Here is a 72089-nt window from a genome sequence, read left to right as displayed (position 1 = left end):
GCTTAGCTTCAGTGACATTTGGCCAAATTTGGTTTTGGGTTTGGCTTCGACCTTTGGAAGGTCAAAAGCCTTCTCTGAGAGGCAGGTTGTCATTCTGTCCTCCCTGAATTTGCAAATGATCACTTTGAAAAGGGCTGCATGGTTCCAAATAAATTTAACCAGCATAACTATGTCAATAATAGAACAAAACATATCATCCAGAGTCATTGTTAATGTCAGAATATGTACTTTCACATATGTATAAGAATTTTAGATGGAACTCAGAGCAAAAAAAAAAATGTGTGCTTTGAATTTTGAAATCCTATCATTCAGTTATGGTCTAATTGCCTATTTTTAGTTGGTAAGCGTAAATGTTACAATAATTAAAGAGGATTTTACAAGCTCTTTGTGTTCTGAAAAAAATCATTAAGGCATTTCTGACAGAAAGACGGCATTAGCCAGCGAGTCTAAGGTAGAATATTACATCGTTTTGGAGATTGTTTTTTTTCTCCATCAAAAAGCTTTATAAAAATTCAAATAAACAGAATAGTAGAGATTAGACTATATCATAATTCTGGAACTATTGGGTGTTTTAGGATTCCTCATATTATATACAATAACCTCTAAAACCATATTTGGCTTTTAGTTATTTAATTCCATTTAGGCCTTGAATCTTCAGTTGTGTTTCCTGAAAGTAATTAGCATGCAGCCTAATGAAGCAGAATTACTGACTGTAAACAGCAAGATAACAGGCCACTTTCATCATTTCTCAAGCAGACAAACCACAAAGCAGACAAGAGATTTTGGAATTGCCTTGACATAGACTTATACAAGATGTTCAAACAAGATGAAATAGCAGCTATTACATTCTTAAAAGGCTGCTTGAACAAAAGAAGTCTTTAATGCAGTACTTTACAGATTAAAATACCAATATAGCAGGGCTTACTAACCACCAAAGATTGCCTGCAGAGAAAGTGGTTCAGCGGCCAGAACCTGCTAAAGAGGTAACCAAAGCAATATTCCTTAAGAGGGCCAGTATTTCCTTTCTGTCAAGATGCTCCCATCATTGTTTGCCAGGGAAGATGCTAAAATTGGGGTGCATGCCACAAAGCCCAGCTGCAGATGGAAATGCAGGGAATTATGTTACCTTAAAGCCAATTAAATTGGTCCATTACCACTTTTCCAGACCCAACATTTAACCATTTTTTTTTCAAATGATGGTGGTGCGAGGCAGCAAATTGATGTAGAAACTGTATGTGTATCTACAACTGTATATCCATCTGTAAAAATGGATGTGGTGAGAACAATCTCATGTCTGCTTCAGAAGATAGGATATCTTCTTCAGAGAGTGCACAAAACTTTCATGTATTCAGAATCTCCCCCAAACTATAATATCCTCACCACTAAACAGGGAGTAAACACGGGGGAGAGGGGTATAATGAAGACCATTCTTCCAACAGTCTCCCACATTTTGCTAAGCTATAAATTAATTCTGTGGTTTTAATATCTGGGTTTTGCCTGATGATAACACACAGCCCTCAATGATTTGACCAAAATGGATTTCTGTTGCAACTCCTCAATAGGAATAAATGTTTTGCATCTTTCAAGAAGCTGTGGCTTTATTGGCTTATGTCTTTGCTGTAAGTTTCTTAAGCCACAAAACTCAGATGTTTAAAAAAACATACAGATATGAAGCATATCTCTCAATAGCTAAACCGTGTCCAGCTGAGCTTCAATCTGCCTGAGGGATGAGAGGGAAGTATTCAGATTTTCCCTATCAAGCCAGGGTTTCCTCAGCCACCTTAGATTTAAACTCATTGATTTTGAAATTTCTCCTCTCCTGTCTTCATTTCTTTTCCCCCAGCATTGATTTAAATTCCAGGCAGCTTGGAAGTGAGGAGGGAAATGTGTGATTTGCAGCTGTCCTAGTCCTCCCCTGGCATTGGTTAAAAGGGTTATCTGGGCTGAACTTCGAGCTTGGGCACTCTTCCATGCAGGCTTCTGTTGAGGCAAGCAAGTCCCTGGGGGGGTGGGGGGGGCGGCGTCTACACTGCATTCTGCAGTCACCCCTCACTGAAACTGAGAACTGTTCTGTAAACATATCTCTCTCTCTCTCTCTCTCTCTCTCTCTCTCTCTCTCTCTCTCTCTCTCTCTCCCCCTCTCTCTCTCCCCCTCTCCTTTCATTTCTAAGCCTTTTGTGGGAACTTTGGAAATTGTGTTTTTCTCCCTTGCTACTGACCTAAGCTATATTATCTGTCATATAATTGTCAGGTTATTCCTAAATGCCCATCCACAGATGACTAAGTGAAGAAATTGTGGTATCTATTCTCTATGGAATACTACTCAGCTATTTAAAATGATGAAATAGTACCTCTTGGGACAACAGAGATGGATTTTGAGGTGATGGTGTTAAGTGAAGTCAGTCAGAGTGAAAGGTAATTACTGGTGTCTGTCAGTCACTTGTGGAATATAAACAGCCTAAGAAAACCAGCTCGCAAAACACAACAAAAATAATGCTTAGACTTTGTGAAAATTATACTGGTTACCAAAGGGTTTGGATGCAGGGAGGGGAGAGCTTTGTAGCACTGACAGAGGGTGAGTGAAGCCTGTGCACATGTGGAGGTGTGAAGTTGTATGCCCAGAATTATATAGTTATATAAACAGCTGGCACATAATCAAATTTAAGGAGAAATATAATTGTCTGTTACTTTGGGAAGGGCCAGGGTGTCCCACCATGAAAGACTCACATGCCTTTCCATACAACCTCAATAGCAGATGGTCTCACACAATGCAAACCACATGACAAATACCACATGATTTCACGTAGCTGTGGACTCTAAAAAACACAACCAACAAGTAACCTGCACTAAAATCACAGAGACAAAAGCCAGATCAGTGGTTATCAGAAGGGTAGAGGGATGGAAGTGTCAGAGGGGATCAGAGCTACAAACTTCCAGTCACAAAATAAATAAGAAGATATAATAATATGCAGCCTGAGGACTATCATCAATAACATTGCACTGCACATTCAGAGTTGCTAAGATGATAAATAGACGTACTGTGCTAATCATTTCACAATGTACACAAATGTCAAATCTTTATGCTGTACCTCTGACACTAAAATAATGTTGTATGTCAAATGTCCTTCAATTAAAATGTACAAATACTTATTAACAAGCAAGCACCCAAACTCTTACTACCAGTCATAAAGTGACATGAAGTGACATGACTGGTTGTATGATTTCTACCTGATAGGGTTTGACAAGCATCTGGCATGAAAGGTTCATGCAAAGGCAAAATGCAATGATATTCTGAAATCTTCTAAGGCAGAGCTCTCCAACAACATGCAAGTCGAGTCACATATGCAATTTAAAATTTTCTACTAACCACATTTTTGAAAAAGGTAAAGAACAGCTAGTGTGAGTTGTTGGCTTATTTGGTTTTAACTTATATTGCAAGGAAAAGAAGAAGTAGTTACTGAAAACTTCACAGAACAAACAGATAGCTTAATGAGCTATTGTAAGATCATCTGTTTAACTGGCCAGGTAATGAAGGACCTTGCTGGCTACCTAAAAGTCTTTTCCTGTCTTGGCTCAATTTCAACTCAATCTGCTTTCTATTTGTAAAAAATTGAAAAATAGAAAAAAAACCTGTATGGATATTATTTTTAAAACTGTTTTAGATTTATGGAAAAATAATTAACAGGAGATATAAAGAATTAGGTTTGCCTCCAGAGATATAATAGGGGACTCAGTTTCCCCAATTACTAATATCTTACATTGGTAAGGGTATTTTTGTTACAAATAATTACCAATATTGATACATTATTATCAGCTAAAGTCAACACTTTTTCCAGATTTCTTTATTTACCTAATGTCCTATTTTTCTGTCCCAGAATCTAACCCACGGTATATAATATTCCAGTCAGTAGTCATGTTGGCTGTGACAGTTTCTCAGACTGTGTTGCTTTTTATTACCTTGAAAGTTTTAGAGTATTTATCAGGTATATTGGAGAATGTTCCTCTCCTGGGATTTGATGTTTTTCTCAGGATTAGATTGGACTTGTGGGTAATACTAAGGCAGATTAAAGCAGTAAAGTACTTTTTTCATCACCTAATAGGAAGGATATATACTAGCAACACAATTTATATGATTTATGACTTAATAATGACCTTGATGCCCTGACTGAAGGTGAAATTATTTCTAGTAATATGTTTTATTTCATCCAATATATCCAAAGTATTATTCCAATATGCAGTCCATATGGAAGTTATTAGGGAGCAACTTTGCATTCTTTTTTGTGCTAAAATGTCTAGTGTGTTTTGCACTTTCACACACCTCAGTTTGGATTAGGCACTTTTCTATTTTTAGCTAGTGGTTACCACCTGAGAGAGCACAGTGCTAAGAGGCTGCTTCTTCCTAAGTTTCCAGGCAGGGAAGGGAGCACCAGTTCCTGCTCCTTGAATTCCCCAAATGTAGCTGGGTTCAATCATAACCTCCCTCCACATGGTTTATGCTGTCTCAGAGATCCTGAGTTCAGTGTGGTTTCTCATCCAGCTCTATCCACATCTGCACCCCCTTCCTGGGATCTTTGCATAATTGGAAGGGGGCAGTGTCACAAGTGGCTCAGCAGAAATTTTCCGCATCTTCCTCCTGAAATCCTGTTTGGATTTTTGGTTTGTTTATTTGTTGTCTCCTTGTTTATTTTGTTTTCTCCTAAAACCTGTAAGTTCGTGTGTCTCATCTGTCCTGTCTTCCTTCCCTTTGGGGTAACTAAGTGGTCTTGTCTGTTGGAGAAAATAAACATCCTGGTAAATGAGAGTTTGAGAAGGGAGAGCACTTTAGTTAATACATCACAATATCACATTGTCACACTCATTGATAATCCTTAAAAGTATGTAGTTCTAGTCCTTTAAAAATTTATGCTGGGAACAACGATGTTAACATAGACTCACTCCCATATACTCTAAAGAGGGTGTATACAAAAGTGTGCACCATTATGTTTGGGAAAAGTCATTGGCAGCTAATTCACAAAGTTCCCCAATAGTCTTACACTTTTCTCTCTTCTTTGTGAAAGTCAACACTTGGCTTCAAAGCTACAAATATTTCCTGTTTTAATGGTTCTAAAATGTTGCAGAATTCCCTTTCACAATTTTATTAACCCTTAATTTTTTTTTAAAGATTTATTTATTTATACATACAAGAACTAGGGTATAGGCCAGAGTTTTGGGGGGTGAGAGGACTCACCAGAAACAGAGTGGGGAACAGAACAGGCAGATCAACTGAAATACACTGCTGAGGGGAGCAGCAGGCGAGTCAGGAGAGGTCTGCTGCACTATGTGGGTCACCTCCCTGGCCAGGGATCGAACTTGCGTTGTAGTGGCAGTGGTGAGCTTCATAGGTTGCATCTTAACCCCTTGCACCACCGGGAGTCCCCTCAACCCTTAATTTTTAAACCAGTCAAACCTATTTAATTTGTTTTGTAGCAAAAATAACTTACATTGAACTGAAAACTGTAGGAAACAATACCATTACATTAATTAAGGAAGCACAGCAGCACAAATAGCCATAGCAAATGTGTGTTTCTTATATATAAAGGGCACTGTAGGAAAAACAGATGCAGCTAAATTGGCCTCATGGTCTCAGAAGCTCTCTTTTCCCTCTTCAGTGTTCTCAATTCTTGCAATTTCACCAAAGCCAGGAGCCCACCCCAATCCCTCTGGTCCCCTTCCTGTCACTCTTACTAATAGTCAAAGCTCTTAGAATCTTTTAGCTTGGTGTCCATGAGCAGGAGAGGTAAAAGGTTGGCCTTATGGTGATATAGGAATACAAAAAAGATTGTTTTAAAACTTATATACATTTTTTTAATTGGTAACACTTAAAGCCTAGTTTCCCTTTAGCCTTTAAGTTCAAAATATAGGTATCATTTTTCCACTAATAAGGTTAGTACATTTTTAATAAGGGGGTTTTGATTAATATTCTCTAGTCGAACAAACTAAATTTTTGTCAACTAGTTATGTCTGCAAGCTTAATTTAATTAAATTTCCTTAAACATTTTAAATGCATCAATAAATTTAACATTTTCTGTTTTTTTAAGCATATTAATCATCTACCCGACAAGCAAAACATTCCCAAGTACTTGCAGACTAAATTAAAATGATAAATATAACGGATCTCTTAAACATTCCAATACTATGCTGCTTACAGGCCATAAAATCCTCTTATACCTTTTTGCAATAAATTACAAATCTGAAGTTAATTACTCCATTTCACATTTCAAGTTGGACTCAAAAGGCTAATCTCTTAGATTGCCTCATAGACCCAATTATTTTCAATACTGTAAACATTGTAAATACCATATGTACACAGATTTTTGTTCCTAAATTTAAGAAATGTTAATAACTGTGAATTTTGATCTCTTGATGTTTCTGTATTTAATTCTAAGTCGTCCCAAGGCTAAACCACATGTACACTCTAGGACTGAGGGAAAAGTTATAGCATTTCAAAATGAGTTGATGTTCTCATCCCAATCAAATTACATTGATTTCTTGCCAGAGATTTTTGGCCCAAGGCAGGATCTGAATTCCAGGGTTATTTTTTCAGTACCAAAAATAGATGCATCTGCCTTTTAAAAAATTAGTCATTTATTCCAAATGGGGACTTTAAGTCCAAGCCTTTCCAAATGGAAATGGTTTTGCTGAACCTGCCTTCTGGGTGTAAATTACACCATTCTCTAATTCTTCGCTCCTATTTGAGCTTGCATCCTCATGCTGAGGCACCATTTTAATTGGACTTAACTAATATTTTCACTGCTGGCTTGAATTTGATATTGTTTTCAACATTTTTGTCTTTGTCTGCTATCTGTACAATCTTGAAATCTTGCTGATGGCATGAGTTTGCTTCAAGGAAGGAATGATTCTCAGAAACAGTATGAGACTGCGTTCTACATAAGGCAGGAATGGGGAAGCAAGAGAGCTGGCTGGGATGGGAAGACAGTGATCATCTGTGTGGGGGGAAAGAACTGGCTGGACATCAGGAAGTGTGTGCTTGGGAGGAGAGACATAATGGCACCGGTATCCCATGCCATAGTGCCGTCCCATAGCTCCTCACCTCTGCACTCCTAGACGCTATCCTATTTGCTATAACTTCTGTCCCCCAAAACTCCCCCATGATGGTCTCATTTTACTACTACATGGAAAGATGTACTTCTGAGACCCTCCAAGGGGAATCGCATGACTTTTCTCTTAAATAGGACACATGGGGGTTGTGATGCCTCTTCGGTGTTGTCATCCCCACTGGTCCCCTAGGGGTGAGGACGTGGCTTGTGTTTTTATTCCCAGCACCCAGCGCATGTCTGGCACGTAGTTATTCCATGCATACATGTACAGAAAATGCAGACTTGAATTGAAATGGAACTCTAAGGTTAAATAATGTGTAAATAAATCATGTAGAACAAATAATGCATTCTTGAAAGTTAGCATGTGAGGAAAATTGGTTTAGTGAGGAGTTAACTGAAGATTTCCAAATTGACATTAGAGAAATAAGTTTTGATGGAAGCACGACCTACAGAAAAGTGCACAAATCTGGATACAGCTTGACGATGTTGACAAAGTGAGCACTCTGGGGAACCAGCCCCAGATCACAATGCAGAACGTTGCTAGGACCCCAGAAGTTGCTCTTTGATCCCCTAATGGTGACTTCCACATTTATTCAACTTCAAAGAAAATTCTGATGGAACTTCTCTGCTGGTTGATATTAATAGCATTGAGTGGGAACGTGTGATGCTGGGCAGCCGAATCTGTCTGTGCTTCCCTCGTCTGCAGAATGTTGATGATGGGAGTAGCTTGCCAGCAGGGTTGTTCCTGGAATATAACCAATGTTAGCAATTGAACCCATCGGGTCCAACCAGGAAACAGGAACCACATTAAGTCTTCAAAACAAAGGGAACCTCACAAAGGGAGGCTGGTATGGGAAGAACGAAGGAGTCACATGGTCTAGTAATACAACCTGGACGATCAGCAGCGAGTGGCTACCATACCTCGGCCTGAGAAATGGTGTTGTCAAAGTCAGAAGACAGGCTGCGACAGGGAGCAAGAGCCATCGTGGGGGTACCAGAGAGAAACCCCCAGAGAGGGGGCTGGAGTAAAACCATAGACGAATTCTCCACAGCCAGAAAGGATGTCATGGCCTCCTCTGGTGGCGCAGGTGGTTAAGCGCAGAGCTGTGAAGCTGTCCGCAGCCTCTGCAGCTCTGGTTGGATCCCAGCCACCGGCAAGGGTCCCACATGGCGCTCAGACCTCTCCTGTCTCACCCGCTGCCCCCCTCAGCAGTGTATTTCTTCAGTCTGCCTGTTCTGTTCCCCGCTCTGTCCCTGGTGAATCCTCTCACCCTCCCGCGCATCTGGCCTGTACCCGGGTACTTGTATAAATAAATAAATAAATAAATAAATAAATAAATAAATAAATAAATAAATAGAAAGGATGTCACAAAAATACTGATGACTTGGGGGTGAGAGGACAGTGGAGATAAACCCTGACTTTTCCTCTCCTGTCTTCCTGTCTCGAGCCATTGGCTCCCACTGGCCAACCATCTGTGGGGGCTGGAGGGCAAGAGGCCTGGGAAAGGTGGTTCCGCAGAATTCATAGCAGATAAGAACCTAAGTAGATCTTCCAGGAAATAGGCAGTTGACTGGTACAGCCATTATTATTGTTGCTATTTTCTAATTTCAAAATGTATACATTTCCTTATCCCCAATAAAATTGCTTCACAAGCATTTATCTTACAGATAATAGAATTTATTTTGGGTTTACAAGTGGTATTCTAGTTACCATTGCTGTATAAAAAGTCACTCCAAACCTTAGTGGTTTAAACCAACAATAATCATTAATATGCTTGCAAGTTTGCAATTTGATCAGGGCCTGGCAGTGACAGCTTTCTCTATTCCCCCTGGCAGTTGGATTGGGGTAGAGGGCCCATTTGCTCACCCTTGTATCCTCAATGTTTAGAAGTACCAGGGACATCGGGATACATTTCAATCCATTGGTGGAGAGGGGAGAGGATGGACCGAGTCAATTCCAAGCTAAAACCAGGCCCTACATCTACGTTTTCAGTCACTTGAGTCAATCTATTATCTGGTAAGCCAGCTAACTGTATTTTCTATTGTTTAACACTAAAAGATTCTTAAAAATAAACTAAAACAAAAGACTCTTAACAGATAAGAGGGATATTAGAATGTGAAGACAGAGGGAGAATATCTGAGAGGAGCAAGCTGTTCAAATGGCCAGAGACTAAGACGTCCCTAGCAATGGGGGACTAGTTGGGGTCCCCATGCCTCTTGGTGGCAGTGCTCCAAGGAGATGACAAGGCACCTGAGGGGCACAGTGGCAACTTAGGGAGGGGGCATCCTGGTTAAGGTAGAAGGAGATCCCAGCAGCAAACATTAAGCCATTATTCTGTAAGTGTAGCACAAAATCAGCAGAGAACAGCCAGATCTGAAAGGACCACATCAGAGAGAAAATAGCCATCTCTGCAGATCCTCCAAAATGTGGACACTGCCTGAGGCCATATACCTTGACATGACTCCCAAGAATCCTGCAATAAATTTCCTGCCAACTTGGCAAGGGCATGACTAGAGAAATAAAGTTGATTTGTAGAAAAATCTTTTTTTCTCTACACCTGGCTATGTGGACTAAGATTCATATCAGCTAAATAAGAGTGATAAAGAACTTGCCTAGGGTGGAATTTAGTTGGAGAAACTAGAGGAAATGTGAGCATGGGGGTGGGGTAGGAAGGATGGGGCTTCAGGGATGGATAATGCTTAGTGGATCAGGATTCCCCTGAGTGTTGGCAAAGGGAAAGTAACTGACAAGCTCTTGGACCACAGGTGTTTCTGACATGCAAATTAGCCTACATGTAACTGGTTAATAGAGAAATGATGTGATCAAAAGGCCAGAGAGTTGTTTTGATTCAAAGGAAATTTCATCTTATAGGTTAATGTTATGGTTCATTAAATTTGTTCCACTAAATAGCAACAGTTGAATGGCAAAATACATGCACACAGCTGAAGAGAGCAAGTCACAGACAGCACCCCAATACCAGGCTGTTTAGATCCCCATGATTCATCCCAGGTTTCCTCCTATCTTGATTTAGCCTTGTCCCCTGTCTTATAAGTAGAATTCTACCTAGCTTTTGTTTATTGAATTCTTGTCTCCAGAAAGCTACGGCCTCAATTTTTTCTTATACCCTTTGCATTAAACTAACTATACTTTCTTAAAAGTAAATCATTACTTACTTTTTATTAGGGATTAAACTTATCTTTTTAATTATGTTGCCATTTTATTAGAATCATTAGGGGTTTTTTTTTTTTCCCTTGCCATGGTTATTAAGTTGCATACACTTCAAGCAGTCTGTTGCAAACAAATGTTTTCCATAAGCCTTGTTGTTTTAACTGTAACTTTTTGTGGAATGTAGATTTCTCTGAACATATATGTATATGGACTCCACACATGTATATATGAGAGAGAAAAACTTTATATATTTTTATCTGCAGAGAGTATAGTGTGTGTGTGTGTGTGTGTGTGTGTGTGTGTGTGTGTGTGTGTGTGAAAGAGACAGAGACTCTTGTGGAATAGAATTGGGTATACTAGCCTGGCCACCAGGTAGAATTACCAACCCCAAGCAACACATTTCCTTTCCAGGTATTCTGATTCTAAGATATTGGGTATCCATGAAAGAAACAGGTTAGGTAGAACCAATATATATACCTTGCCTCCCATAACTTGTTCTTAACTCTTCTTACTTAAAATCTATATTTGAGGACAGAATAGTTGTTCTTTCTTCTTTTGCCTTGAATTCATGACACTTGACATTTATGTGGGTTTTCTTTAGAGAGCTCCACCAGTTCTTTTTAGCCTTGGTTAACTTATGAAGGAACTTCTAAATCCATTTCTCTAAACTGACCCCTTTCCAATTGCTACTACCTTTGACACAAGAGCTCCAAGAGTGGCTGGTGTGGTCCTCACTAAAGCTCAAGTGCCATGGAGACGAGCCCTTTAGAAGCACTTGGGAAGCTCTGAGTAACATGCAGCATGATTCAGTTCTATTCTCTGCCCTTTCTTTCCATTACTGCCCTCGTTCTTATTAATAGGCTGTTTGATGTTGTGGTTATAGAAAACACCCTTCCAAGGCTCTGAACTAGGCTTTTAATTCATACTTGATGTTTTGTTTTGTATATACTTACTTCACTCCATGAACATTTTAAATAAACATATTGCACCTTAGCTTGCACTATCCTCCACTCCTTTGGAATCTTTTCTTTCATTCTCCTAAATTCAATAAAAAAACTTTCTCTCAGGGAAAAGCTATTTTCTACAAAAAGTCCACCCTGATTCATCTTAACAAGGATTACTCAGCCTCCCCCAGGCTCTGATAGCCCTTATATTGCCCTATATAAAAGCACCTAAATGCCAGTGGGTTGATGACTGGGGGTGCACTGGGCAACCACTGCCTTTGTATTGGGGTGTGAGCCTGGGTTTGTTTCCTGCCTTTTCTAATTTTGAGGGCAAGTTATACTTTACTATGGGTCCCAGTTTTCAGATCTATAGAAAGAGAAAAATAATATCGATCTCATATGATTGTTATGAAAATTAAATGCATCGTGTATCTAAGATACGTAGCTTAGTGCCATTAGTAGTTTGTTTCTAGCACATATTAAGAACTCAAGTTGTTCTTGAGTGGATCTTGGATATTGTTAATAATATTTAGGGTATTTATCCATTCATTCACTCAATAAATATTGTGGGATGTCTTAGTCCATTTGGGCTGTTAAAACAAAATACCACAACAGACTAGGTAACTTATAAACAACAAGAATTTATTCCTCACAGTTCTAGAGGCTGAAAGCAGGAGATCAGGATTCTGTTGAAAGAGCAGGTTCTGTTGGAAACCCTCTTCTGGTTGCAGACCACCGATTTCTCACTGTGCTTTATGTGGTAGGAGGAGCGGAGATCTCTCTGTAGCCTCATTTATAAGGCATTAATCATATCCATGAAGTTCACTGAAGTAACTCCCAAAGGCCCCTCCTACTAATTCCATCATTTTTAGGTGTTAGCATTCGAACATATGAATTTGGTGAGGGGTGGGTCAGAGGACATAAACATTCAAAACATAGTATAGAGCTAACTTGTCTTAGGAGAGACATGTCACTATGGTATCCCTTCAAACTCCATAAGTTAAAGCCCTAACCCCCAATACAGACTGCAGACTCTATTTGAAGATAGGTCTTTATGGAATAATTAAGCTTAAATGAGGTCATAAAGGGTGGGGCCTTGATCCAATACGCTTAGTGTTCTTATAAGAAGAGACAGCAGTAAGAGGGTTCTCTTTCTATCTTGGTAAGGATACAAGAAAGCAGTTTGCAAGTCAAGAAAGGGGCCCTCTCCTGAATCACACCAGTTGGCAAACTGATTTAGGACTTACAGCCTCCAGAATGGTAAGAAAACAAGTTTTCTCAAGTTTTGTGATATTTTGTTAAGGCAGCCTGACCCATGTACAACCACATAGATAAATACATAATTCATGTCCTGATGAGTGCTATGAAGGAAAATAAAGCTGGGTCAGGGGGTTACAGAATGATGAGGCATATAGATACTTTTGACAGGAGAGGCCTCCCCAACAAGGTGAAGCTGAAGGAAATGGAAAAGAGCCTTGAGAATATTTTGGTAAAGAACATTGCAAGCAGAGGGAGCAGCATGTACAAAGTCCTTGAAAGGGGAATATGCTTGGCCTGCTTGAAGAACAGCAGAAGAGAAGAAGAAGGTGGTTGGGAAAAGTGGGAATGCAGAATGGACCCCAGAGCCAGGTAATTGTGTATGGTCTTTGGAACATCTATAATATTTGCCTGGATTTTGTGGCAAATACAGCATGTTTTAAATCTGCAAACCCAAGACCCAAAGTACCTGTCTTCATTTTTCTTTAGCTGAATTTAATTCTGTCTTAACATCTCAGACTGTTCACTGGATGAAATCTGGTCCAGCCAATTCCAGGTTTTCTTGGTCATTTCAGGATTTTCCTGTCATCTGAAGTTTAAACTCAAATCTGAAAAAATCATCTATTTTCTTCCATTTCTTTGGTATCCCTGATGTTCCCAGATATTGCAGGAATGGCAGACAGGCGGGAAGGAGTTTGGTCTGGCTGCCTTTCTTCACTTGCTTTCACAGGCAGCCACTGATTGTATGATCCATCCGATCCTCAGCGGTCATATCCTCTCCAGCATGGCATCTGTTGAGGTGCCTGGGACCTCATCCAGCCCTTTGTCACAGCCTGTTAACGACATTTTGTGCCCTGTTCTTCCCTTTAGCGAAACCCCTTGGTTAGCTGGCTTTCTTTTTTGGCCAATGTTAGCAACCCTCTATGCAGGAAGAGGGACATCTAGTAAAATCCAGCTATTCTCTCAGGTGGCAGGAGGCTTAGTAGGGCTTCCCAGACCCTGTCTATACAATGACATCCCTCATTGGTTTTCATGCTGGGTCATAGTAATGGGTATGGAGATTGTCACGAGGGTCAGCCTCCAGATTTTAGATAGGAAGATGGCACAGTCTCTTCTACTCTCAGACAACCGTAAACATATATAGGAAACTGGAGCTAATCTTAAATAGGAATGGGTGAGATACTATCTTCTTATTTTGGGAAAGGCAGTTATCTATCTTATTTTCTTTGCACTCATATCCCACCCCAACTTAGAGAATTTTTATATAGTGTTGGGAGACAGGGTGATGAGTAACAAATCTTTCCTGATGTAACTTGGATCAAGGTTTTTGAATTCAGAACAAGAACTTTGGGCTACCTTTGTCCTCTAGTTCTGCTCCTCTGAAGCAACAAAGGACTCACCTTCAATGACCTGGATGGGGATGGCCATAGGACAAAAATAAAAGATCTCCAGGGGAAAAACATTGGCTAATATTTCACAATCGCATGTTGCTACATTTGTAACTATTTACACTTTCTAAATGTTCTTAGTCAAGAAAAAGCATAAGAACAAGCATGAAAGCTGCTTACAAGTACATCTTTGTGGACTTGATCAGGTAATGGATTGTATTCATCAGGATCCAATGAGGAGACTGAGACCACATGGTAAATATAAAGAGGGAAGGTTCATAAAAAGAATGATTAATTATAACGGGATTGACTTTAAAGGGGGAAGGAAACTGAAAAATACCACAGGACTGAGAGAGAGTACCCAAGAATGGACAAACTTGGAAGGGAGAGATCTTCTCCAAGCTTGGTTCATTCTTCACTGGAGAATGCGTGGTTGGGTTGAAGGCACTGAATGGAAAAAGGTTGATTCTTTGTCCTGGACGAGAGCTGATCTGCACTCAGGAGGCCAAGGCTGCTGGGGAGAAAACCATGGCTGGGAGTGAGCCCAGGAAATGCCTGGCCAGTATGCAGGAGGCACTGAGGCAGGATAGCTGTCTGCAGGGATGCCTGCAAGAGTCACTATTTATCCACCAGCCGGCATGCCACAGAAACTTGATAGATGTGAGCTCTAGCCCTCATATTATGGGAAAATGAAAACAAGCATACCAGACCTGGCATTCCTCCTTCAGCACCCTTTACTAACAATGTTTAACATGGTGCCGGTGGCGATAGAAAAATGCTCACAGGATCTTATTTTCATAAACATAGTGGCATGAAAGTTGAATGTGGAGCTAAAGGGCAATACACTGATAACTGACATATAGATGAAGAACGGTGTTGATGTGATCAATTGAGTGTCCCATGGTGCCTCGAAGAACATTGGGAGTCTGTTGAGGACCAAGCATTGTGGCAGGTGCAGATGAAATAACCAAGAATACAATAAACCACTATCTCTGTCCTCCCAGAGCTTGCAGATGGAGTAGAGACAGGCATAGATTGCCTGATAGTAAATAATTAAATAACCTAAAATATAAATCATAATTAGTGCTATGATGACATAAATAGGGAACTATGATAGAGACTAAAGGGACCTCTTTAGCACGAGCAGAGAATACCTCTCTAAAGAGGTGACAAAAATTACAAATGGCTTTGAAATGAGAAAAAAAGATGACTGGGTCTCGTCTGTCATTATCTTTGAACTATTTTACAACTCTGTAAACTGGATAATTGATAGCAAATGTAAATGAGTATTATCCATGGACATGCAAATGAATTTTTTCCAGAGAAAGTACAATTGACTTCCCTTCTCACACTTTTCTGTAGAAGAGGCAGTTCTGCATATATTTTTGCATATAGTAAACAAATTCATTTTTAAAATTCCTGATGGCCTTTTGGAATTTCTTTTTATTCCACTGCAACATCTTCCTGTTTCCCTCCTTCATTAGCAAGTTAAATAAAATCTTTTGACGTGTGTTCATTTTATATTGATGTGAGAGTCACAGTTTACCTTATGAAACAATGATCCATTAATACATTTAAATTCAGTCTCCCGAAGACTCTATTGTGGGTGGGGACTCAGCCAAAAGTTACAAGTCTAACATTTACATCATATCAAAACTGAACAAACTGATCATACTGTTTGTCCCTTCATTATTTGTGTGCTGATAACACATGCCAAAAACTACCTCTTCAGGGCCTCCAGAGGTTGAGCGCTACACTGTGAAGCTGTCCGCAGTCTCTGCAGTGCAGGTTAGATCCCAGCTGGCCGCGAGAATCCCACATGGCGCAGCAGACCTCTCCTGCCTTGTCCGCTGCTCCCCTCAGCAGTGTATTTCATCAGTCTGCCTGTTCTGTTGCCCACTCTGTCTCTGGTGAATCCTCTCACTCTCCCGCACATCTGGCCTGTACCCCGGTTCTTGTATAAATAAATAAATCTTTAAAAAAAAAAAAACTACCTCTCCAAGGTGGGGTCAGGTGAAAACACAGACTTTCACTTTACAGGCAAACACACTTTTATCAAGGATACTCATGAAATCAAAGGGTGATTTTTCAAACATTGTTGGCAGTTAAAAGAATATTTAACAGGTCTTTTCTTAGATTTTTTTTAAGATTTATTTATTTATTTATACAAGCATTGGGTATAGTCAGAAGCACGGGAGGGTGAGAGAATTCACCAGAGCCAGAGCAGGGAGCAGAGCAGGCAGAAGGACCGAAGTACACTGCTGAGGGGAGCAGCAGGAGGCAGGAGAGGTCTGTGCGCCATGCGGAACCCTCTTCTGGTGGCCGGGAGCAGCCAGGGATCGAACTGGCGCTGCAGAGGCTGTGGGCAGCTTCGCAACCCAGCGCTCAACAGCTGCGCCACCGGGGAGGCCCTTCTTAGATGTTTTTGAGCTCGTGTCAGCATTGACATGAATCCTAGAATTTAAAATAATATAGAAAACTTAGAAATCATCTAGTTTAATTCTCTCATTTTATAGATGAATTAATCAGGCCAGAAAGCATAGATGCCTATTCATTATCACCGATCCATCACAAGATTATTATGAGGGTTAATAATAATCTATATAAAGTACATACCATATAGTGGGTGCTCAGTAAGTCATAGCTATTATTAAATGGTTACACTTCCCCCCAAACAAAAATACATTCAAGTAACAATATAGATGCCTAATTATAAAACCTTCAGTCTTCAAGGCAAGCGAAATCAGTACTGATGCGCCTAAAATAAATTAGTACTTTTTATGTGTAAATGAAAGTTACACTATACACCCACATACAGCTGTCTGTTAAAAAATAATGCAACTTTATTGAATGAACAATGGGCAAACATAAGTCAACTCTGCACAGATCTGCCATGTCTTGCTCACCCTCTCCCTCCCACGGTTTCCTTTGGTGCTTGAAAACAATTCTTCTGTCTTTAGACACAATGTGCTTACTTTCAAACTACCGGAAATGAAACATGAAACACAGTATTTGTATAAATACAACAGGCCCTGGAGTATGACAAGATCCAAGTAAGGGCTTGGTTGTGCCCCATCCTCTGCCTGGGTGAGGGGACCCTCCGAGTGGGACTTACCCAGGGCTCATCTCCATTGATTTAGGGGGGAAAAAAAAGGAATATTTGTTTAATACTTTATAAAGACACCAAAGGGTTTTCTTATATATCATTTTAAATATTTTTAAGGAATCAAAGAACGGCTGCTATACCCTCCCTCTGGTACCTAAAGTCAGGGTAGGGAAGTCTATCTGATGGGGTCTAAGGAGGGGGAGGAGATCAGGTAAGACACTATGCATGGTAGGAAACCTGCACACACAATTGGTCATGGCCTGTCTGCTCTGAGTTAATTTTCCAGCCCAAGGACACCTCTGGAGGAATGCAGGGAGTCATGCGATCTGAAGACTAGCCTCAGCTCGCTAGTACATGCTGGGGGCCAGTGCCCAGGAGGGCGATAAGGAACTCCAAGGGCTGGACATCCCGAGTTCCTGGCAGGGGTGAAGTCCTGTTGACTGCTGAACTGTCTCTGTTTAACTCACTATAAAAAGCCAGCTGGAAATGAAATGTTAAGGCTGCTTCTTTAGGATGTTAACCGCCCATCTTCCAGATTTCCAGTTGTCTGATTAAAGTGCATCTTAAAGTTTCAATCCCTATCTCTATTTTTCGGCATTTGATGGGGATAGGTGGCCCGAACTCAGTCTTCCCGTAGCATATCCAGATATGTTGGATTATTAGATGATTGATTTTACACTACCCCTGAATTTTTTTTCTAGATGCTGTCACAAAGTATCACTAAATGGGGGTGGTGGGTTGGCACAACAGGAATTTACTGTCTAACAGTTCTAGGAGCCAGAAAGCTGAAATTCAACTGTTGGCAGGGCCATGTTCCTTCCAAGGCACTATGGAAGGATCTGTTCCGCCACTCTCCTGGCTTAAGAGTAGTTCCTTGGTCTAGGGCTTGTGGCTCGCATCTTCACAGAGGCCTTCACCCAGTGTGTGTCTCCGAATTCCCCCTTTTCATAAGGACTCCAGTCATATTGGATTAGGGCCCATCCTAATGACCTCATGTTAACCTGATCATCTGCCAAGATGGTAATTCCAAAAAAGGGCAGCATTCACAGGTACTTGGATACTTGGGTTATATGAATTCTAGAGGGACACAATACAACCTGTAACAAAAGCCAAATTTTCCTCCTTTATAAACGTTGCTAAACTCACTGGTGTCAAACGACGTTCACTAACCCATTCATTGGAGAAAACCGTGAATGCACACGGGTCTGGCACCATTCTGGGTATTAATGAGGCAAAAAACCCCAACGGGACAGAGACCCTGTTTTTGAGAAATTCAGAAACGTCTAGCACCAGTCCTGTCAATCATCTCCCTCCCCTGTCCCCCACCCCAGCAAATTCCAGGGTCCCATCTCCAGGGCCTGATTATGTAGGGGCGCCAAGTCAGCACACCCCAAAGCAGGGTCCCCCTGGGCAAAGGTAGACTGAAGCACATGGACTGGGCGCCACGTCTCTGTGGAGCCCGCGTCCCTTCTACTTCCATCCCTGCGGTCCCCACACCCCGCCAGGCCAACGCTGAAGGTCGCAGGACGCTCTCAGTCTGCGGACCCAAGCCCAACTCCCCGCGCGGCCTCCCCGAGCGCGCTCCCGCCCGCGGGCCCCGCCCCCCTCCCCTGTGGACGCGGCGAGCGCGCACGCGCCATCCCGGGCCGGGCGCGCGCTCGCGAGCTTCCCGCAGCCCCGTGCTCATCCGGGTCTCAGCCAGCGTCAGCCAATAGCGACCACGCACGGCCCCCAGGGGCGGGGCCGAGCCTTCCCTCACGTGGGGCCTGCGGCCGTCGTGGGCGCTCGCGGGCCCCCGGGACGGGGGAGGGGCGGGCGCGGGGAGCTCGCGGGCCGGGCGCGGGCCGCTGGCGTCGCGAGCTCGCGGCTGCCGCCCCCGGAAGCGGCTGAGGCGCCGGCAGGTGCCCGCGTCAGGTCCGCTGTAGTAAACACACTTCAGAAACGTGAGGTGCCGGTGGTCACGTGGGGGGCGCGCGCCCCAATGAGGCGCCGGGGGCGGGGCCGGGGCCGCTGACGCGGCGCGGGCGGCGGAGTCACCCGGGCGGCCTCGGGACCGGTCCGCGGCCGGCGACGGTCCAGCGGCCTCCCCGCAGCCCGCGCCCCGCGCCCGCGCGCCGGTGCCCGGCCGGGAGGCAGCGTGAGCTCCCGGGCCGCGGCCGCCTCAGCCCTCGGGGCGGCCGGGCGGCTCTCTCTGCCGGGGCCGCCTCGCCTTTCCGCGACGAGCCTCCGGGGGCCGCCGGGGCGGTCGGGCGCCCGGAGCCTGCGCGCCCAGCGGGGGCCCGGGGCCCCCCAAGTTATGCGCCTCGTCCCGGCCGCGGCGGCGGGCGCCGGCGCCTGAAGGGCGTCACCCCCGCCCCCCGCGGACTGGGCACCCTCCATTCATCTTCCCGCCGCGCCTCCCGCGCGCGCCCCAAGGGCCCCCCCCGCGGGCCCTTGTGTTCCGGGGCCCCCCGCGGCCGCCCTGCCCTCGCCCCCGGCGGGCGGCGATTCTCCTGGAGGCGGAGGTGTCGGTGATGAGCCGGACCCGGCTTCCTTAGGCGGCCCGGTGCAGGGGCTCGGGGGGCCCGCCGCGCCCCCGGCATGGGGGTGAACGCCGTGCACTGGTTCCGAAAGGGGCTCCGGCTCCACGACAACCCGGCCCTGCGCGAGTGCATCCAGGGCGCCGACACCATCCGCTGCGTCTACATCCTCGACCCCTGGTTCGCGGGCTCCTCCAACGTGGGCATCAACAGGTGGCGGTGAGTCCACAGCCCGTGGAAAGAGGGGTCGGGGTGGAGAAATCGGGGCTCGGCATGCACTCGAGCTCACTCCTGGGGTCGCCTTGCTTGTTATGATGCGGGCTCAGAATGGTGGGTGCGTGGAGGTGGTAAGTGGAGTGGACCCGGGAGCTCGCTGCCCGAGTGCAGGCAGCCTGAGCCGAGCTGACGTGCTGCACATTGTGCAAGTTACGCGCCGCGGCTGATCGGAGCCCGGGCCCTGGGTTCCTGGAGGATTCTTAGGGGGAGAGTTAAAGAAACACCCAGACCCGGTGGCCTGTCAACTGGTGTCTTCTGGGCTCCTTCTGACTTTTGAAAGGATTGTGGTTTTGGATGTTCCCGTTGGTGTGTGCCTAGGTAACTCATGGATGGAGAAAATCATTCATTTGGCCACGAAATCCAGTTTTCTTCCACCTTGAGGTTGCGTTAGGAAAAGCAAGGAAAACAAGATAATCGGATTTCTCTTTGCCCAGCTCTTCCTCGCAACTCCGCCTTGTGGTTGACTAGACAAAGAACAGTTTTTCTTTCTAGGCAAAGTGTAATCCTTCTGGGGATCAGAGCAGTGGGTGAAATCTTAGAGAAGCACTAGGATCTCTTTCCTGAAATACCTGGCTAGCTGATTGTCAGGACTCCTGGTGGAAGTGAAAGAAGTCTTTCAACAAATAGGTGATTGACTGCCTGTTGTAGCTAAACACTAGGGTATAGCAGTGAATGAAACACACAAAAGTTCTTGTCTTTGGGGGGCATATGTTCCCGAAAGTAAAATATAGTATTGGGTGGCGAAAAATGCATGGAGAAAAATGGAGCAGAGAAAGGGGATAAAAAATACAAGGGGGTAGGGGTAGAGTTGTAATTTAAAATCTGTTGACCCAGAAAAACTCAGAGAAGGTAGCAGTTGGATAAGGGGATGAAGCAGGTGATGGATGGCATTCCAGGCAGAGGGAACTGTAAGGGGAAAGGCCCTGAGGTAGAAATGTGCTTACTAGTTGGAAGAAACGAATGTGACTGGAGCAGGATAAATAAGGAAAAATAGGCGATGAGGTCAGAGATGTAATAATAAGGCCAGACTGAATAGAGGTTTATAGGCAGTTGTTAAGATTTGGACTTTTACTCAGTAGAAATAATTGCAGGATTATGAGCAGAGAAGTGATGTGATCTGACTTAACTTTGGAAAAATTTCTCTGGTTGTGGTTTTGAATCAGACTGAATTGGGGGATGGAGATAGTTAAGAAGCAGGAGCACCAGGCAGAAGATTATTCTCCTGCTGAGAAATAATGGTTTGGGCACCAGTGATAGTAGTGGACTTGGAGAAAGGTAGTCAGATGCTGAGTATATTTTGAAGGCAGAATGCACAGTATTTGTTGGCTGATTGAACATGTGATGTGAGAGAAAGAGAATGATTTCAGAATTCTTGACTAGAGAAACAAGAAGGATGGAGCTGCACTTTGCTACAAAAGTGGAAGCCAGCCAGAGAAGCCTTGGGGGAGGGGGGTGGTGATTGGTGTTCTCATTTGAACTTGGTTAAGTTTCATGTGTTTATTACTCGTTCAGGTGGAGATAGCAGATAGATGACTGGATATATCTGGAGTTCAGGGCAGAGATCTGAGCAAGAGATATAAATTGGAGAGTCCTCAGTTTACAGATAATATTGAAAGCCATTTATTCATCCATCCATCCATTGAACAAATATTTGCCATGCACCTGCTACATGCCACATACTATTTTAAGTGGTAGGGTCAGCATCAGCAAAATAGCCAAAAAACCCTCCCTTCTCTGTTGAAGCTGCATATTAGTGGTGCCATGAATAGGAGATTATTAGTGAAGTGATTGTAGATAGAAAAGAGAGGAGGCCAAGGACTGAGCCTTGGGTGCGCTAATGTTTGCAAGTTGTGGAGCTGTAGAAGAACCAGCATAGGAGACTGAGGAGCAGCAGTAGTAAGATATGAAGAAAACAAAAGTATTTCGAGGAGGGGAGTGTTTTGCTGGTGTCAGGTGCTACCGATAGTTGAGATGAGATGAGAACTGAAAGTTAACAATTGTATTTAGCAATTTGAGGTCATTTCTTAATCTTGACTAGAGTGGGTTCAGTAGTATTTGAGGCAAGAGCATCGCAGAATGGCCGGAGAGAGGCTGAGAGGCAAGAAGTTGGGAGGCAATTCATAGAGACTCGTAAGTTTTGCTGTAAAGGGATCAGAAAAATGTGGTTCCGCAAGTGGAATGTGAACTTGAGAGGATTTTTTTTTTAACGGAAGAAGTTACGGTATGTTTGTATACCAATGGGAATGATACGGTAATATATAAACAGTAATATATAAAAATATATATACAGTAATATATAAAAACTTTCATTAGCAGAATTAGTGTAATTAAACATTAATGCTTGCAAAGGTAAGTGTAATATCTTAATATATTAATAATATCTTATAGAACTCTAGTAATTTTTCATAAGATTATTAGGTGGATTAAATTAGTTAACAAATATAAAGTGCTTAAAACAGTGAGTGGTAGTAGTCAGTAGTTATTTGCTATTAAATTGAAAACCCTACATAAATAATATTTAACTAAATACCTATAGTAAATTTTTTTTCTAGAGCTGTTTAAGTTTATAACTTATAAGTTACCCTTTAGTTCTTAAAGGGTAGGTATGTGTACTGCTTGCCTTTGTACACGTGGCCACTCACGTTGACACATAATCAGGTAAACTGGTAAGCACAATAGGAATAGTCATGTTTTCCTTTTTAGAAAGAATTTTTTTAACCACAAATATTGCTCTTTCTGAAGGATGAGAAATGCAAACAATGACTAGAGATGGATTGTTTTCTTCCATTGAAGACTAAGTTATGAGAAGGCAGAGACAGAGTTTTATTTTGTCTCTTTGCACAGCACCAAATTCCTGTTTTTCCTATAGTAGTAGTTCAGTTAGTTTATTGACTGAAGTGACATCCAGAAGTCAATAACTTTAATAATTTAGTTTAATTATTAAATAATTTAATAATTTAATCACTTTTCTTAATTTCCTTGTTAAAGAAAGAAAATGTGCACCCTCCTTGTCTTTGGCTGTCAGGCTATCTTGTGAGGGTCTCTCTTTCATTTGTGTCATTTTCTCCAAGGAACAATGTTTCCTAGATTTTTGGATTTAATAGAGAAATAAATTTTAAAACAATATTCTACCTAATCAGTAAATTATCAAAACTGCCTTTTGATATTGCCATCATTTCATTTTAAAAGGATGTTTAACATAAAAAAGAAACTTGAAGAACATTGTTGAAAAATAAAGGATAGTCCTTTGACATGAATATATTAACCGCAATAAAAATTTGCTTTGGTTTATAGTTGCTTGTTGATTTCGATTTTTACTTTATTGTAATTAGTCTTTTTCCTGGTCCTTATTTAGGTTTTCTAAATTCCTGCTATGAGTGAGACAATCTGGTATTTTTGTTTTTCTTTCTGGCTTATTTCGCTGAGCATGATCCCTTCCAGCTCCATCCATGTTGCTGCAAATTGCATGAGTTTATCTTTTTTGATTGCTGAGTAATAAACCAGAGACACACTATGGGGGGCAGGGAGTAGGATCAAAACGGAGGGTGGGGGGTGGGAATTGTTTGGGACTATAACCAAGATGAAAATGCATACATTGTGGGGCCTCCCTGGTGGCTCAAGGGGTTAAGATGCTATCAAGCTATCAGCAGCCTCTGCAGCACGAGTTCTATCCCCAGCCAGCGAGGGAGCAACCCACATGGCGCAGCAGACCTTTGTTGACTCTCCCACTGCTCCCCTTAGCAGTGTACCTCGGTCAGTCTGCCTGCTCTGTTCCCCACTCTGTCTCTGGTGAATCCTCTCACCCCCTGCACCTCTGGCCTGTACCCCAGCTCTTGTATGCATGAATGGATAAATCTTTAAAAAAAAAAAAAGCATCAAAAGAAGATGCATACGTTGTGAAAAATGATGTAAAAATATATAAATTTAAGTAATAATAATAATTTGCTTTGTTTCATTTGACTCAGACCAGTGAAAATTTTATCTTGAATTTGTAATCTTTGAGTTGAATGATCCAAAATATTTCTATTCCTTCCTTCACTTATTCCATTAAAATTTTAGCACATAAAAACTTATATATGAATGGTCATAGAATTTTTATTATTATAATATCCAAAAGGTGGAAATAATCCAAGTATCCATGAACTGAGGATTGGCTAAACAAAATGTGGTATATCCATGAGGTGGAATATTATTCTGTCATGAAAAAGAATTAAGTACTGATTCATATGACAGCATAGATGAACCTTTAAAACATTTTTCCGAGTAAAAATGCAAGCCAGTTATAGAACCCCATGTATTATATGGTTCTATTTATATGAAATGTCCAGAATGGGCAAATATATAGAGACATATTAGTGGCTTCTTAGGACTGAGAGGATTGGGGGAGTTTGAAGTGGTAGTTAAGGGATACAGCATTTTTTTTTTTGAGCTGATGAAATATTCTAGAAGATCATGGTTACACAACTCTATGACTATACTAAAAATCATTGAATTATGCATATAAAATCTGCTCACGCATTCAAGACACAGTTCAGATGCCATCTTTTCTACACCTTTCTTTATGACCTTGTCTTGATTGATTAACAGTCTTATGAACTCTTATACCACTTTTTGATAAGGCCTCTTATATCATACTTAGTATTTAATGTTTTCACTTGTAAATATTGATATGGCCCTTAAATATTCATTTTCCTCCTTTTAACAATACTACACTTGTTCTTTCTGAAATGAAGGAATACCATTTCATACAATCAAAATTTATTTTGCATTCCTTTTTGTGGCAGGCACTGTTCTTGATACGTGTGGATACAGCAATGACTAAAACAGAACAAGTATCTACTCTTGAGGCACTTCTGATCTAGTGGGGAAACAGACAACAAAAATAAATGTTATATGTCTAGTAGTGGTAAGTTTAATGGGGAGAAATAAAATAGAATGTGAGAACAGAGTCCTAAAGGAAGGGAGGAAACAGGCTCTGCAAATATTTGGAGTAAGAGCTTCGTTGTATTCCACACGGTATTGATAATAGTGTCTTGTACAGAGTAGGCATTTGATAAATTCCTTTTAATTTTCTAAGTTTGAGGTTTAAGAGTGGAGCAATTCATTTAACTTAGATGCTGATGTATATTTTAAACTCTTAATTTAGAAAAATAATTTTCAAGGAACAGATTATTTCATAATATTTAAACTTACACCGTTGATGCCATGCTGTATAGTCGCTTAACTTTTAGCAACCAAATTTATAAATGTACCTACGTCCCTACTTACTGTATGGTTTCAGTGGAAGAGATAGTGCTTCCCCTATTCTAAACTAACCTCTTAATCTGTTCTCCATTTAAAAAAACTTACTATTTTTTCAATTTTGAGGTATAATTGACAAAAAAATTATATATATTTAAGGTTTACGTAAATGTATTGATACATGTATGTGTTGAGAAACTCAATTTTGATTGTTCTGTCTCACCATTTCTTCAACCTCACCATTTTTTCAACCTCACCATTTCTTTAACCTCTTCAGGTTGTTTTCATTAACATTTAAGCATACTTAAAACCAAACTTTTCTAAAAACAGACAAGGAACAAGACTGGGGCGTCCCCGGTGGCACAGCCGTTGAGCGCTGGGTTGTGAAGCTGCCAGCAGCTTCTGCAGAGCTGGTTCAATCCCCAGGTGCTCCCTGGCCACTGGAGGAGGGTCCCACATGGCGCGCAGACCTCTCCTGCCACCCGCTGCTCCCCTTAGCAGTGTACTTCGGTCCTTCTGCCTGCTCTGCTCCCCGCTCTGGCTCTGGTGAATTCTCTCACCCTCCAGCGCTTCTAACTGTACCCAGTGCTTGTATAAATAAATAAATAAATCTTTGGGGAAAAAAAAAAAAAAAGAAAGGAACAAGACCGACCCTACCTACACTATGTTCCTCTCTTGCAACTATGTTTCTCAGTTCCTTCATAGCCAAATTTCACGGACAAGATGTCTCATACTGGCTTTTTATCGCCTTCATCCAAAGGAATCTTTAAACTTATTATTCCTTGACTTTTTACAGTGCTTAACACATTTGACTACATTCTCCCTCTGTTTGTTTTTCTTCTTGAACTATTTTTCTGTTTTTCTGCTTGAACTATTCATCTTCATACCAGATTTCTTTTTTTCTCTTCAGTCCTTAAATGTGCCCTAGGTTTGTGCTCTTTACCCTCTTTTCATTTTATGCCATTCCTAGGCAGTCTCTTAACACATACCTGAAGAGGTGTGACTTAAACCTCTAAATCATGTAGTGTTGTGAACCAACAATACCTCAATAAGAAGTAATACAATAAAAAAAAGTTACCATCTATATGCCCAGAATTCACAAATCAGCATCTTCAGCCCAGATCTGTCTCCTAGTACCCAGATATATATCCACTAGATATAGATCCCCTACTATCCATCTGCTTATTTGAACATATTATATGACCATAAACTCAACTTTTTCAAACCAGCATTCATCTTCTCCTATACCTCTCTCTCAAAAACAAAAAACCCAAACTGATTTTTTTTAGATTTATTTATTTTTATACAAGAACTGGGGTACAGGCCAGAGGCGCAGGAGGGTACAGAGACAGAGCGGGGAGCAGAACAGGCAGACGGACTGAAATACACTGCTGAGGGGAGCAGCAGGTGAGACAGGAGAGGTCTGCGCACCATGTGGGTTGCTCCCTGGCTGGCCAGGAATCAAACCTGCACTGCAGAGGCTGCGGACAGCTTCACAGCGCTGTGCCACATTCTCTGCTCCACTGGGGAGGCCCCCAAACTGATTTTTTTGTATCTTTATAAATAATATCATTTGCCCAGTTGCTCAAACAACTTACAGATTGGATTGTTAATGATATATACAAATATCATCAACTATTTGTATCCCACTGTGTACCTGTCATTGCGGATTTCTGTGGGTAAAATGGTAGCCAACAGATAATTTCTCTGTCCTCAGGGAATTTACAGTATAGAGATGGATTTTTCAAAAACAAAATAATTATAGAAATATATTATTCTGTCTCCACTTCTCCATTGCCTCTTTAGCCTAAAGTACTATTCTTTTTGCCTAGATTACTTGAGTGGTTTACAAATATTTGTCTTCCTTGCCATTCATAGCAACCAGAGTGATCTTTTGAGATTGAGAATCTGATCCTGTCATTTACTCTTTAAAATCCTTCAGTGGACATTTCCTTACTTGTAGGTTAAAGTTCAAAATGCGACGAGCATGGTTTTTAAAATTCCAGTGTAATCTGACTGTTTCTTTCTCCAGTCTTGGGGACTTGCTTTGTTGAGGCATTTGAGCTCAACCATGAATTATGAAATGGATCTTACAGAGAATGGTGGGAAAAGTAATTCCAAGTAAAGGGAAAAAAATCCTAGACAGGAAGTAACATGAGGAAGAGCACAGTATTCTGGTATTGGTGTGGAGGCTGACTCTCATGGTGCAGAGAAAAACAGGAGGTGTTTAATATGCTCTTTTGCTCTAGTTGGTTGCCTGACTCAGATAGGCTCAAGCAAAAAGAGAGTTTATTGCTGCTGTAACTGAACAATCCAAGGAAAGCTGATTTCAAACATGGGTTGATGCTAGGGCTTAGGATGTCCCCGGGACCAAATTTCTCTCTTGAAATCTCCAAATTTCACTTATTCTGTGTTGGCTTCTCAGACAGGCTGTCCTCTGGTGGCAAAATACGGCAATAACAACAGCAGTTACAGTGGTAAAAAGCAAATGCCTCTGCCCCAGAAGTCTCAGCAAAAGACTCACTTAAGTGAGTCTGTTGGGGCCAGTTTTTAAATTAGTCATTGGCGAACCTCTGATGATCTGAGCTGGAATTGCTTACCTTGTGGGTGCACTAAACTCAACTGAAGTGGAATGAGTAGGAGATGGGTGGTTGCCCTAGATCAACAGATACCTATTTTTTTTTTTTTATAAGTACTCAGAAAACAGGACTAAGTTAGAAAAATTTTGATCCCCGAGTGGGGAAATACAGCTTTGGAAGAAGAATGAATGATAGCAGTTGGGAAGCTTTATCACAAATTCAGCCAAAAGATAATATAGGCTTGACCTCGGGAAAAGACAGCGAGGAAGGGCAGGATCTAAGAGTGGTTGGAGAGGCGCAAAGGACACTTTAGGTGACTGGAAAGTCAGCTTCATAAAGGAGGGGGAGGAAGAGAGTGGAATGTAAGATTGTCATGCTTTGTGCTGCCTCTGTGACAACTACACATTGGCTAGAAGAGTGAACACAGAAATAGACCATATTTAGATGAAGAAAAGAGTTTCGGTTGTCATTGATAAATTTGAGGTTCTGCTATGTTGTCAACATGAGCAACAGAGAAAACAGAAGTTTAAGTGCAGGGATTATAGAGATTGGCGGTGTGGATGTGGGAGTGTTTTCTTTATAATAGGTAAAGCATGATTGGATAATATTGGACAGAATAAGATCCATCAGATGGTAGCTGATGCTATGTCTAAAATGGGTAGGAGCTGGTAAAAGAGGCTAAGGAGAATCAGAGAGGTAGGAGAGAAACCTGGAAAGCGCTGCATTATGGAAACCCAAAAGTGAAAGAATTGTTATGCCTTGTGCAAGAGAGGGCAGAGTAAAATGAGTTTTGACAGTTTCGCAGCAAACTCCCAAAGATGAGGTCATGGGTAAATCACTGGTGTCTGCAAGTTGCTCCTTTTTCTTGCTGATCTTCTTCCTCATTCTGTTATCCCCTTAATGTCGTTATTTGCAGGAGTCATGATGAATAAACGTTAAAAATAGGAACAGTGACAATCAAACATGATAGACTACTCAGCATCCTCCGTCATCAGGGAACCCCCAGGCAGAACTGCACTATAATATACTTCACACCCACTGGGATACTTACAATAAAAAATTCTTTTAAAGGAAAAATAAATAGTGAGGATGGAGAGAAATCTGAACCTTCTTCATACATTATTGGTGGGACTGTAAAGTGGCAGAGCCACTGTGGAAAACAATTTGCTAGTTCCCCAAAATGTTAAATGTAGAATTACCAAGATGCCCTCCTGACTGTGTATGCCAGTGTTGTTTGGAGAATAATATACTTTTCAAAATTTTACTATTGTTTTAGTTTTTACCCTAGAAATTACTGCACACACACACTGATCAGTGCCTCAAGTTAATCACTTTCTCCCTTTTTTGGATAATACAAGGCCCCTTAAAACACTTCTTAAACTTCAGTTAGTCTCCTTCTGCTTTATGTATTCTAATTTAGTCCCAGTTTTTGTTGTTTATTTTGTTTTTAAAAAACAAAACATATTTTATAAAATATTTTATAAAATAAGGTCATTGTTTATTTACAATATTTATTTGTTTTTTCTTTTACTTCCTGTGTTCTTTTTTCTCCCTAGTGTTCTTCTGCCAGGGATCACTTTTTTTTTAAGATTTATTTACTTATGCATACAAGAACTGGGGTACAGGCCAGAGGTGTAGGGCGTGAGAGGATTCACCAGAGACAGACTGGGGAACAGAACAGGCAGATTGACTGAAATACACTGTTGAGGGGAGCAGCAGGTGAGTCAGGAGAGGTCTGCCGTGCCATGTGGGTAGCTCCCTGGCTGGGGATTGAACTTATGCTGCAGTGGCTGCAGATAGCTTCATAGTGCTGCGTCTTAACCCCTTGTGCCATCAGGGAGCCCCCCTCACTTTTCTTTTATATAACATATATCTTTTAGAATTCTCTCTAGTGAAGGACTGTAGTGGCAAGTTTTGTTTGTCTGAAAATACTGTCTTCTTGTCGTTACTTACATTGGATATAGAATTTTAGGTTGACAGTGATTTTTCTCTCAGCATATTGGAGATATAGCTGCCGGTTTCACTTTTTTTTTTTTTGAGGATAGTATATTATTTCTTTTTGTCTAGTTTCAAATCTTTTCTCTGGCATATTTTTCAGTTTCTCAACAATGACTCTAGGTGTGTTTCTTTACATTTATTCTTCTTGGCTTTGTAAGACTCCTCAAGCCAGAGTTGGCATCTTTCATCAGTTCTGAAATGTTTTTAGCTGTCAGCATTTCACATGTTGCCCGGAACTCATTTTTTCTTCTTCCTTTGGAACTCTATTGTCCAAGTAGTGAATCGTTTTCACTACATTCTTCGTATCTGTCTTCTCCATTTTGTCTATGTCTTTATCACTCTTAAATAAAATTTCTTTATATCAAGTTTCTACTCTCAGTACACCTATAGCACTGTGTTTTATGTCATTTATTTTTTACATAGAGATATTTTCTTTGGTTATTTTTCAAATCTGTCATTTCTTACTCCCTAAACTCTCTGATTTTTTTTTTTTGCTTATTGCTTTTAAAAAATATTTTTTGATGTAAACATATCAGTTAAACTGTATTTGCTCAGCTTTCAAAATACAGGCTAGACTATTTCTTATACCTCCATATTAACTATTTTGGTTCAAGTCACTACCTAATATATTGCTATGATTTCATTTCAGATTTCTCTAAAATGAGAAATCTGCCTTTCACTCTCTGGGTTGTAGCCATCCTCACCTCTTGAGTATTGTTTTAAAATGTTATGTATGTACTTCTGGACTTTGCATTTGCTGTTCTGTCTGTATGAATGTTTTTCTACCAGTATAGTTTGCTCCCCTACTTTCCTTAAGTCTCTGCCCAAATTTTCCTTTATCATTAGGAATTTTCTTAATACTCTTACATAAAATAGCCCTCTCTCTTCCTTTATTTTATATGGAGATTCCTAGCTCCATATTCTCTGTTTAGACTTGTCTTACATTTTACCATTTGACTGATTACCTTTTTAATATAGTTTTCTTTTGCCATCTCTCCCTTACTAGAATGCTGATTCACAACTATGCCCCTTTCATGTGACACAGTCCCTAGTACATAAATAGGGTCTCAATAAATATTATCAAATACATTATATTAGAATACTGTGGTTCATCTTCTGTGCCTTTCTTGGCTTCCCTCTTTTTCCCCCTTTGGAATTCTTATTTGATTATATTTGGAAAAACCTCTGGCACATTTATGATAACTGTGTTAACTATCACAGAGCAGAAGGTTTAGGTGATAGAGCAGAAAAATCAGAATAATTTTCAGCCTTTTGGGGTAATTCTTTTCAGAAAAGCAGTATTTTTGCTATCTGACTATAGAAAACCATTATGGATAGCTCTCTAAGACAGTTAGCTTCTACAGATATTTAACAGATTTTTTTAAAATTCCGTATTGACTCTCTAAAGCCCCCAGATAAATCTCCTATCTGATTTTGCCTGTCCTTTGAGGTCACAAAGCAGTACTCTCTAAAAATAGAAAAAGATTACTAGGAGACCAGGATTACAAATACTTATATGAGATTTTTGAAATAAGGGTGGTATAAGTTACATACACTTGTATTAGCTTAATTCAATTCCAGAAGATAATTGATATTTCTATTAAAGATCATCTTAAATTGCTATCACAGAGCAAATTGCTGTGGTGGTAAATGACCTGTCCTCAGACACCATCTTTATGATACTTTATGGCCTTCCTTTGACAAAGTTGACTATTTCCTTAATGCCATTAACTTTAATAACAGCATAATATGTGAAATGATAGTTTATTTTTATATCTTTTGTCATTAAATTTGGAAAACCTTATTTTTGTAATTCAAGAAAATGCCCAAATGTTGATTTACAGAATGAATTAATGAATGAAAGTGTTTCACATACACTTTCCTAAATTTTACTAGTCATTTACTATAAAAAAGCACAAAAGTGGTAGGACCATTGAGATAGTAGAAATAAATACAGGCCTAAATGTTATTGTTTTGTCTTATAAGCAGAATTTTTTCATGTAATTATATGATATTTGTATGTCAGGGGATAGCTCTTATTTCCAGATGTGTAGGCACTTGGAGTTGGAATTTGTGGTCCACTACAAACCAGTACAGACTGGTGCTGATGTCTCCTCCCTCCCCTCCCCTCCCCTCCCCTCCCCTCCTCCTCCCCTCTCTCAATCAAGCCTATGTCTTATCAGTCATTCTTTTCATTGGATTTTCTTCATTCTTGCATTGTTCTCTTTTTCTCTAGAATCCACACTCATGTTGACCTTTTGGCTCTCTTAAGTGTCTGTCTTTCCCTTCCATGCTACTCTTCCTGTCATTTACCCTCCATCCCTCTTTCCTAATTGATATCCTAATAGAATCCCATGTCTTCTGTAAGATTGATCACTTTATTCTTCCAAAAAACTAGTCTGTCCATATCAGACAGAGCTGTCCAAAGCTCTGTCTTGCAAAGGCCTATCCTTTCTGCAAACCTGTCTTCCTTATTCTGTCTCTCTCTTCCCTTTTTTGTGCCATCTGCTTTCCAACTTCCTTCTTGCCAGCTTCCCTTCCTTTTCTTTCTTTCTGCCCAGACATCCTACTTTTTCCAGCTTCTCTTTTCATTCTTCCTATTTTTTTTTGATCAGATATGTCTTCTTGCTTTTGCTCCTCCTGCGTGTCTCCCTCTCTCTGTCTCAAGTCCACTCCTTTTTCCTTATCTCCTCACTGCTTTGAGTGTTTCTCTTCTATAGCTGTTTGTTTCTTCCATCCATCTGTCCTTTCATCCATGCATTTAGCTTTATGGTATTGATACTATTTATATAAGTAGTTACAAATTTCTGTCTTAACTATTAAGATACTTTTCCTGAATTCTTGAATTACATACATCATTTGATACTTAGCATGTCTCACTTAGGTACCTAATAGACACCTGAATTAAATGCATGTGAAATTGAATCCTGAGCATGTCTGCTTCTGGAAATGACTGTTTAGTTTGTCTTAGAGCAACTTAACTGCTAAAACCCCTAGAAAAGCTGAAAAAGTATTTAAAATTTTTTTTAAGTTATTAGTTACAAAGACAGTAAGACTTGATGGGTATAAGATTTAGAAAAAGAAAACTAAGAGAATTGAACCTGGAATTTAATACTGCTTTTTCCTTAATATCAGAAGTCAATTCTAAAAATTAAAATGGTGACTAAGAAGTTGTGTTGAAATTACAAAGCCACAGATAGAAGCCCCTGGAATGGAAAAGCCACTTAGAGAATAGCTTCCTGGAGTGACAGTAAATGCAGTATGAGCAAGATTAAAGCTTTTGTTTTGTCAAGTCCCTGATTGGGGCTGTTTGTTACCCAGTATAAGCCTATCCTATTCTGATCCAACAGGTGACACTTTGACCTGAGTAACTTGAAGCTTGCAATCAGCATTAACAGATTGGAGATTGTAGGAGGAGAAGGTTTGAAGGGCCTTTCAGCAGAAGATGTTGAATAGGCAGTAGGAGGTCAAATAATTCTTTGATGACCACTCTTTGGAAAACTATACCCCCCTCCACTCTCCCTGTCTGCTCTTTTGGTTTTCTCCTTAATAATTATCACCTCTAAAATACAATGTAATGGTTCAAGAGCTTACAATCTGAAGCCAGGCTGAATGAGTTTAAAATCCTGACTTTGCCCCTTTACTTTTTGTGTGTCCTTCAGAAAATTATATAATCTCTAGTCCTCAGTCTCTTCGATTGGAAGTGAGAGTAGTACAAAGGGTTGTGTGTGGAGGCACAGACTGAACTCAGAACAGTGTCTGATACAGACTTTTTCAGTGTTTGCAGCCATCATGGTGTTACAGTCTAACATGCAAACTTCTTTCTTGACATGAAGCACTTAAGCTTGTTCTCTCCTTTCACCCCAGAGACAGTAACAATGTCAGGAGCATTTCCATAAATTGTTGACTGATTGTATTATATAACTGTCACTTTTTGCAGTAATGTCAATATGGGAAAGATCTTGACCAACAGATCTGAAATATTCATGTGCTGACTCATAGATCAAAAATAATAGTTGTTTTTAGCATTATTTGTCTTTTTTCACAGATGAAAATTAAAGCTTTGTTATATCTTTTTTCACATTTGTTGAAACATAATTGACATCTTTAATTGACATGGTATACAGTCTTTTTCTGAAGGAGAAATTTCAAGTGGGAGGTTAGACTACAGAAAACATTTGCAAATAAATTTGGGACAGCATGCTTTTGAACACATGTTGGACAGATTTTATTTAGTTGTATGTAAATCCTTTAAAGCCTAAAAGTACATCCTGTCTTTGATTTTGGCCTAAACTGATAGCGTCACAATACAGTGGTTTCTATAATTAGATAAGGAATAATAAGAGTTCTAGATTATAAATAGCTTTGTGTGATTTTTTTATTTCAGAGAGGCATCAATTACTAAGATTATATTGATGTAAATTGATTCCAGAAGTTAAGTGATTTAACCCTTTTAAAATCTGTTATTCTATGGCCCTCCCCTGGTGGCGCAGCGGTTGAGCGCTGGGTTGCGAAGCTGCCCGCAGCCTCTGCAGCGCCGGTTCGATCCCCGGCCACCGGCGAGGGTCCCACATGGCACGCAGACTTCTGCCGTGCCCACTGCTCCCCTCAGCAGTGTGCTTTGGTCCTTCTATCTGTTCTGCTCCCCGCTCTGTCTCTGGTGAATTCTCTCACCCTCCCATGCTTCTGACTGTACCCAGTACTTGTATAAATAAATCTTAAAAAAAAAAAAAATCTGTTATTCTAACTATAAGAAAGTGAAAATCAAAATCGACAAAAAACTATGAACCAGAGACACTTTTTGGGGGGTGGGGGCTGGGAGGGGAGGGATTGGGGTCCGAATGGGGGGTTTGCAATTGTATGGGGGAATATAAAAATAAAATTTATTATTTAAAAAAAATCTGTTATTCTAATAATCATTCTGTGCATTTATTTTTTAAAAATATTGATAGTATGGTACTCATATATTCTGTGAGTAATCATGCTTTTATTTCTTCTTTCCTATGCCTACACCTTTTATCTCTTGTCTTCTGTTACTACATTATTACTAGTAGTAGGTTAGACCTACTAGTACCAGGTTGAATAGAAGTGGTAGACATTTTTCTCTTCCCAGTTCTAAAGAAATGCTTTCAACATTTTTTTTTTAAGATTTATTTATTTATTTATACAAGCACTGGGTACAGTCAGAAGTGCGGGAGGATGAGAGAATTCACCAGAGCCAGAGTGGGAAGCAGAGCAGGCAGAAAGACCCAAGCACACTGCTGAGGAGAGCAGCGGGCGGTAGGTCTGTGCGCCATGTGGAACCCTTCTCCGGTGGCCGGGGAGCAGCAGGGGATTGAACCAGCGCTCAACCGCTGCGCCACCAGGGAGACCCTGCTTTCAACATCTTAACCATTAAATGTGATATTTCCTGTAAGTATTTTTGTGGATGCCCTTTTTCATGTCAGGAAAGTTACCTTTCTTACAGGATGGTTGAGGCTGAAATGGATATTGAATTTCAGTGGCTGTTCTTTCTGTATCTGTTCAATTGGTAATATGGTTTCTCTTCTTTGTTCTATGAATGAGGTTGATTACATTAATCACTTCTTTTTATATTAAAATCTGGAGGCAAGGTCTGCTTCAGTTTCTTGGCCTTCTCTCTGTGATGACCAAAGTGTAAAGGTGTCTGATGCATCAAACTATAAACTTCCCATTATCCTTGTTTTTCTTGATCTTGACAAATTTGGCATCCTTTCACCTGGCTGTGAGCAGAATGTCTATGATTTTCTCAGTTTTGCAAGGTCACTTATGAGGCTTGTGGGACAGTCATAACTGGCACAACAAGTGGTCACAGTAATTCTTAAATAGCAGACTAATCATTTCTCTGAGGATAAGCCCAATTTTATCACGACACATAGTATTATGTGTGTGTATATATATATATATATATATATATATATATATGTTTTTTTGTTTTTTGTTTTTTGGTGGGACCCTCGCCGGCGGCCAGGGAACGAACTGGCGTTGCAGAGGTTGCGGGCAGCCTCGCAGCCCAGCGCTCAACCGCTGCGCCACCAGGGGAGGCCCTATATATTTAATATTTTTATTATTAAATAATATGCTGAATTTTCCTGGAATATATTTACCACCTATGTAAATCAGGAAAGATTATATTTTGTTTTTTCCAGAACTTTATTAAGTCTTTCTCAGCATTTCAGATAATCATGTCACCTGAAATGATACCATTCTTGGTATTTGAGCTACCAATAATAAACTTTATCCATCTCTTTGTAGCTGCTAAACTTAAAATGGTTCAGTTTGTAGAAATAGGCACTAAACTAATTCTTACCTTCTTGTATCATGCCCCAAAATATATAAATGTGTAACACTTATGATATGTAACACTTATATTTAAAATATACTTCTTTTTAAAATATAAAATGATCTTTATTTTCTCCTATATGTTGGAGCATTGTATTCTTTAAAATTGTACATTTCTTTGTATATGCATACACACATGTATATGTGGATAGGTTATATTATTTGTGAATTTCATTACAGAATTTAAAAGAGGGCATTGTAAAATATCTGTTATAAAAGGTGACTCTGTGTCATGGTATAGGTCTTCTGATTTACTTATGGTTATTAGAACCTGGTAAAATACAAAGTTTACTTTTAAAACATGTATTTAATCTTTATTGAACATTAGACTCTTCAGGGAAAATGTATATCACAACAATTGAATAATGTTCAGTAATGAATTGTTTTGGTTAAGATAGTCTAAGTATGGTTTTCATCATGTTAAGATATTTTATAAACTAAAGAGCAGAACCATATGGCTTTATTCTGTGCTTTTTGGATACATGTTAATTGATGATGTCTTATTTTCAGGAGCAATAGGATTATGTTGTAGCTTACCAGTGCCTTTTTTTAGATTATTTTATAGACAACTACAAATTTTTGTTATCTCCAAGCTGTTCTCCATGGTCTGGAAAGTAGGTCATTGTGACTGGGAGTACACACAAATGCCTGCTGGTTGCTATAGCAATGACCTACTTAAAGAAACTATTTCTGTTGATTCACGTTGAAATCATCTTTTTGAAACTCACTACATACCATTTTTTTTCTAATAGCGATAAGGTAGTGATCCCTGGAGGGGAAAAAAATTCTTAAAATGTTTTAAGTGACGAAATATATTTCCTCATCAACATCTCTTTAATTTTGAAGTAATACAATTAGTATTGTAAATAAATAACATGAGAACTGTGCTTTGTAAGCAATACAATTGTACAAAGGGATGTGGTGAGTTTTACTATCATTTGGCCTGTTTCAAAGCCAACCTGTTCCTTGTAGTTAATAACACTAAATATTTAAATGAGCCTTCAAATGAGTACAGTTACAGGAAAACTATATAAATACCAAATTGGAGACAATCTGAAAATATGTTCCTGTTCACAGTATACCCTATGAAATTTCAGTATGTTAAAACATTCCATTCCATATTTAATGCCTGTTCTAAGCCATGTGCATGTGTAATATAAAAAGGCTGAAATTGGTGTGTACTCTCAGGAACACATCATCTGAACTCTGACAAATCTCTTTTCGGTTAAGGGAAAAGGATGAATGGTTAAGCTTTATATAGCAGACTTTCAAGTAACATTATCCCTTAAACACTAAAAAGAAATTTTAACTGTTACTGAGTCAGTACTTTGAACCTGGGATATTGAAAGTTTTATGGTATTATCAAGGAAAGATTATATATCTAGAGTATAGTTGATTCAGGGTCTTAATTGTACTGTAGCTTTTGCACAAGTTTGCTTACATTCTCTTTCTCCCTCCCGTCCTACTTGTCCCGCTACACACACACACACACACGCACGCACGCACGCACACACGCACGCACACGCACTCTTATTCACATTTGCTTTGTCACTAGAAATATTTTCTTCATTAGTTCAAAGTCACTTTCAAGGAAGTGATGAGTTTAAGCTGATTTTTACGTAGGTGTAGGCATCTATTGTATTCCATTCTTTTTGTTTTCATGCCCCAGGTATTGACATATAGAAATACATGTTGCTATTTTCAAAAATATGCATTATTCTCAAAGGAGAGTAATTGTAATTTCTGTTTAATATTTGTGACTGTCTGTTTAATATCTATGAATATCTACCAAGTGCTAATATTTCTACTACATAATTTCCCAGTCCTTTCAACAGTTGTGTAAGACAGCCCTCCTAAGCTACTTTATCCTATTTCTAATATTTTCAACAAAATCATATAAGATACATGATGTGATTTGTTGGCAAATGTAGAAGCCAGGAAAATTGTGGTTAGGAAAGAGACAGGGATACTTAACATGAAATCTATCAAGAGGTGGGGATGATATCTGTATCCCTAGCTATGTGTCTGCCTGATACCTATGATATGGGGACAGTCTGACAGCTTCTGTAGGATAAGGTACATTATGTCCTTTGACAGTTCAGAGGATAGAGAAATTACTTTCAGATGAAGACAAAGTTAGCAGGTTATGAACGTGAAGGGATAAGAATTGGGAAAGGTATTCTAGGCCAAGGAAAGAGCACAGAGCAAATAGTAGGAGACTGAATGTATGGGGAAAAGAGAAGTATTTTGATTTGGTGGAAGGAAAGAGAAAGGGTAAGAAATGTATCCGGAACCATAAAATGTGGGCATAAGTAATTTGTTCTTTATTCTGCAGAGACTGAATCTTTGAAGACCTTTCTACAGAAAAGTATGCCTCAGGAAGATTTGGCATTGGGTTTAAAATGGATTAGAAAGGAGAGAGATTGTTGGCAGGCAGATCTGTTTTAAGGCACTGCAGTAAATAATAGCAGCAAAGGATAACTAGGACTGGAATTGTAGCAGGAATAGAAGTGTGTAGGGAGTAAAGGACTGGAAAATAATAGATAACCCTTACATAATGTGCTTACCCTGAGTGAGGCACTATTCTAAGAATTTCACATATATTTATTTAATTCTCACATCAATTCTGTGAGGTAGGTCCTATTACTATTCCAGTTGTACTGATGAAGAAATTAGAACTTTTCAAAATTGATTGAAAGATAGTATTTGTTGCTAAATTTTCTAAATTATAGAACATCCATGCAATAGAATATGAAACCACAAAAATTGATGCTATAATGTTAGTTGCTTCAACAAGATGTTTACTATGTATTAAACTAGGTTTACAGTAGATACAGTACTTACCAGTTTTGTTCTACTTTGAAAGAATGTATCTAATTATCAATTTTATATTTTTTATGAAGTAAACAAAAAGTATCCTTCTCTTTTCCTTAACGTAACCCCACCACAGACTCCCATTTCCCAAGGGTAGCTATTATTAACAGCTCAGCAAGTCTCCTCCCAGTTATCTTCCTATGTCTATATAAGAAGATATATGCAAATTAATTTTCTTTTATCAAAATAATACATATAGTTTTAAAAGTCATAGTGCAAAGAGCCTTGTAACAGAGGAAATTACTGTGTGTTTTTCTCCATCCTGCTCTTTTTCTTCGCAAATGTTTCTACTTAAAATATTTGAGCACAAAGAAGTATATAAGTATTAAAGAACCTTCATATAAGCCCACGGTACCTCTGTCATTTTCAAGTGAAATTATAGCCATGTAAATGATTACATCTATGAAACAAAAGCATCATACTGTGGAAGAAAAACATCAATAAAACTATGGAAGAAAAACACCATACTTAAATACAGTTTATTTTCCTTTGTTTTATGAAGTACCAAAATAGAATTAATTCTTAGGTTGCGAAACCTATGCCATTGCTCCATTCCATGATTCTGTACAATGTTTGTTTATTCACAAGGTGGGTGTTGGAAGCATTAAGGATGTCTATTCATTCTGTGAATAGGAAAGGGAAAAAATAAATACAAGGCAGTTATTAATCCAGATTTTTTTTATTTTATGAATTAATCAGGTCCTTTGTTTTCTTTTTCCATTTTATAGTTTATTATTGTCCTGCTTGTATCACATAGAAACATTTCCACCAAAAAGTTGAATGTGGAGAACTCTTGGTAGTCAACTCTGATAGAGAAGTTACTAAAACAAATGGTACAGAAGAGACATGAGGTTTATCTCTGCTATAGATTATCTTTCAGGACACTTTAATTTTGTAGTGTTTAGATTTAAGAAAACTAAAAATTGCTAGTTCATTCAGCTTCATTTTCGAACTGGCTACTACAGTGTCTAAAAACTCTGCTTCCAAGCAAATACATAAAACTAGATGTTCCCCTGTTGGTATTTATCGCCACACATTATAAGTTGTTCATATACCAAAAACAACAGTTTTGTCTTCCATTGTATTTGCACATCAGTCAAGGTGGGTTGGGGTGAGGATGGGATGTTATGGAGGTGGCAAATTAAGACATAGAGGGGATATGGTGAAATACAAATATGAGGATAGAAAAGTTTGTTTCCTGTTTGTTTAATGACATCTGTGAGACTTCCTAAGGTGAAATGATGCCTAAGGTGAAATGATGGGGTGTCTTTAATAACTCATGAGCGTAGTGCTGTGGTTTCCCAAGCTGTAGGGATAATGACTCCAAAAAGGAAAAGCGTATGAAGCCTGACTAGTATATTGCTGTCACTAATAATTTTTTACAATTGCAAAAAATTAACAAGACTTTCTTGATAAAGTAATGGGATCAGAATGGCCAAAGATAACAAAGTATTCTAGACCAAAAACCTGCTTAGAAAAATGCAGTTCAATAGAACTTTCTGAAATGAAGAAAATGTCTTTCACCTTTGCTGTCATATGGCTGTTGACAAGACCTGAAATATGGCAAGTGTGACTGCGGAGCTGAATTTTAAATTTTGGTAATTTAAAATGACTGCATGTGTTTTGTGATCATCGTATTGGACAGTGCAATCCTAAAAGATGTCTTTCCATTTGTCTCAACCACTCCTTGCAAATAGGACACAATTACTACTCTTAGGAGCATATGGTCTGTGGAAAAAGCAAACAAAGTTAAAATATTTAACTTTATCAGAAACATAAAAGAAGCAAAACAGGAAGAAATAAGATATGCTCAGTTAAGTGAAACAAAATCTAGATGAAATGATAGAGAAAAGAATGAGGTTGAACTTTCTAGAAGTGACTGTCTTTCCAAATTACTCTTGGGGAGCATTCCATTTCTTCACTATAGAGATGCAGGGTAAATCATCTTTTGCAATGCCCCAGAAATTTCCTCATATATCACTCATGTGTAAGCTTTGTTGGTATTTATTTTATTGAAAAAATCTGTCACCCCACCTGCCTCATGAAGTCCTTTTTAAAAACTTAGTCTGGTATTCTTTCTACTGAGAGTTAATGCCACATAATTTACAATCTATTTTACCCTCAGTTTCTTTTACTGTAATTAGAATAGAAATTTGAAATAGGTGTTAGGTTTTCTCTTTCTTCAATAACTACAATATCCCCTAATAAAGTACCCAAATTCTTAAATTATTCACTTGCTCAAAGAAGATGCCTCCATTTGTTTCCCAGTAGAAAATGTTCCAGATTTTTCAAGGTAGCTTTTCTGTATGAACTTGACTTTATTTCACCAAGTGTAAACAATAAAGTCAATTCACTTAATTACTTTGACACTTCTTTACATAATTTTTATGTTCACAAGTTCAATCTTAGTAATAGTCACCTTTATTTATTGAAGGTTATTGATTTAATTTAGAAACTTAATTTAGAAAATACTGAAAATTTGTGCTGTAGTTTTAAATATTTTAAGTATTATTTCTGGAAATAGTAATTTGCATGTCAGAGGTAATAAGATCATGATGGCTTAGCATTTCAACCTTTAGAATAATATTGATTTTGCAATACACTGTATCTTCTAAATACAGATATTAAGACTCTTAATAATGTTTTCCTCTCTAGATTTTTGCTTCAATGTCTTGAAGACCTCGATGCCAATCTACGAAAATTAAACTCTCGTCTGTTTGTGATTCGTGGACAACCAGCAGATGTGTTCCCCAGACTTTTCAAGGTAAGATATTTGCATAAAATAACCTCTTGTTAGAGGAGACACATATTTGGTAAATAAGGCATCTGTATAATTTAAGGTATGGGGAAATGACATTTTAAATTAAAAAGTGTGTTAATGTTTTTTCTTTTATAAAAAAGTTATGTGGTAAAAACCAGAGAGTGAAAAAAAAAAGGTTTACAAATAGTTAAATCTTTCTTCTACTTTAAACTGTTAGTTCTTCTCCTGGAAGCTATAAACTATTATCAGTTTCTTATCAACAAATTGTTTTTCAAGGAATTATTTCTGGGACAGATGCCCAAAATGCCTTAGATGAATGCATGAATATAAAGATGTACAATGCAATATTAATAGCAATGTTTTTTTTTTAAACTTACCACAGGGAATAGCCCTTGTCTAATTTGTGAGGGTTTGGAGAATTATAGTGTTTTCTATACAGCCAGTTAAATCATGTTAAAATTACAGGTGATTTTTTTTTAACCCTTGTAAGATGTATCAGAATAAATTTTAGAATTTAAACATCTTTACTACTACCCTTGGAAATTATTTAATTGCCATAATTCATTCTCTACTTTTAAAATCACTATAAGGAGAGGAACAGAGCTTATTAATATAATCCTGACACTCAGTAAGTAGCTGCTATTATTATTATTATCTTCATATTTTCCACAGTTAACAGTCTTTGGTTATCAGAAATGAAGCATTATAAAACAGAATGTCTCAGCAAAGCGGACTGTCTGTGAACATGGGCAAGTCACTAAATTTTTTAAATAACCTGATCTGCAAGATGGAGATAGCAACCAGAGTGCCAAGCTCTAAGGATTGTTTTGAGAACCAAATGAGATTCAAGTGTGAATTATTTGAAAAATTAAAGCGCTATATAAACATTTAATGTAGGAAGCTGGTTTTAAGCATAATGCTGAGTTGTATGATAAAACCTAGCACAATGCTTGAATCTAGTGAGTATACATTTCTTATTTACATATTTGGAACTTAAAAATTACATACTTTCTTCATAATCAAAGTTCAGTTATTGTTTAACCTTTTGATATGGAGATTTTGAATTACTCTTTTCCAACCTATGTTGTTATAATAGGAAAGTAATTATGTGTGTACATATTTTAGGAATGGAACATTACTAAACTTTCAATTGAGTATGATTCTGAGCCCTTTGGAAAGGAACGAGATGCAGCCATTAAGAAACTGGCTACTGAAGCTGGAGTAGAAGTCATTGTACGAATTTCACATACTTTATATGACCTAGACAAGTATGTTTTTTCCCTTTTTTTATTATGTAAAATACAACAGTATTTGTCATCTCAACCATTTTTGAGTGTACATTCAATGTATTAAGTACATAGACATGTTAGTTTTAACCTTTGGGACTTAAGTTTATAAAATAAAAATAACATACTCAGAGTTGTGGGAGAATTAAATTAATATATGTCGAATTCATAGCCTTTTATTTAACTACTATGATTTTTATTTACCCAGGGGCAGGTGCCAAAATTATAGATACTGTGCATAAGATAAAAACATTCAGAATTTCACTTTCAAAAGTATTAAGAGTAACACAATTTTCCTTGACTGTAACTCAGCTTATTGTGGTCTTGCTCTGCTGGGCTCTTAGCAATACTAATTTTACACTTTATCTGATACATAGTCATAAACTACTTGACATGTTTTGTTTGATTGTCTTATTTCACATGTGTATATCTTGTCGATCTGGGTGTTAAGTTCACATGCAAATTATATGTAATATTACTTTACATAGCTGTAGCCCTCTGAACTTGGCTTAATATATTATTTCTCAAAATGTTATTCTTGAAATAGTGTTTCCTGATGACTCTTTGTCCAAAAAGAGATTATATAACTATTATATGCTGAAGATTCATAAGATACATTAACTTACTAGTTTTTGGCATATGATTGTCCTTACAAGTGCTGAATCTCCTGATTTATGTCCCTTTCAAAATTATTTTTTAGTTATTTATACTTAAAATCTATTTTAATTTTTTAATGTATGCCTTTGTGACTGGTTTGTTTCTTTCAGCACACCTACATTCATTTTTTTTCCTTAAATCCATTTTCTTTATTTTTCAATTTCTCCCCATCACCTGCCCTTTTGACCTGTGTCCCACTCCTCTGCTTCTTACTCATAGAAACCTCACTTTGTCAATGTCAGTGTCTACTAGTTTATAAGTCCTTATTTATTATTCCTTATTTTACTCATATATGTGAAATTGCCCAGTACTTATTTTAAGTACACATAATTCCCTTCAGCTTCTCCATTTTGCTGTATATGTGGTAACAGTTTATCTTTTGTTATAGCTGAATAGTATTTTTTTATGTGCATATCCCATATCTTCCTTATCCAGTTTTCTCTCAACGGGTTGTTTCCATATCCTAGGTACTGTAAATAATGCTGCAATATATATATGGTATTTCCATTTTTAATGTTTTCCAGACCATTTTCAAAATGGGCAGTTTTACATTCCCACCAATGATGTATTTTAGGCTCCCTCTTTCTACACATCTTCTCCAGCACTTGCAGGAGGTTTTTTTAATGTATGCCTTTCTCAGGGTGTGAAATGATGTTATTACGGTTTTGACTTTTATCTCCTCTATTAAATGATGATGGGCATTTTTTTCATTTATCTGTTGGCCTTCTATATATCTTCTTTGGCAAATTGTCTTTTCAGGTCTGCTGCTCATTTTTAAATTGGTAGTGAAGTTATATGAGTTATTTGTATATTAACCCTTTGTTAGTTATATGACGTGTGAGTATCTCTTCCTGTTCAGTAGGATGTCTTTTTAATCTGCTAATATTTTCTTATGCTGCGTGAAACACTTTAAATTTGAGGTAGTTCCAATTATTTATTTCCACTTCTGTTTCCCTTCCTGTAGGCATGTAGTCTCCAAACACATCTCTAGTGTTAATATCATAAAACATATTGCCATATAGTTGTGGGTTATATCTAAGTTTAATCACATTTGAATTTATTTTTATGTGTGGAATTAGAGATGATCCAGCTTCTTCTTTCACACGTGTCAATCCAGTTTTCTCAGGATCATTTGTTAAAGAGACTCTTCTTTCTCCATTGTATGGTTGTGACTTCTTTGGCATAGGTTAGGTATTGATATCTGCATGGATTTATTTCTGAGCTTTTGATTCTGTTCCATTTATCCATTTATTTCTATTACTATTGTTTTATGATACAGCTTAAAATCATGTAATATGATGTCCATTTTTTCTTCTTTTTCTCTGGATTGCTTGAGCTATTTAGGGATTTTTTTATGCTTCCATATAAATTTTATATTTTTTTGTTCCGTTTCCTTGAAGTATCTTTGAAATTTTAATGGGGAGTGCATTGACTCTATATATTGCTCTTGGTAAAATAGTTATTTTGATGGTGACATCATTTGATGATGACTGTTAATTCTCCCCATCCATGAACATGGTATGTCTTTTGTCTCTAGTCTTGTTCTATGTTTAATAATGTCTTTAAAAGTTGTATAAATCCTGGGCCTCCCCTGGTGGCGCAAGCTATTTAGCGCCGCACTGTGGAGCTATCCACAGCCTCTGCAGCGCAGGTTTGATCCCGGCTGGCCGGCGAGGGTCCCACATGGTGCCGCAGATCTCTCCTGTCGCACCCACTGCTCCCCTCAGCAGTGTATTTCGTCAGTCTGCCTGTTCTGTTCCCTGCTCTGTCTCTGGTGAATCCTTTCACCCTCCCGCACATCTGGCCTGTACCCCGGTTCTTGTATAGATAAATAAATAAATCTTTAAAAATAAAATATTTAAAAGTTGTATAAATCCTTTGGATCCTTAGTTGGCTTAGTTCCTAGGTATTTAATTCCTTTTGATGCCATTATAAATGGAATAGTTTCTTAATTTTTTTCCTTGTTCATTGTTTGTATATAAGAATGCAACACAGTTTTTGTATGTTCATTTTTAACCTGCCACTTTATTGTCATCATTTATTGTTCTTAATAACTTTTAGGCAGAGTCTTTGGTTTCTTTTATATATTGATACATAATATTATATTGTCAGCATAAGTGGGTAGTTTCACTTCTTTTCTAATTTGGATTTTTTTTTTAAAATACTAACTGCATTTTTACTAACATTTGTAATAGGATCATAGAACTCAATGGTGGACAACCACCTCTTACTTATAAAAGATTCCAGACCCTCATCAGCAAAATGGAACCTCTAGAAATACCAGTAGAGACAATTACATCAGAAGTGATAGAAAAATGTACAACTCCTGTGTTTGATGACCATGATGAGAAATATGGAGTCCCTTCACTGGAAGAACTAGGTGGGTGTAAATGGTAATAAGTATGGAATTTATGTGTTAATCAGTAAATGGCACTTCTAATTTTGACATGTATTTGTGTTAAGTGAAGGAGAAGAAAAAGAAAGACTTCAAATAAATCTGTGCATTATTCATGTATTCTATAATTATGTACATCCTAAAGAATAAAGACCCTTTTGCTAGTGAGTACCAGGAAGGAGAAAAAGACCTTGTTATATTCTCTATGTGTAAGAATCTGTATAAGAATCATTTTTATGCTGCTGTCACAATTTTTCTGCAAAGTAATGTAGTATACCAATTATTATGGTTAAATAAAAATGATTTGCATTCCAGAAGAATAATATTTTTTATTTCTTTTCTTTCTTTCTTTGTTCTTTTTTTAATAGGTTTTGATACAGATGGCTTATCGTCTGCAGTGTGGCCAGGAGGAGAAACTGAAGCACTTACACGTTTGGAAAGGCATTTGGAAAGAAAAGTATGATAATGTAGATCATGCACTTTCATATTTCCAAAATGGCACTTTAAACATAATTTCTGTCTTCTTTAGAAACCAGAAATAAATTGTTGAAAAGGAAGTATTGAGAGAAATAATTAAAATAACAAACTTAATCGTCTGAAAATTAACAGCTGTTGTCTCATTTAAATTTCTTCCTCTCTGAATATTTCCCTTTTAGCAACTGCTAATACTGCCTTTCTAGTCCAATGACAATAACTTTGAAATTAGGATAGAGTTCTTCTAACTTTACCTCAGTGTCAAAGAGACAGGTTGAAGGTCCTCTCAGCCATATGTTAGAAATTTGAAGATAGGGCCTCCCTGGTAGTGCAGTGGTTGAGCACTGAGTTGCGAAACTGCCCGCATTCCTCTGCAGCGCCTGTTCGATTCCCGGCCCCCAGTGAGGGTCCCACATGGCATGTAGACCTCTCCTGCCACCCGCTGCTCCCCTCAACAGTGTATTTCGTCAGTCTGCCTTTTCTGTTCTCCGCTCTGGCTCTGGTGAATTCTCTCACCCTCCTGCGCTTCTGACTGTACCCAGTGCTTGTATGAATGAATGAATGAATGAATGAATAAATAAATAAATCTTTAAAAAAAAAGAAAGAAATTTGAAGATAATTTACATCACACGAGTAGGTGTTCCATGAAAATGACTGAAACAAAAGGATGTTCATTTTTATCCTTTTTTGTTTTTATTTAAAACCATTGCTGGGATAGTATGATTTTATTTCTGATTTTATTCCCCAAGTGAACTGTGTCACTCATTGAGAATTTCAACTTTAAGTGCTCTTTTAAAATGGAAATGGAAATTAATTGGTATAATTTTCTCTGTCTGCTTTCAGGCTTGGGTGGCAAATTTTGAAAGACCTCGAATGAATGCAAATTCCCTGCTTGCTAGCCCTACTGGGCTTAGCCCCTATCTTCGATTTGGTTGTTTGTCATGTCGACTGTTTTACTTCAAATTAACAGATCTCTACAAAAAGGTATTATCTAAAACTGGAGCTTATTTTTTAAAATACTTTCTAAATAAGTGTTGATAATACTTCTTTGCTTTTTAATCTTAGGTAAAGAAGAATAGCTCCCCTCCACTTTCCCTTTATGGGCAATTATTATGGCGTGAATTTTTCTATACAGCAGCAACAAATAATCCACGCTTTGATAAAATGGAAGGAAACCCCATCTGTGTTCAGATTCCCTGGGATAAGAATCCTGAAGCTTTGGCAAAATGGGCAGAAGGCCGTACAGGCTTTCCATGGATTGATGCCATCATGACACAGCTTCGGCAGGAGGGTTGGATTCACCATTTAGCCAGACATGCGGTTGCTTGCTTCCTGACACGAGGTGACTTGTGGATTAGTTGGGAAGAAGGAATGAAAGTAAGAGTTCTTCTAATTAATGTATCATGGTCATGTTTTGTTTTGTTTTAATATTTTATTTTATATAATTCTTACATCATTTTTCATCTTTGCACAATGTATGCATTTTCATTATGGTTATATTCTCCATACAATTGCACTCCCCCCTTGTTTTGACTCTAGTCCTTCCTCTCCCTCCCCCCTCCATAGTGTGTCTCTGGTTTATAGTTGCTTGTTGATTTTGATTTTTTACTTTGTATTGATTAGTCTTTTTCCTGGTCTCTTATTTAAGTTTTCTAAATTTCTAGCATGGTCATGTTTTGAAGGCCTATAAGTATAGGTATTGAAACAATTCCTAAAGGTTGTCTACTAGGTAGATTTACTAACAGTCTAATTTTTCAGCTGGCAAAGCATTTAATTCCCATAAAACAGTCACTTTTGGAGAGCAGAATAGTATAAGAGACAAGAGAAATGGTAAAAACTGGTTAACTCAATTAATCTAAAGTCATTTCAGTGACTAAACTAGCCTTGCCATCAAAGGAACTACTCTCTGGACTTACTGGATTGCTTTCTGTATAGGTGATTGTTTCTTTCACAAAAAGGATGCAACTAAGAGTTTTTAGAAATAGTGAATTTTTGTTATAAATTTTAAAATATAAATCATTTCACCCAACTTCAACATCACAGCTTTTACTACAACTTCTATTATGTAAAGTGAAGCATACTGCATTTTATGACATGTTTTACCATTTCTGATCCTGCTTTTTTTGCATCTCTTGTTTCCTAATACAAAGTTGTACTTGAGGTAGATATATAGCACACAGTAAGTGAATTCATAAAAAATAATTTACATTAATTCTGTATCCCTTTTGAATCAAGGAATTCAAATTTAAACTATAGTGCTAGTAATTTTTAAAGTCATTTGTATTTAAGTACTCCTTTTATATAGACCGGTGTACTAAGTTTCTAAGTTTTTGTTGGTCATTTCTCTGGTAGAGTTTTGCTTTCTTGAAAGCCCTACTCATTTTTTTTTTTTAACTCTGTAAACTCCTCATATCCCTTGTCATCCTTTTATATTAGTGAAGAGTAACTTTTTTACTCTCTCTCTCCCCGTAACACTGGTAAATTCCATTTAAAAATCTTCTTATATTGCTTGTTTCTTTCCCAAAATAATTCATTGTAGAACATAACATAGACAAGGAAACTAATTTGGAAATGTTCAATTTTACAGTCTAGGTAAGATTTTCTTTGCCTGACTTTTGATCTGTGTGACCTGGAAGAATGCCTGCTTTCAGAATTGTGAATGCAAACTAATTGGTTACTGTTACTTTCAAAGGTATTTGAAGAATTATTGCTTGATGCAGATTGGAGCATAAATGCTGGAAGTTGGATGTGGCTTTCTTGTAGTTCCTTTTTCCAACAGTTTTTTCACTGCTATTGCCCTGTTGGTTTTGGTAGGAGAACAGACCCCAATGGAGACTACATCAGGTAAATAAGGGTGATTTTTATTCAATTTGAATGCTGAATCCAGGAGAAGTTTTTCATGTTTCAGCAAAACTTAAAGTATTCCCCACTCATGATGGGCAGCAGAGATGAAGAGAAAGACAAATCATTTAAATGGTATTGATTTGATTTTGGTCACTCATTGTGAATAGTTTGTTATAATTTATTATAGTTCAATTTATTAATAACTTTCTTCCTTCTCCCAAAAGGCGTTATTTGCCTGTTCTAAGAGGCTTCCCTGCAAAATATATCTATGATCCCTGGAATGCACCAGAAGGAATTCAGAAGGTAGCCAAATGTTTGATAGGAGTTAATTATCCTAAACCAATGGTGAACCATGCTGAAGCAAGCCGTTTGAATATTGAAAGGATGAAACAGATCTATCAGCAACTTTCACGATATAGAGGACTAGGTATGTCGGTAACTGACTTTGATTTGTTTCTTTGACAGCTGTTTATGTAACTATCCTTGATTTTTACCTCAATCATCATTTAATTTTTTTAATCAAGGAATTTTTTTCCCTTCAGGTCTTCTTGCATCAGTGCCTTCTAATCCTAATGGAAATGGAGGCCTCATGGGTTATTCTCCTGGAGAAAATATCCCAGGTTGTAGCAGCAGTGGAAGTAAGTAAAAAGGAAATTTCTGCATTTGGTAACAGAGGTTAATAATAAAATATATTGTTCGTTGAACTTCACAACAGTTTTATTTTTAAAGATCTATCTTTAAAATGTGATAGTTTTTCATACCCCTGCATATATATGTGTTATATACACACATACACAAACACACATCCTTACCATGAGTGAGATTTTGGACATGGAAAACATCTTAACATGTTTTAAGCATTTGAGTCAAGGTAAAAAAGATCTTCTTTACCTTGAATAAGGAAAGCAATTTTCAGGGTTAAATAAGAGTTGCATATCACATTCTTTGAATGCTCATATGAATTAAAATATCAACATGGCACACATATTTATTAATTTATGGTGGGGATATCCCTTTCCAGTGATAGAAGCCTTCTCCCTAATCAAGACATTCCACTTTTCCATTTTCAAATACCTGAAAAACTGAATTCTTTATCCAGAGGAAATTGATGAGCATGAAAACCAATAAAAATAAGTACATTATATTGTTCAGTCCATAAGGTAGCCTCTCAAGTGGACAGAATGCTCATATTTTTCCATAATCTGAACATACTGACAAAAATGTTTCTGAACCCTACTTCTCGTTGCCAACCCATTCTCCTATAATATTGTTTCTTTTCAAAAAAAATTTTTAATTGCTCTGGCTGGGTAACTGCCACATTGTCTGTGTGTTATATGATTTGCATAGTTTAATTCATTATGTTTTAAATACTAACAGGTTGTCCTCAAGGGAGTGGTATTTTACATTATGCTCATGGAGACAGTCAGCAGACTCATTTATTAAAGCAAGGTAAGAATGAAGCAGTTGAGCGTATAGATTTTTTTTTCACCCTTCCCATCTTAAAAATACATTATTAATTTTCATACATGATTTTAAATTTTTTTATTGTGTTAGCATTGGTTTATAACATTATATAGGTTTCAGGTATACAGCATTATAAATCAGCATTTGTATATACTACATTTTGTTTGCCAATAAAAATCTAGTTTCCATTTTTCTACATACAGTTGGCCTCTTTAACATGATATATTCTCCTCTCTTCCCCTCTGGCTTTTCTTAACTATTGTTTTGCTCTGGTCTGAGTTTTTGTTTTTGTTTCATTTGCTCATTAGTTATGTTTCTTTTTCTTCCACATGAGTGAAATCATTCAGTTCTTTGTCCTTCTCCACCTACCTTTTTTTGTTTAGCATTAAACATCCACTAAGTTCATGCATGTTGTTGCAAATGGCAGGATTTCATCCTTTTTTTGTAGCTAAGTATTCCATTGTCCACATATACCACATCTCCTTTATTCAGTCATCTCCTAGTGGCACTTAGGTTGTTTTCAACACTTGGCTATTGTGAATGATGGCTGTGGTTTTGTATCCTTGAGACAGATACCCAGAAGTGGGATGGATAGATGGATTGTATAAAATACCTATTTTTAAAAAAAATTTTTTTAGAAAACTCCCATGTTGTTTTCCCTATGACTGCACCAATTTGCATTTGTGCTAACAGTGTATGAGGGTTCCCTTCTCTCCAAATCCTCACCAACACTTGTTGTTTCTTGTCCTTTTGATAAAAGTTACTCTTGCAGGTGTGAAGTGTTACCTTGTTATTGATATTTTGATTTGTACTTTCCAAAACATAAGAGATGATGAACATCTTTTCATGTGCCTGTTATTTAGCTCTGTGTCTTCTTTGGAGAAGTGTTTATTCAGAGCCTCTGCCCATTTTCTTTATTAAGTTCCTTTTTTGTGGTTGAGTTGTATGAGTTATCAATGTATCTTGGATATCAACCCCTTGTCAGAGATCTGATCTGCAAACAGCATCTTCCATTCAGTAGGTTGCCTTTCATTTTGACCATGGTTTCTTTTCTTGTCCAGAACTTTTCAGTTTTATATAGTTCCTTTATTTTTTTTAACTTTTGCTTCTCTTGCCTTTAGAACCAGATCCCCAGATATCTCTAAGGCCCATCTTAAGGAGCTTGTGTCCTGTATTTTCTTCTATGTGTTTTATGATTTCAGGTCTTAACATCCAAGTCTTTACATCTGTTTTGAATTAATTTTTGTGGATGGTGTGAGATAATGGTCTAGTCTCATTCTCCTGTATGTAGTGTCCCATTTTCCTAGCATAATTTATTGAAGAGACTTTCCTTGTTTCATGCTATATATTCTTGGTTCCTTTGTGGGTTTATTTCTGTGGTTTTATTTATGGGCTCTCATTTCTTAAACATGTGTTTTTAAAATGTCTAGGAAGAAGCTCTCTGGGCACTGGTCTCAGCAGTGGGAAGCGTCCTAGTCAGGACGAGGACATGCAAAGTCCTAAAGTCCAGAGACAGAGCACTAATTAGGTAAATACTTGGGAGCTTTATTTCTTGCTTTAGTAGAGTGTGTAGTGAACCTAAGTTAACATAATTTACGTAATAAAGCTGATCTCTGTTTTTAAACCAGATAATATGAGGCCTAAATTTTTCAGTGACTGAAACAAAATCAGTTAATTCCAGGACAAGAGAAATATATCTCTACTGGACAAAACGTTGCACTCAGCTTTATGGTCATCTGCATCAATGAACTTTGAATTTTTTTCTTGACTTCTTTTTTTCACTTTTTTATTGAAGTCACATTACATAAACTTAAAATGTGCATCATTAAAAATCAACAATGATTTTAAATTTGAAAAGCTTATGATACTATGCTAGTTTTTCACAGAAAAAGACATCTTTTTTCTTTGCTATGTGACCAAAAATCTTAGAACAATTACAGTGGCCTTATACATTTTAGTAGTATTAATATAATCCCAAATGAACCTCCCCCAAAATCTTTGCCTCTTAAGTGTTTATAAATTTCTTTTATCTAAACTTCTAATATCTAAATTCTTTTCAATGTGAGACTGGTCTTGGGAAGTATAGAAAAGTCATAGGTGTACTCATTTTAGAGACATGAGATACTGTTTTGTGATTTAAATTTATCCAAAAGGTATTTTTCAGTTCATCCGTCAGTTTGTAAAGACTTGTTTCTTCAGTTATATTAAATTGTTTACATGTAAAAAATTATGTTTTCAATGGCAACCTATTTAGACTACAAATTTCTTGAAAATTAGATAATAAACATTCATCAGACTTTTATCTTTTAATTTCTTGCAATCAGGGTTTACCCAGTTTTTTTTTCCTTCAATCACAGAAAACATTCAGGAGGAATACTGTTGCAGCTGAAATTGGTGGGGAGTTCAGTACTTTTTCAGTTAAATTATTTTAAAGTGTTCTTCATTGATGGAAAGCAGTTACATTTTGAAATGCATTGTTTCTAATGACATTTCTGTGTTTTTTAACTTTTTAATGAATTTCCCATAGGACAGATGGTAATTTGTATATAAAGAACTTGGTAAGAGAATTTGCTTAATGTAAATATAAATAGTCACAATTAGAATAGACCCATCAGTATATTTTTGATAATTTTTGATGTATGGTAAAAGTTAAAGTGGCCAACCGATATTCTGATAACAGTCCAAGTTTTGAGTGTCAGTGTGGGAAACAGGAGGTTTTTAGACTTTCTTAAAAGACTTTGTTAAAATTTTAGGACAAAATTTTCTGACCATCATTGTTTGATCTAACTTTGTGATCTTTAATAATATTTTAGAAAATGTATCAATTGTAGTTACCACCTCTGTTAACATAGACAATAATGTGTTTTGAAGCTTTATTATATATGTGGTTTTGATCCAAACTTGTGAAAGTATCATGTGTTAAGTTCTCCTTGTCTCCTTTTCTTTGTTCATTTCACCTAAATTGACCTTGTTATTAAAGTATATGCAAATGGAATCTTGTGTGCTTGGTGGGGTTGTCTTTTTGTTTTGTTTTAAAGCTCTTGTTTGCTTCAGGTAAGGGGAGATGTGTGAGGTGATTTCAAATTGGAAACAGATTCTCTAAATCACATCACCGTTCTGAAAGAACAGTAATAATATATATAGTAAAATAGTATTTTTCAAGATAATAATCTTGTCCAAACACTTCATACTCTAAAAATTAAATTTTGTGCAAGAAAGTTTTAAGCTCAGGGATATTTTCAAGTAATGGGGTAATAGGGCTTGTATCTGAATTATAAGGATGACAGTTAAGTCAAATGCCCACCTCTGTTGCTACTTATTAGCTTTGATATTTTGGGTAAATTATTAATTGTGCCTTCTCTTTTCTCATATAAAAAATGTGCCTGGTATATGGTAGAACACTCCATAAATGTTGACAACAGGGCTATGTTGTGTAGCCATGGATGGAGCATTGCACTACCTGTGTAGCTGTATGCTGCGGCTCTGGTTAGCTGTCCTAGTTGTAATTACTGTTAGTATCTCTTTGCTATTTTCCAGTTGGCTAGTTCTTCCCCTGCAGAATTATAACAAGTGACTTTTGTTTTCCCATCTTTAATAATGACAGATATTCAGTCTGATAATTATTTTTAAAGTTAAAACTCAAGGTAAATTCGAGTAAAAAATCCAGAAACAGTAACATTTTTTTTTTAAAGATTTTATTTATTTATGCATACAAGAGCTGGGGAATGAGGCCAGAGGTGCGGGGGGTGAGAGGATTCACCAGAGACAGAGTGGGGAGCAGGACAGGCAGATGTAACAATAACATATTTTTATATGATATGCATTTTTAAAAGTATCCTTGGTTAGTAAAGAGAAATATTTTAATAGTTTTTCATAATAGCTGTATTTTACACCTTACCTTCTGGTCTTGGTTGTTTGTATTGTATAGAGTTGAGAAATCCATTGATCTGGATAATCTCACCAATGAGGGGAATATCCGTTTTAATGTAAATAAGTATTTTAGTAAAAGAACATTATGTTATCATAGGGACTGTTATTTTACTTTTAAATGGAGGGAGATTTTGTTTTTCATTTTAGGAGTGGCTATTTGTGGTTTTGAAAATTTTTTCAGTTCAACCTAAACTGTAACTGAAAGGGCATGTTATCAGTCAGGGTGCACCTCTGGAGTAGACCACTCTATTTGGATACAATATTCTCATCTATCTAGAAGGACTGGTCTTCTAAAAAACCCTGCCTATTATTGAGGGACTTAAGACCTTTTACTCATACACTAAATACTTCTTGAATTCTCAAGTTTCTGACAACTTGAAAAAGTTGTGTTGAATGGGAACCAAGTTTTTGAATGAATCTATGCAAAGTCATGTTTTTTGCTTTCACTTGAATTAGTAAATTTGGGATATAAAGGACTGATAACAGTATTATTTTAATGTATCTCTATATATTTTAGAGTCATCCTATAATTTTAAATGTGTGTAACTTTCTTGTACATCATATGCATAATACTAAGTTCCCCCCATTTCTCCAAGTTCTTTTTCTTTATTCTAGAAAAGTACTTTTTAAATATTTGGAGTGGTAAACACTTTGGGTAGCATTTAATACAGTTGTCATAGTTGAATTGGCCATTTTCAGGTTTTTATTACAATGATGCGCATTCCTTATGTCCATCATTCCCCGCTCAATCATAGGGCACTCTGGTCCAAGCTGCCAGCACCCGGGTGCAGTTCTCCCTCCCTCCCAGATCCCTCCCGACCTGTGATTGCTACATGCAGGTCTAAGGCCTGAGTTTTACATTCTTTGACTTCTCTTTCCTGTATCCTATTTTAATTCCCTTCTAAATGCAGGTGACACACTCTGTTTAGTCTGGACCCTAAATCCTTGTATTTCAGGAAAAAGTGTGCAACAAAGCTATGAATGATAAGGGTTTTATAAAAGGGTAACTTAGAGATGAAACTGTTACAGACAAGCCATCTCCTACCTCATATATATTAGCTAGTCAGTTAATTCTAGAATACCCTGGAGATCAAAAGTTGATCTTGAGACAAGGAGCCAGGTTTCTGGCTGCTACTCTGTGGAATTAAAGTACAAGTGTCAGTTCCTTTCAAAAAGCCTGCTTTGAGTCTAGCTGAAAGATTTGGTTAGCCTTTTCTGAGTTCCTACCCTATGCCAAGCTTTCTTTGTAGGAAAATACATTCCATCGGTATCCCCAAGGAGTTTACTCCAAAGGTGAAAGGGCAGGCTGGAGGAGTTGCGAGTGCTGGTAAGTCTCTTGGAGCTGTGCACAGTGAGCTGTGAAACATGGGGAAGGAGAGCTGGGAAGGTCATGGCGTTCCTGATTCCAGCTCTCCACAGGGATCAACTTCATAGAGCAACTAGGCCATCCTAGGCACCCTAGAAAATACTTGTTTCTAGTTAATGCCTTTGTCCTCTAGAATGTAAACTCCATCAGGGCAGGCAGTGTAACTTTCCCCCTCCTCTCGTCCAACTGTCTCAGTGCTGTTTCACCTACTTGGCACTTGGTAGGTAAGACGTAAGTATGTGTTGCGTGGATAGATAAATGTGAGCATAAATAAGGCAAACGTTAAGCTTGGATTTAAGGAGAAAAATTTTTTTTACAAAGCTGGCTTCACGGGTAATCATTAGAATGTAAACCGCTTAGTTGATCAGAAAAGGCAAATATTTAGGTAACGGTGGCAGGAAGGGGGGCTTTTAAAGACGAATCCGCCGTGGTCGCTGCCCACCGCGGGGTGGAGAGCAAGGAGCTAAGTGTGTTCCGAAGGTGCAAGGACGTTTGTGAGGTTTTAAACGTTTCTGTAAATTGCTTCTTTACCTATCACTCTACAGTATGGTCATTCTGCATGGCTTAAAGATAAAGAAGTTGCTGGGTTGCTTCCGTGTTTTTTTACGGGCTAAAGACAATCCCCGAAAGATAAGATGACTGACACCCCCAGGTTGTCTAAGATGTCAGCAAGGAAAGGGCGTGAGAACCGGGCGCTCAGTCAGGGCCGGCGCGGCCAGCGGATTCCCACGTGGTGCCGGCTCCGAGGGGCGGGGCGAGGAGCCGGCGTCTCGCGCCCTCATTGGCTGCGTGGGTGCTGCGGGGCGTGTCTGCGATCTCCTGCCTCCGCGTCCTGATTGGCTACGGCGCGGGGGGCGTGGCCGAGCCGGCTCAGCTGAGGAATTCGCCTTTTGCTGCGGACCCGCCTGCGGACCCCGCGGGGCTTCCACCTGCGGGACGATCGCGGTCGCCGGGGAGACCTGCGGACCCGGGAAAGGAGGAGGGTCTGGGGGGCGGAAGGACGGAGCGAGGGGCCGGAGCGGATGCCCACAGGTGAGTCGGCCTGCCTCGGGCCTCGGGGCCCCCCCGCACCCCTGGGCCTGGGCGGCGCGCCGGCCGGGAGGCGAGGTGGGGGGGGGGGGGGCGAGGCTGGGGGGGGGGGGGCGCCCGAAACCTGATTCCCGGCGCGCGGCTCCGCTCTGCCCGCGAGGCCGGGGTGGCGCCGCTGGGAGCCCCGGGTCAGGTGGGAGGTTTCTCTGGAAGGCGCAGGCCTCTCCGGGTGGCAGCCTTTGCTCCCTGCCGCCCTGGGCCCTGGGCGCTGGTTAATGTGAAACGCAACAGACTGTGCCTGTTATAAACGTAGAACTTGATTGAAATTACTGGTGTTGTTGAGGAACTGTGTTAATATGAAAACTGCGTATTACAGATGTGAATTTCACTTCTCAAAAATGCTTTAAAAACATGACAGCAGCAGGGAATAGACCACATTTTGTGTGATTTCACAGGTAGTTACCGGAGCATGGCCATGTGTAGGAGACAAGCATGGGAACTGGACTCGAGCCCAGTTGTTGGGTTTGGGGCTGTCACTTTAACGTGCAGGTTATTTTACCTGTGTCTGTTTTCTCGTCTTTCAAATAGGTTGTTGTGATGATTTAATAAGTTAGCATATGTGAAGTTTTCTGAATACTCTGTAAGTCATGTTACCAACTCATTTGATCTTCACAATCACTCAGGATGTTTTTTCATCATTTACCTGATGTTCCGTCAGGCACAGAGAGGTGAAGTGACTTCTTCAAATCACAACACAACTAATGACCAGGAATTAAGCTCAGGCAGCCCACAACTTCACCCTCTGCATTGTTGCCTCATGAGCTTGGTTCATTCAGTTTCACTTGAGAAATTATGGGGGAGCAAGTTGTTTGTTGGGTATAGGCAATAAAACAGAATAGCACCCAGACCCTTCTCTCCCAGTGCTTACAATCTAGTGCAGGTTAGTCATAGTTGGGCTGTTAGTACCTGCAGATCCTGCTAAAGTCTTCTGCAAAATGGTCTGAGTATGGGTTTTTTTTTGTTTTGTTTTGTTTTGTTTTTTTGGTGGGGAGAGAATTTGTGGCTTTCATCAGGTTCTCCGATGGTATGAAAGATGCTATAGAAGAAGTAATGTCTGCCTCACAGAGTGAGCTGAAACAAAATGAAACACTGCTGGTTGGATGAAAGAAGGATTTATAGGAGTACATGAACTGTGGTTGGGTCAGAAGTAGGGTGCAAGGAAGAAAACACTCAGAGTCCAGAAATGCCTCCTAAAGTCAGTAATGGCAGCCGGGGAATGTAAGGAAGAGACTCATTGGAACATGATGATGAATAGTCTCTGCCCTCCTGAACGTGGATGGAAACAAGTAGAGCTGCCTCTGTGAAAAGGGGAGCTATCCACTGTGCATGAAGGCCTGTGATGGAGACAGGGGGGTTTTATCAATATGTGAAAATGAGGCAAATTTCCTGAGAATGTGAGACTTAGACCTAGGTGTTAGGGGCATTTTGGTTCTCAAGAGACCCAGTGGTAGGAACAGAGCACCTGGGACTGAAGGGAAGCAGGTGTGACTGGTGTGGGGAGAAAGGTACTAGGGATTTGGGTAGCAACAGAGCCCAGACAAAGAGACCTTGTAGAAAGCCATTTTTATTTTACGTTGTTGTCCTGAAGTGCCACTGAATAGTTTATTGCAGGGAGGTAACAAGATCACATTTGTGAAGAAAAAGGAGCGAAGCCCAGGTGGATTCACTGAATTCCTGGACAAGGACAGGATCTTTGGGGAGAACCTGTAAGGTAAGAAAAGGAGGGGATCGCCAACCAAGGTTTGAAGACGGGCACACAGAGGAGACCAGATAAAGGGATGTCACAAGTGCATGATGAGCAGAGAGCGTGGGAAGTCCTGGGAGTCAAGTGAGAGTGTACTTGCAGAGAGAGTGCCAAATTGCTGAAAGCTGCAGCGGTCAACAGACAGAAAAGAAAACTCTTTGGCTCTCACCACATGGGAGGTGTTTTTATTGGAAACTTTAGGAGGAGAGGGTATGGCAAAAAGGTTTTGTAGGAGTTAGCTGAGGGGAGTTTTTGCTGAAGCTATGGTAGAAGAAGAGCCCATAAGTGAAGAGTAGGAGTCTGAGAGGAGTCAGCTGAAGATGTAAATATGTGTGAGAGAAGAGCCCTAGAGAGCTCAGCCAAAGGGGTTAGGAACAGCGCAGAGCAGGGCTTACTGGGTAATGAAAGGTGTGTCTGGAGGGAAGGGGAGATTGCAATGATACATTGCTTTCCTTTCTTTGTAGATGTTAGAGGCCGGAGCATTGGGTGAGAGTGAAGGGAAGGGACAGGGAGATGGGATGCTGGAGGTCTGAGTTGAGAAGGCTTGACACAGTTGATGGGAGACAGGGAAGAGTGAGCTAACTAGAGATTGTTCAGCAGTCTGGCAGAGGGAGCCAAGAATGCATGCAACAAAGGACAGACATAGCCTCCTGGCTCATTCAAGGAATTGCAAATGGATGGTCTTTAGAAACAGAAACTACGTGTATTACATGATAAAGGAGGCATCACAAATAATGGGATAGGAAATTATAAAAATAAAGGGGGATAAGAAACCAAAAAAGTGGATACATACCAAAATATGAGTAGTTGTGTATAGGTGGTCCAATTGTGGACTTTTCCACTTCCTCACGTTTTTTTCAGAAATCACGTTCTCTGTAAGGAATATATACCTCTTTCATAAGTAGTTACTTTGGATAACAATCTAAAATATAGTATCTACAATTTTTAGTTACTCCTTGTAAATAATGTACTTCTATCTAAAATATAACTTGAGGGGCCTCTCTGGTGGCACAAAGGGTTAAGCACTGCACTATGAAATAATCCGCAGCCTCTGCAGCACGAGTTTGATCCCGGGCCAGCCAGGGAGCAACCCACATGGCGAAGCAGACCTCTCCTGTCTCACCCGCTGCCCCCCTCAGCAGTGTATTTCGGTCAGTCTGCCTGTTCTGTACCCCACTCAGTGTCCGGTGGGTCCTCTCACCCCCCACACTCTGGCCTGTACCCCAGCTCTTGTATACATAAATAAATAAATCTTTAAAAAAAAATAAATATAATATAATTTGAAGTTTTATCACTACAAGACTTTTAGCTCCAGGCAGTTCCTAGTAATGGCCACTATTTATTGACTAAAGTATTTGCCATGCTCTCTGCAAAGTACTTGACATGTATCTTAACCATCCCTTAACCAACCCAGTGTCCCTGTAAGGTTAAATTGTGGTTCTGTCCACTTTACAGATGGTGCTCTTGTTACTATAAATACTTATGAACACTTATTATGAGACACTGTTCTAATCACAACTTGTTTCATCGGAGGCGGAGTAGCTTTCCTAAGATGATATGTTAAGTTACAGTCAAGACCAGGCGTGGGCAGTTTGGTTGCAAAGCCCACCCTTCCCATCATATGGCACAGGTGTGAGGTCTGAGCTTGTGGTGGTCCCAGAAACAATGGGGTGTGGACTCCAGTCTACATTTTCCTGTGCTCTTCCTCATTATGCTGTACCGCCTCTCTTTAAAAATCCTGGTCTTCTTCAAGATGTTGTAAATACTTTTACTATTATGTGTTAGCTATTAGAAATTATCTGAAGGAAACTCTGGTTTAGCCACTTAAAGCAGAAGCTAAGTCTGCAATTGTTTGGGCCAGTATAGGCACTGTGAGCTGTTATTACAAATGGCAAACCAAAATGAGAACATTGTCATTTGTTATTTTTCCTTAGAGAATAATCATCTATTTGGATGAGTAAGGACATGCTTGAAAGTGACAAAAGTCCTAGGCATTATTAAGGGCAGTGACTGGAAATGGCTTTTTGGAGCTTTCCTCCAGACCCACACACACACAAAAAAAGGGAATGTAGTTTGCTAGCTAAATAGCTCAGTACTAGACACTTTTGTGTTAGGCTGAGACTCTAACTAGCAGAGAAACAGGAAAACAGTGCCAAAAGCTACAGTGCTCCCAGCACAGGACAGTGGCTCCAGGTGCCTAGAGGTGTCAATTGGAGACAGCTCCTTAGACCGTTTTAAAAGTACATTATTCCAAGGCTAGCCTGATTTGTTGTGGATCCACTTGGGGCCATACGGGATTTCTCATTTTACCTAGCTAAGACTTAACTTTAACTCTGGCTTTAAAAAGTAATTTTCACATAATTTGATAAAACAAGCACTTACTTATAAGTCATTTTAAATAAACTGACTCATCTTGGGTGATAGTTAATTCAGCAAAAATATTTAAAATATAAAATGTCATGATCTCCTTCTCCTTTCTTAATAAGTATTTGCTTCAGCTAATCAACTTGAAAATATAAAACATTTCACAAAAATCTTGTAAGCAAGTGTGTAAGTAGTGCCTTATATCTTCTTAGAGGGACCACATGGGAGGTGTAGGAAAGGGAGATTGTGTCAAAATATTTGAGCTTTATGCATCTTTACATGCTGGTCTAGCTACTGATCTGCAGAGTAGAAACAAGGTTGTTTCACAAAGTTGTTACAAAGTTCAAACATTGTATTTATAAAATATAAGATGTCTGAATTGTGAAGAAAGTCACAATTTTTCAGTTTAAATAATTTTAATTTTTAGAATGTCTTTTAATAAGATTAATTGAAATATTTAAATAATTCAGAAATGATTTAAAAGGATATATTTCATATTCCCCATGAGTAGTTTTCCTGTCTAGTTTAAACCCATTTTATTTCCAGAAGCTTACTCCTTATAATTCAAATTTGTGTTTGTGTTCCAAAAGTTAAGACCCTTTATATAAAAACCTGCACTTTCTTCTCTTTCAGGTTTGATGTGTACATTCTTTGAGTCCCAGGACGGTGGGAATTAGCCAGTGGATTGCAGGCATGTTGTGGAAGTTAGTATTGAGGTCTCAGCCCTGCAGGCTGTATTCTTTCCGAAAAACGCTATCAACTCCAAAACACAGGCCTCTCTCAGCAGCCTTTACCTATACAACCAATAAACAATCAGACCAAGAAAATAAAAAGACTGTGGAAAAGCTCTACAAATTATCCGTTGACATTAGGAAAATTCGCAGATTGAAAGAATGGGTACTTTTGGAGGATGAAACCTATGTTGAAGAAATTGCAAATATTTTACAACAACTAGGTGCCAATGAGGCTACTGTGGCCAGTATTTTGGAACGCTGTCCAGAAGCAGTCGTCTGTAGTCCAACTGCTGTTAACACTCAGAGAGAACTCTGGCAGTTGGTCTGCAAAAACAATGAAGAGTTAGTCAAGTTAATAGAACAGTTTCCAGAATCTTTTTTCACTGTGAAAGACCATGAAAACCAGAAGCTGAATGTACAGTTCTTTCAAGAGCTGGGACTCAAAAATGTGGTTATTAGCAGATTTTTGACAACTGCACCTAGTATTTTCCAGAGTCCTATTGAGAAGAATAAACAGGTTATAAAGATTCTCCAAGAGAGTTACCTACATTTAGGTGGCTCAGAGGCCAACATGAAAGTTTGGCTACTTAAGTTATTAAGCCAGAACCCATTTATTTTGTTAAATTCTTCTACAGCTGTAAAGGAGACATTAGAGTTTCTCCAGGAACAAGACTTCACAAACACTGAAATTCTACAACTCCTGTCCAAACTCAAAGGATTTCTTTTTCAGCTTTGCCCCAGAAGTATACAGAACAGTCTTTCCTTTTCTAAAAGTGCTTTTAAATGCACAGATCATGACCTGAAGCAATTAGTTTTGAAATGTCCTGCCCTTTTATATTATTCTGTTCCAGTTTTGGAAGAGAGAATTCAGGGATTATTGAAAGAAGGAATTTCCATAGCTCAAATAAGAGAGGCACCAATGATTCTTGAACTAACACCACAGATAGTACAGTACAGGATAAGGAAACTTAATTCCTTAGGTTATAAAGTAAAGGATGGAAACCTGGAAAATCTCAATGGAACAAAAAGAGAGTTTGAGGATAACTTTGGTAAAATTCAGGCTAAAAAAGGAAGGCCATTATTTAACCCTGTGGCACCATTAAATGTTGAAGAGTGATTGCTGACTTGTGCTTTCCAGCGAGCAGAGTGAAACTGGGTAGCACAGACTGAGTGATTGAGGCACTCATATGCTCCAATAATTTTAAAAACTGACTTGGCTTCTGAGTTGTGTTTAAGTTACCTGTACAACTAGTTCACTATATTTTGAAATATAAATTGTATTTATTTTAAATAAAGTTGAGCTATATCCAAAAATCTCTGTACTATTAAATGACACATCAGTGTGCTGTTTTGTAAGTGTTTTGTAAGTGCTGTTTTATAAGAAACTCTTAATTCAAAGTATGGGTACATTCCTATTCACATAGCATATCTGAGATGCCTCTCAAATATCCCTCTACTGTGGCCTGAATTCTATCACTTTGTGTTAAGCGAAACATTAGTAAACTTCTAATGTATTTGCAAACCAAGTATTACTCATCCTTAAAGAATAATTAAGGCTTACTTCTGTGGTCATTTTGTTTAAAATTGATCATTTTATCTCTCATAAAATGCCTTTGTGTGCATTCATTACTTTCCCCACTTTACAGATGAGGAAACTGAAGCTTAGAAAGGCCACTCAGCTGCCAAGTAACAGAGCACAGACTTACTAAGATCTGACTTCTGTTCAAGCGTGTGGATACAAAAAGGATTGCTTATGAGTTGGCCTTATAAGAAGTCTCCCCACCAGGCATGCCAAAAGAGTGAGTAACACCAACAAATTTACAGGTTTTCATGAGGACTTCCTTGTAACATTCCTTATGTTTTAAATGATCTAATTAATATACATTTGAAGTAAATACAGCTTTTAGAAAACTTAAGGAAAATCCATGCCTATAAGAAAAGTGTCATGGTTGGTACTGATTTTAGTAAAGCTTTTCAAATTTCAATTTCTGTATCTTTTTCACATATTCCCTAAAGGCTGGCTCACTTTCACCTTGTGAGTTTTAACTTTGTAACAAATATACAACCAAGCATATGATTCTGACACTCAAATATCTGTGTGCTCTGTGTGCGTGGTCTTCAGCAATGAAAAAAATTCATGAACACTGCAAGACATGTCTTCATTTTTTATTCATGTGTCAGCAAATGCAAGTAACCTTCATATCTACTCAGTTCCTTAGTGAAATCTCTGCAGCACCTACTAAGTGCCTGGTATATTGTGCTTTCCATCTCTTAACAATTGAGCACCATTGTTTACTGTTCTACTGTTCTCAGGCACAAAAAGGGTAAGTCGCTTATCCGGTGTCATACAGGAATGTTTGAGAAAAAGAATGGCCGTCAGGACAGTTGGCATAGGGTTGTGTGGCACACAATAACCATGACAGGTCCTGTCCAAGGAGCAGGATCTCATTTTAAGGTGATTGGAAGCCCTTGAAGAGATTTTAGTTTATACTTGTTCTAACATAATTGTCATTGGTGCTTTCTCTTTCACTCTCCAATGTTTCAGTACATTGGTACATCAAACATTATAGTCTACTTGGTAGTTCTCTTAGAGGTAATCTACTAAGTATCTGAGCAGGTCAAACAGGCAAATGGCAAAGTTGTGGAGCAGTCAGGACTCAAGATGAAGTTTGGGGTCATCTGCATAATGAGAGTATGAAAGCTGTGGCTCCAGACAAAACTGCCCAGAAACAATATAGAGTTGGTGTGATGACTTGCCGAGGCTAGAAAGGTTTGACCATAAAGAAGTCTGCTGTCAAAAGAGGGTATAGCAGTAATACTGAATGCCAGAGATGTCAGTTAAGATAGAGAAGTGCCAGTGAGTTCGGCAAAAGGAAATCACTGGCTAGCCCTGTTTGATTCAGATGGAACGAAAGAGTAAGGAGGCAACTTGAGTAGGCTGAATGAATAGGAGATGAGGAAGAAGCAGGCACTATACAGTTTTTCAGAAAATTGTGTCCGCAAAGGGAAGGAGAAAAACGGAGCTTGTGAAACGGAGTCATTTTTCTTTAAAGGGTGCAAACACTGGGGCGGGTTTTTATGCCAATGGCTATGACCCAGGAGAGAGCGGAGAGATGCAAAACCATGAAACCGTGGGGTTAATATCCTTGAAGACATGAAAGAGAGCTGACTTTGGAAAAGAGCAGATAAATCAGTCCTGGTCCACAGCATGGGAATGGGCATAGGCAGATTGGTGGATGAACAGTGCGAGGGGCAGGACAGCTGCTGTCTGAGTCCTGAGCAGAGGGCCTGAAGGAGACAGTAGGAAATAGTCCTTTTCAGGAGTGGAAAAGCAGATAATCAGACTACAGAAGGGTCCTCATACTGATGAATTCAGATGTTTGGATAGTGCCTGGTGGATAAGTGGATGTGCCCAAGTAAGATACTAATTTTCTGCCCTCCCACCAGTTTCATCCCTTTGAGTCAGTCACTTGCTTAGTGAGAGGTTCCACAGCCACTTAGGTCAGAAGGATGTGCTCTGTACAACTCTTCCATCGGTTCTCAAATTTCAGAGTGTAAGAATGCAGAGATAGTTAAAATGCAGTACTGGGCCCTACCCTGGAGAGATTCAGCATCTTGAGGTAAAACCTAGAAATCTGCATCTTTATTAGAGTTGTTAAAATACACACTTGATTGTTGTGCTGGCATCAAAATACGTATTTGGAGATGCTTTGTCATGTTTTGTGTAGTAGTATCCAAAATATTTAAATACTGGCTACAGTATTTTCTTAACTTCTATGTAACTAGAAATTTAAAACTACCCTGCTTAAAAATTCCTTTATTTCCTTATAGCTTTATGAAATATTTCATCTTTTGCAGATCATAGTGCTTTATTAACAGATGCATGTTCTTTTCCATTCCTTTAATACAAAAAAATTTATTCAGTCATCAGTTATTTTCATCTGACATTTCACTAAGTACAGAATTCATAATGTCAACATTTATTAGATCAGTCAAGTGGGTTGTACAAGTTTATCCTTTCTGTGCCAAATACCCACAAATAACAGATGCCTCTAGGAGTACAGCAACCTCAGTTTCTTGACGTGAACTAGTACTGTTTAACAGGTCAAACTGCTAGTCTACGAAAATAAACTGGAAAAGACTCAAGTGTACAGCTGTGTATCATCAAATGGCAAGTTCATTTCAACAAGAACCTCTAAAACTATTTGTACAGTACTCTGCTATCACAGCCAGCCTCTCCTGGACAAAGTTATAGAATTTGAAACAGACTTGTTAAAATGTACCAGGTGACTTTTTTGTAGCAGAAATTCACTACAACCATTTTCCTCAAGTGATTTTAAAGACAAGCAAAGTTGAAAATAAATATGCAAGTATACAGTAAAGTCTATATTTAGAAATTCAGATACAAAGCACAGCAGAGCCTATGACTAGAAGATAAATTAGAAATATAAACTAGCAATGAAGCAACATTTTCTTTCAGATAGCAGGAAACAAGTTCTCCAATACAATTATTTAGATGTCACTTAGTGTTCATCCATTAATTCTGGAGGTTTTTTTTAAAATCCCTTCTGCTAATGGCATTTGAGCATATATTTCAACAAATACACTTTAAATCATACTGCATGAAATAACCATTTATTATCTGATGAATTGAATGTCCTAACTTTACAGTATGGTATACAGTAGAAAGGTTCAAGAACCTCTGTAGATTTAAAATCCCTGCTGACATTTATGAAAGCTTTTAAAAGTTAAGCTATAATCTTATCCATTTGTTGATCCACATTATTAATGTAAAACTTTTAGTGTTTCACAAACACACCATTTCAGCCTTGGTGTTGGAGTTGTCTGTTCTAAGTTCTCAGGGATGTTATTTGATTTATTTGCTCACCCCTTCCCCTTCCCTCTTCCTAGCCAAAAAATTATCTGCAGAATGGAGGCAAATTTCCAGACTTAAGTATAAAGAAAACTAAAATTCTTCAGGCTTGGATTGTAACTCTTAGTTGAGAGGAATGCCAGACATATGTGCTACATGTTAAACTTTTATGAAATGAAACATGAAACAAAAAAATGAATTCCAGCTAAGTCTCATTTTTTGAGAATGAATGAGACATGTTAAGACATGACACATTTATCATCCATAATCAAAAACTTCAAATCCCAATTCCCTGTCCAAAGTTGACCTGGGAAAAGGTACAAGGTCTAGGACTTATAAAGTAACAGTTTAAATGTCTATATAAACCATTGAGAGTACTTATGTATCTGTAACATTCGAAATTGATCTACGGGGCCGTTTCACTCAATTTAAGTCAGACCTCACATTTGTGGTGGTTTTACTGTGTGTTTAAAAAAGGGAATTGCTAATAATTTAAGCCATCCTAGAGATAAAACATCTATGAAGGATTCTTTCAATATCTTGGATGCTTTAGATAATTCTTAAGAACTTTATTTGCTCCTCCTTAATCTGAAAAATCATCCAACATAGCTTCTGACTAGCAAAGAAATGTTCTTTAGGCACTGTGAGGTGTATTAACAATGGAGCATGAACCCAGGTTGAAGTGTATGATTTCATAATAACCACTGACCGTTAACAAGCACTATCTTATCTGCTGAGAGCAAGGATTGCTTTTACCACACTTCACCTGAGATTCTTAAAAGGAAAAACTAAAGTTTTTAAAGCATCCATCTCTAAGTTGAAGAACTGCACATATTTAGGGTATTTGAAAAGATGTTTTCTTTTGTAAGGCATCAATGATTAAATTAATATAATGCATATCTAACAAAAGATGGTTAACAATCAGTATCATAACCATTTATCTTTTCTTTTAAACTTCCCTAATTCCTGCTACTTTTACCAGCTTAAATAGGAAAAGAATGCCTCTTGGCCTAATTAACTATGGTTATAAAAAAATCTAAGACATCTGAAACTATTAGGCACATCAAAGGTACAGTTGATGTAGTTCAAGGTTCCCTTCTGAAGGGGCAGATGAGTTACCTGGCACATTATACATAAGGAACTGTAAGGATCATCCACTAAATTCAACTTTCACATTTTTAAACTGAAAGACTTATAGTAAATATTCAAATATACCATATCTTCAGTTACAGCTAAGTAAGTGTAACATTTAACCAGATAAAAAGCTGGAATTTAAGTATGAGAAACCTTCATACACTGTGCTAGTATTGGTCTCTTCTTTTTAGACAAAAGCCAGTCATCAATACTTTCAACACAGCAGGTTAGAAGATAAAGGTCCAAAACAGATGACTTGGTTTATAGTCCATAACTTAGCAATTCAATGCCACTGGCATCATAATGCTGTGGAGAATGGGTGTATCTCCATATGTTAGTCAGACTTGTCTTTCTTCTTTCCTGTTAAGGGCACTTTGTTCACAACAGCAGACCCGACAGCTGTAACACCTCCAGCCACAGCAGACACACCCCCTTTCACCAGCCCTAATCCCATGGAAGGCACAGTTGTAACAGCTGTTTTGGTCACCTCCAGACTCTTTCCACCAATCCAAGCTACACCACCAATGGTGGCACCAACAGCTCCCTTTGTAACACTGAAGATACCCCCAGTCACACGGGATAACATGCCTGGTTGTTGCTGTGGATGGTCTTTCATTGAACCTGAGGAAACAAAGTGTGAGACAATCAAATACAAGTCTCTACTAAAAGCAAAGCAAACTGCAAACTTTCTAACTATCTCGAAATTGTTTTGACAGTCGGGCCAACCACATAAATACAAATCTGACACAGACACGAGCTCTTCCCTCAAGGCTACAGACTGGTTCACTGCTAAGTCTGAGTATCTCAGAAATACTTTAGAGGCTTATCAATTCTCATAATAGAAACCTAATTTAAATAACTATTTTGAATGTTTCTTGACTTACAATTTTGTTGTTTGTCAATCTATTTTATATCCTAAAGGAGTATGAAAAAATATATTTAGCCTTCATTTTGTTGGTACAGAATTCAGTCACTCATTGAAACACTCTTCTTCATTTTTAAAAGAGTGGTTCTCAAGTTATGGTCTAAAACTCCTGGATATCACCAAGACCATTACAAGGAATTTGAAGGTAAAACCCATCTTTGTAAAAATGTTAACACGTCATTTGTTTATTTACTTTCATTTTGCAAAATTTTCCACAGAAAATTCAACATAATTTTCCAGAAACTAAATGATGTGCAGACTACACACAGAAGCAGCTGTGAGAATATGGCTGTCTTGTTACAGCAGTCCCCCCTTATCTGCAGCTTCCCTTCCCTTCATGGGGGTTCAGTTACTCACAGTTCAAAAATATTATGTACAGTAGGATATTCTGAGAAAGACCATAGTCACATATTACTATAATTATTCTATTATTGTTAATCTCTGACTGTGCCTAATTTATAAATTAAACTTTATCATGGGTATCTATACATAGAAAAAAAACAGTATACATATGGGTTTTGGTATATCCACAGTATCAAGCGCCCACTAGGAGTCTTGGAACATATCCCCCTCAGATAAAGGGGGATTAGTGGAATCCAAACATTAAACCTGTAAAAATTTAAAAACAATGTCACCCTGCTCACAGTTACTCTTGTTTTGCAGAAGTCACTTTTCAAAAATGATGTTTATGATGTTAACATGTAATGGGACTATTGGGTTCTTTTAAGGAATAAAGTATTTCATTTTTCAGTTTTTATCACAAATGCAGTAAATATTGACAAAGACACAAGCTCTTTGAGGCCCTTAGTTTTTGAAAGTCGCAAAGTACCCTGAGACCACAAAGTTTGAGAACCGCTAACTTAAACATATAGTAAGCTCTTATTTAATGACATGGATTGGTTCTTTGAAAATACAACTTTCAGCAAAATGACATAGAATAAAAGCAAGTCCTTGAATAATTTCATTTTGTTCAATGGCAGTTGGGATTGTTTTCTTCTCAGCATTATAAGGAAATTACGTACTCTGGGTTTCTGCTGTATTTGGTTTTCTGCTCTATGTGTTCCTTAGTACAATTAAAGAGCTAGTGCTATGTTAAAATAAAATTATTCATCACTTAAAATCATATTCATCACTATCTAAAATCATTTTGTAGTGTTAAGAAACTACAGCTATTGTTAATACTTACTTCACTGACTCAATTCCTATAGTTTTTAAAAACTCTTCATATACTCCCAGAAAAGGTTACTTCAATATGAAAAATTTTGTATGAAAAATTCTGATTTATTCAAACCATAAGTTCTCTTTGCTTTGTCTGGGATTTTTTTTTTTTTTTTAAATAGAGCCACTCAAATTGGCAAGTAACTTCAAACTCAAGGCATAAAATGACTAGATTTCATAAAAATGTGTGTGCCTGATCTAATGATTTAGGCAGTAGTAACATAAGCAATGGTGTTTTTATTTTTCTAAACTGTATGGGTAAAATACTTGGGAACTATACAGTTCAGGCACTAACCACTGAAAAAATACAATCTCACTCAGAGAAAAGTAAACTGAGCTCCATCTAAGACCACCAAAACTACTAAATTCAAGCAGAATGTGGTTATCAAAGAAGGTAACATTAGGAAACTGACATCTGACAAAGGAAAAAAAAATGAAAATTGAGTTTTTCTAATATACAAGGCATAAATTTATCTTGAAATAGATTTTCTTTTCTTTTTTGGAAGTTTTATATCCTATCACAAGTAGGAAAATCTGAGTCAAAACACAGAAAAAGATGTAGCAATGGCTAAATTTGCAAAAATAAATTTTTTACTGACTTTGAATAATCAGTTAATATAATTTTTAAGTAACTGAAATAAAAGACTTAAGATATAAACATCTGAATATATTATAAAATTATGGAAAGGATTACATAATTGGTGTTTCTTTTGTAATCAAGGTGAGCACCACTAGGAAAAGGGGAAATCCTGATTTGAGGACTCATGCCGAATACCTTAATAATAATAACCCGCTGTGCCAAATTTGATGCACATGTTTAACGAAGATAGTTTTTCTCAGCCAAATCAGATAAATATTAATGCTATTGATCTCTTTAATTACAGTGTGGTATTAATTAACACCATATAAATGATCTGTTTTGCAGACTACTCTTGTTTAGCAGGTAATAATTTAAAGACATTCCCGAGGCTCATTCTCCTCGACAATTACACTCCTAGATGGTCTTTATTTTCTCTTTTCTGACTTCTTTCTTACAAAGTCCTTGTTAACTTTCTCACTGAGCCCTAACTTTTCTTTTCAAAACTCTACAGTTACAGTCCTAACTATAACTGTTCCAAGCTGTTCCTCTATCAAGCCACTAAACTCAAATTAGCTAGTTACATCCATCTTCTTTTAGGCTTAAATAAGCGCTTTTCTCTACCAATGTAAAGTATTATATGAAGACAATTTTGGACAATGGATAATAGGATTGGAAAGCAAATACAATACCTGGAGTCACTGTTTCCAGCCCTTGCCTCTTCCCAGAGACACCCTACTCTGCCTACCTGCCACTCTGGTCTGGTCTTTAGGCTACTTCGTCCCTTATTCTCCTATTTGATTCTCTTTCTTGCAGATGATGGTTGTTCTGTACAAACATGCAGTCATCCAATGAGATCATTCTTTGGAATGCTTAAAAATCTATACCAAAACCATAAATTAAAAATGCCTGCAGTCATTTCTGTATATAGTCAGGACATTGAAGTGTGTTGTTTAATGTTTCTAAGGATTTCAGAAGTAAAGGTAACAATAAAATTATCCCGGTCAGTTTTTTAGCTAATAGAAAATTTTAGCAAAGCCTAAGACCATGTACTAATAAAGGAAGAACTGCCAATTATAATGTAAGGAATAATCGTTTACCAGCAAATCTCAAGTGCCTCTTGAGTTGACTTTTTATATATATGATATCAAAACTTCCTCTGCACCCTACCTTCACTCTGTACAAATACTTTTACTTGTGAAATGGCCTTAAAAGAATGAGTAACAGAAAAAAAGATCATGCATAATAGTTACAGTGTACCCATTCACCAGTATCTGTGATTTCTTATTAGACCTAAAAATATTTATCTTTAATTGTTTTGGGGACAACTTACTGACAAAACAAGTATATTGCTTTATTTAAATTTAATAAAACAATAAGACCATCAACTCACTGGGGTATTTGTTTCTATTCTTAGTGTTCAGATGCATACCTACCTTCTGGTGG

General features: G+C 38.3%; 3 protein-coding genes across 6 annotated transcripts in view; 2 read left to right on the top strand and 1 right to left on the bottom strand.

Annotated features, from left to right (window-relative positions):
- Positions 1-19541: 19541 nt before the first annotated feature.
- On the top strand, positions 19542-52217 carry LOC311188069 (cryptochrome-1; the record flags this gene model as incomplete). 4 transcript variants are annotated; one of them, XM_084259838.1, is made up of 12 exons in its annotated part: positions 19542-19693; positions 41464-41572; positions 42695-42837; positions 45708-45892; positions 46276-46364; positions 47225-47365; positions 47447-47758; positions 49074-49225; positions 49450-49652; positions 49768-49863; positions 50603-50674; positions 52120-52217. In XM_084259838.1, the coding sequence occupies 12 exons, from the start codon at positions 19542-19544 to the stop codon at positions 52215-52217; spliced, it is 1752 nt and encodes a 583-aa protein (XP_084115964.1). The 4 variants fall into 4 exon arrangements, with proteins under 4 accessions (XP_084115964.1, XP_084115963.1, XP_084115965.1 ...); XM_084259837.1 differs by having other exon boundaries at positions 19542-19699; XM_084259839.1 differs by lacking the exon at positions 50603-50674 and having other exon boundaries at positions 19542-19699.
- A 9658-nt stretch (positions 52218-61875) lies between these two features.
- Positions 61876-63249, top strand: LOC311188071 (transcription termination factor 2, mitochondrial; the record flags this gene model as incomplete). The annotated part of the gene is made up of 1 exon (XM_084259841.1): positions 61876-63249. One exon carries the CDS (start codon positions 61876-61878, stop codon positions 63031-63033), a length of 1158 nt encoding a protein of 385 aa, XP_084115967.1. The 3' UTR covers positions 63034-63249.
- Positions 63250-68257: 5008 nt separating this feature from the next.
- Positions 68258-72089, bottom strand: part of LOC311188072 (transmembrane protein 263) — a gene marked incomplete at both ends in the record, with an annotated part of 3883 nt that continues 51 nt past the window's right edge. Inside the window, 2 exons of the mRNA XM_084259842.1 lie at positions 68258-68544; positions 72080-72089. The exon at positions 72080-72089 is cut by the window's right edge and continues 51 nt beyond it. Coding sequence (XP_084115968.1) covers positions 68258-68544; positions 72080-72089 — 297 coding nt within the window. The remainder of the gene's footprint in view (positions 68545-72079) is intronic.

Source organism: Talpa europaea, assembly GCF_964194135.1.
Source record: "Talpa europaea genome assembly, contig: HAP1_SCAFFOLD_157, whole genome shotgun sequence".
In the NCBI taxonomy this organism is placed as follows: domain Eukaryota; kingdom Metazoa; phylum Chordata; class Mammalia; order Eulipotyphla; family Talpidae; genus Talpa; species Talpa europaea.
This window is presented reverse-complemented; position numbering and strand designations above follow the sequence as displayed.